This window comes from Sciurus vulgaris, assembly GCF_902686455.1.
Source record: "Sciurus vulgaris genome assembly, chromosome: 8".
Taxonomy (NCBI): domain Eukaryota; kingdom Metazoa; phylum Chordata; class Mammalia; order Rodentia; family Sciuridae; genus Sciurus; species Sciurus vulgaris.
The window spans coordinates 103,992,816-104,064,904 of NC_136468.1; the positions used below are offsets into that span (position 1 = coordinate 103,992,816).

General features: G+C 40.5%; 2 protein-coding genes across 9 annotated transcripts in view; one reads left to right on the forward strand and one right to left on the reverse strand.

The window, feature by feature from the left end:
• Nucleotides 1–565: 565 nt before the first annotated feature.
• BLVRA (biliverdin reductase A) lies at nt 566–40,707 on the forward strand. Of its 3 annotated transcripts, none has more exons than XM_079149891.1 (8): nt 566–754; nt 13,809–13,841; nt 25,796–25,917; nt 27,906–28,025; nt 29,674–29,771; nt 34,673–34,780; nt 36,357–36,528; nt 40,261–40,707. In XM_079149891.1, the coding sequence occupies exons 1-8, from the start codon at nt 581–583 to the stop codon at nt 40,517–40,519; spliced, it is 1,086 nt and encodes a 361-aa protein (XP_079006017.1). In that variant the 5' UTR covers nt 566–580; the 3' UTR covers nt 40,520–40,707. The 3 variants fall into 3 exon arrangements, with proteins under 3 accessions (XP_079006017.1, XP_079006019.1, XP_079006018.1); XM_079149893.1 differs by lacking the exon at nt 566–754 and adding an exon at nt 12,579–12,608; XM_079149892.1 differs by lacking the exon at nt 566–754 and adding an exon at nt 12,773–12,860.
• Nucleotides 40,708–64,452: 23,745 nt separating this feature from the next.
• The window catches only part of LOC306667972 (zinc finger protein 717-like), a 15,170-nt gene continuing 7,533 nt past the window's right edge, over nt 64,453–72,089 (reverse strand). For 5 of the 6 annotated variants that reach the window (XR_013765693.1, XR_013765694.1, XR_013765695.1 and 2 more), the window contains 2 exons: nt 69,003–69,129; nt 64,453–66,501 (listed from right to left, as the gene is read on the reverse strand). Coding sequence is in view for 2 of the 6 variants with exons in the window: in XM_079150877.1 (XP_079007003.1) it covers nt 66,299–66,501; nt 69,003–69,129 (330 nt within the window). In the remaining 4 variants the exon portion in view is untranslated. Of the gene's footprint in view, nt 66,502–68,689; nt 68,777–69,002; nt 69,130–72,089 lie in introns of all 6 variants that reach the window. The other variant, XM_079150876.1, reaches the window with a different exon arrangement.

The window sequence follows — 72,089 nt, forward strand, 5'->3', positions numbered from 1 at the left end:
GCTCAGGAGTTGCTTCATTAACAACCTTTTGAGAGGGGCCGTATAGACAAGGCTCTGGGGGCATTAACACTTCAGTCTTCCAGGGGCGGTCTCCAACTTCCCAAATCAACTTCTGTTTTCTTGATCCGACCGGATTAACTATCTACACTAACTGCCTGTCTTTAATTCTGGTTCTACTAGTAAGCTAGACCCCACAACTGCCCATTTGCTCCCTGCTTCTGCCCCTCCAAGACCCTGTTCTTGGGCCATTCCCTAGGAAAATGTCCATTTCCTAGCCACCCACAGGCAGGGAATCGCTACCCTCCACGAATCTACACTTCTCATATTTACATAAAGGACAAAAATAAGCCTGTTCAGTTGAGCCTGGGTCACTAACCCAAAAATGTCCCAGCCGGCTCCACGTGGTGGAAGCGGAATTGACAAGAAGGCTGCAAAGCCCTCCACGCTAGGGTAAGACACGCTGTTAGCGGTTAGGCGACCCTGATCTCCCGTCGCCCAACCGACAGCCAAAGTTGGTGTAGTGAGCAGGTCAGGGCACCTCAACAGCTAGCTCGGCCGCTGAGCGCGCACAGCCAGACGAATGCGTGGGCGGGGCAGAGACCCCTCCCTTTCCCTCCGCCCAGGAGCGCCAGCCCCACGGCCGGGCAGCCAATCGGAGCAGGGCAACCGCCGGGTCCGCAGAATTGGCTGCGGCGGCGGCGCCTGGAGGCTGCGCGGAGAGCTCCAGCTCGAGCTCGGTACCCACTGGCGTAAGGTAAGGTGCGCAAGGGAGGACCGCAGGCGGGCACGGGTCGAGGAGCCAGGGTGCGTGTCGGGGAACCGGGAACACGGAACGACGCGACTTGCATAAAGCGTTCGGGCAGAAGCTTTAAAGGCCAGAAGGAGGCCCAGCGCCAATCCCCGACCTGGGCCCGCGGCTGCCGGAGCCCAGGACGCAGTGGCGCCGTCTACCTAGTCCTGCCCTGCCCTGCCCAGGGCCCGATCCCGGCTGGAGGACACGAGTCTCCACGGGCCTTAAAGGGGCTTTCTCAGATAAACAAGACACTTTAAAAATAAAAAGAATCTGTATTTCATTTTTAAATGTTATGGTTTTGACTTTTAGGTAGACCGTACGGTGGCCGGTGCAGTGTATGTGTTCCGCGTGGTCTAGGAGGCTGGGTTGAGCGAGAGGTTCTACTGGGGGCATCCGGCGTGGGGACTTGGAACTCTGCCCCGACCCTGAAATGCCAGGGAGGTGGCCGTTCCCGGAAAGCGTCTTATCCTCTCCTAGCCACACTTTCCTCTTTGAAAAGTGTGAAGTGTGTTTCGTAGGCATTGTTGTGAGGGATAAATGAATGAATGTTCTGTAGAATGCCTTCTAGACATGAAGTGCTCTGGAATACTGCAGAAGAGTTCATATCCTACTTTAAAAAAAAATTTGAGGCATCCTTTATATACCGTTTTGGATCCTGATGTTTTTTTCACTTTACATTATGTCATATGAGTTTTTCATCATATACTACTCTGAGATCTTGGACATATGAAGCTAACATCTCGGTGCCTCAGTTTCCTTTTCAGGAATAGTATGTATACTCAAACTGCTTGGTCGGATGGTTATGCAAAATAAATGACTTAGTAAACCAAAGTAGCTTTCAGCAAGGTTTTCATCATGGTAAAGATTCAACAAATGTTAGTTCATCATTATCTACCAAGCAAGCAACTGTGCTGAAGGTACCCCCTCCCCATAATTACTGTAATTTCTTTAGTATTATTTCCAAGAATTTTTGAAATTACTAAGATATAGGGTATTGATATATTACTCATTTTTGCATTGGTAAATATATACGTCCTTTCCTTACATTATGCGTTACAGAAAAAACACTGACGTCAAATGGTAGACAAAGTACTATAAGTGATGATTTATTTGCATGAAAGTTTCTCCAACTGTACTTGAACTTTTAGGAGTAATTGTTAATATCTTTCTTGTTTTTCATACATATTCTTTCTTTCTTTTCTTTCTAATATTCTTTTTACTCCCTTGCCCATGCAGTTAGCATTTGATTAAAAGTCAAAGATTTGACACACTGGGCCACCTCTCTCCCTCCTCCCCACCCCCTTTCTCTGTCTCTCTGAGACAAGGTCTCACTAAGTTGCCCAAGCTGGCCTTGAACTTTCTCCATCCTCCTACTTCAGTCTCCCAAATAGCTAGGATTACAGGTGTGTGCCACCATGACCAGCTGGGTCATGTGTATTAACCACTTTGTTTAATTGTATTTAGTTTTTATCTATACTTCTTATCATTCCAATTTTTTTAAATAAGGGTAAAACCTGATAAAATACTCTAATTGCAGTGGCCTTCTGTCTAGAGGCAGCACTGTACCAGAACTGGGGGCTGATAGGGTACTTGTGCAGGAACTATGGCAGCACTTTCATTCTTGATTCTCATTGGCATATCCAAGAGTCTGTTTACATGATCATATAGATCACTAGTAATAAGTTGAACCATTTGTGTGTACCATAGTAGTACATTTAGGATTCTAAAAAAAGCTCTTTAGACACATATTCTGGAATTTGAAAAAGATATTTCCTGCAAAGAAAATATCTTATTGTTCCTTTAAATTAAGTCTTAATATCCAGTATCTGAAAAGCTTTTCATTAATGCACAATGCATACTTTTTCATTTATGAGAAAAATGGAAACAAAACCATACACACAAAAAATAAAAAGTCCTGAAAGTTGCTTCTGTGACAAGGACTACATTCCTGAAAATGTCTTCAAATTTAGTTACTTATTGGCTCTGCCTTATGGTAAAAAACTGAGGGTGAACTCCCAGCAATGGAGTTACATATACACAGATCTTTGAAAAGTATTAATACTCTGAATTATTCCACAAATGAATTAAGGCAGTTTACAACAAAGTCATATATAATATCAATGGATAAATATAAATATAACCAGATATTGGAAGCAGAGAAAAAAATGTAAATACAGGAAATGAGTATAAGGGGGAAAAAAGAGCAGTGTGCCAGTGCTATCTAATAGCACTTTCCATAATGACAGAAATGTACTATATTTAATTAATTTACATTTAAATAGACATCTGTGTCTGTGTAGTGGCTACCATACTGAACAGTGCAGGTCTAAATTGTTTTTTGTAGTTGCATCTCAAATTTGTCTCTGGAAAGGTAAACTTAGTATGTTATATGGTTCTTGTCATTTAGAAGTAGAATATGCTTAGCAATTTCATTCATTCATTCATTCCCCAAATATGAATGACCTTGAAAGGAAGCAGAGCATTTCCTGACACTTAGCTGTAAAGATAATTTTCTGTGGACTTTATTGTCAGGGTACTTTGACATATTGTCTTGCAAAACTCTCTTCAATTAAGGAATTGGGGCCAAGAAAGATGAAGTCAGTGAGTATGGCATCCTTTCTCTTTTCAGAATTTTGAGTAATTATACTAAACTTTATAGAAAATTTTAAAGTATATAGGTAAGCATTAAGAAACTAAATCATAAAAATTTTACTACTCAAAGACATAATTACTACTAATATTTTCATGTATGCATTTCCAGTTTATATTTTCCTTGATAGGTCTTGAAATACCCAGTTGCCTCCATGAAAGAGACATTTATTTGGAAGGTGAGGGTCACTCACCTTGAACTCTCAGGCAAGCACTTGGCATTACCTGGAAGGTCGCCCTTTCCCTGGTACTTCAACATATCTGTCAGTGGCCTGGCTTTGGGACAATGACCATAAGTGCTTAAGAGGGTCTTTCCAGAGGAAAGAAGAGGACTGTTAAAACTGTAGTCAGTTTTGCATGATGAGTCACCCAGCCTTGACATTATTGACCTTTGGAGCTGGATACTCTTTGTTGGGGAGGGGGGTGTTTGGAGAGGGGAGTGCCCTGTGCATTCTAGAATGTTTAGTGGAATCCTTGACTTCTAACCACTACATGCCAGTAGCACATTATACCCCCCACCCCTAGCATGACAATCAGAAATGTCAGTTAGGACCACTGGGTCAATGGAAAGCACTAAGTTATTGTTGACATGCCCTAAAGAGTTTCAAATTCCCATTTGTGTGTGGGAGAGTCTGAAATTGAAAGACAATCATAAATTAAGAAAGCTTATTTGTCCTGGATATACTGTTAATTTGCTGTGAGAGTTTGGTGGGCAAGTGTAACAATTAGGATCCTAACAGGAAAAAACACAAAATGAAAGGAATTTTTGAGAGAACTCTTTTATAAAAGAATGGGCAGGATTATGGGAACCAACACATGGTAGTGAGGTACCCAGGGAAGAGGGTAGACCACCCTCAGTGGGCCATGTTCCTTACTCTTGTCTGAAGAGACAGGAATGTGGTACCAGAGCTGGGGTGGGGTGGAGGCAGCTGGGGCACTGGAGGAGGAGCTGCCTTCTCCAGGGCTTCAGTGGCCAGGACAGAATGCAGCCACTGCCAGAGCAGCCCCCTGTGGGACCAGGCAGGTGGGGTACAAGTACCCTAGTTTTTCTTTTTCTGTTGCCCACCCTCTGATTCTCCATTGGTTAAACCCAAGTGGAAACTGAAGAGTGAAGGGTGGGAGAACCATCATCTATCCTAAACACCTCAGGGACTTTGTGCCTCTTCAGCATGAATGTTCTCAGACTCCACTTCTCTCTCTCTTTTTAAATTGGTGTATTATAATTATACATAATGGTGGGATTCCTTATGCCAAGTCTGTACATGAATACAACATGATTTGATCAGTATCATTCCCTCCATTTCTCCCTCCCCTTAATCACTTGGTCTTCTCTACTGATTTCTCTTTTATTATTATTGTTATCATTATTATTATTTCAATGACTGCATTGTAATTATATGTATGTAGGCAGGATTCTTTGTGCCGTATTCATACATGGACATAGCATAATCTGGTAGATTTCATTCCCCAGTACTTCCCCCTTTCTCCCCTTCGCTCCCTCTTGATCCTCTGAGTCTTCTCTGGCTCTACTTCTTAAGCAAGTACACATATAGTCTAGTGCTGCTTATGGCCTCTGGCTCTGTTTCATGAAGGAATGCCAGGTCATTCTGGTTTGTTTGGTAATTTTTTTGGCGGGGGGCAGAGGTTGGTACTGTAGGATATAAGTTGTTTGTTTTGGTTTGGTTTTTGTTTATTGTTTTTAATCATTACTATTTCAACTTGTGCTGTTTGGGGCACTAAAGTTAATATTTGCTGGGACCTGAGTAAATAGTTGGCTATTTCATTTACCTTGTACTTACTTGTACATAAATGGTTTTTTTCACATAGCTTAATTCTTTCCCTTTTTCTGTCTCAAAAACTGTTTAAGAAAACCTCAGAGTTCAAAAGGACCTTAAAGTTTCTCACCTGAAACCTAAGAATTTGCCACCCCTTAACCAAACTGCCTAGGAAACAAAACAGTGAAAGAATACCAAATAAAATGATTTATATAATTAATATCAAGGATACAAATAATATATTGTGAAATCTTGCTTGTTGATTTGCTAAAGAGAGAAAACATTATTTTCTCTAGGGATCCTTAAAGCCTTAATTATTAGTCTTTTAAAATGTTAGAAACAGAAGTTAGAAGTGTGGAAATTTTTGATTCCTTTAACCCCACTTGTGAGTTGTGCTGGGTGTGCTCAGTGTTCCAGCAGTTAATGCTTTCCTACGCACTGGGCCAGAAAGAAGTAGTCTTGGGACCCTGGAATATCCTGATCTCAGCCTAATTTTGAAACTGAGTTGTACCTTGTTCTACATCACTGGAGTTAATATGCAGCTCTTTTAAAATGTGGACATACCTTCCAAGTTTAAGTACACTAGACATTTATTCCTTAGTAAGAGTAATTTGCCACGTTACATCATTTCCCTCCAATTATATCAGGATCACCTTTGCTAAAAGGTAGAAGCTATTGAAATGGTGATGAGGAAGAATAGGAGATCATGGAGCAGAAGAGAGGGGCTGTTAAGGAGGGCTGGGGAAGAGATGGCTTTTGTTTGGGTGATGGCAGGTAAAGCCAAGGACAAGGTCCAAGCACTTTTCCACTTGGAGCCTGGATGGCAGCAATTTCATAGCTCTGATATTCTGAGCTTGACCTAGTATACTTGTGTCTGTCTGTCCCTTGGAACCAGAGAGAGGCAAAAACTCTTCACTTAACCAAGCTAAAAACCCAAGAAAATTAAGCCAAAAGAAAACAACAACAAAAGAGTATCTCAGCACTGAAAGAGAGTGTAGAATCATGTAAGCTAAGTTCCTCTGTCCCCTCCTTTTTCTAGGTACAGGTCTCCAGTAGATGACCACATGCCCAAGCCTTGATTGCACAGTTGGTGGGTGCCTATACCAGGCCTAGAATTCAGGTCTCATGGGTCACAGACAGGCTCTTCATCCCCCAGAGAGAGAGCTTGACTTTATCTGCGTGTATTGTGTTTTGAGGTCAGAGCAAATGAAGGCTCAAACTCCAAGGCTGTTTAGCAGAAATGGTGAGAAAGGTGGCAGGATGTGGGGCAGGGGGAAAATCTTGCTTTAAATTGCTTTTCTTTTAACTTTCAAGTGAACTACTGTAGCCTCAACTGTCATGTGTCACTATATAATAATTCAGGAACTAACTCAAGCTGATTCTTCCCCTTCTCTTCCTTCCCCCACTTTGCCCCTAACTCCCCTCTTCCCCTTCTCCCCCCATTCCTGTCCTTCCCCTTTCTCTTTCTCCTTTGCCTCTTCCTCTTCCTTCCTTCCTCCTCCTCCTTTTCTATTAATTTTCCTAATTAATAAATACCATGTTTCTGGGTGGGAAGGCTTATTTCACCCTAATTTAATTTATAATTTTGGTGCATTTATACTTATAGTTCCAGTGGAATTTTTTTTAACTTGACAGAGATGTTGTAAAATGAATCCAGAGATCTAAGCAAGCAAAAATCGCTAAGAATACTGAGTAAGATTAATGAGAGAACGTGAATGACCAGGTGCCAACACATTGTAAAGCCATAGTCATGGGAATAGTATATGAATCATAGGCCTGGGAATATAGGTCATAGCATAGCAGATCAATGAAAGAAAGAATAACTACTAATAAAAATTTATAGAGTCACTGGAAGGAAGAATGAAATATTCAGTTAACAATGTGGAAGAGACACTATATTTGGGTAAGAGTAGAGTCTCATGCCAAATGCCAAAATACAATTTAGATTGATTTAAAAAATTAAAATGTGGGCTGGGGATGTAGCTAGTAGTAGAATACTCATCTAGCTTATACAAGGCCCTGGGTTCAACCTGTAGCAACGCGCGCGCGCACACACACACGCAATTGAACTGGCCTGTAATCCCAATTACTACGGAGGTTGAGGCAGGAGTATCTTAAGTTTGAGGCCAGCCTGGGCAACTGTGAGACCCTGTCTCAAAATAAGGATGATGATGATGATGATGATGAAGAAGAAGAAATTTTTTAAAAATTTAAAGCTAGGTTCCTCTCATTTCTGAAAGGACCCCCTCTCTCCCTTGAGAGTGTCCCCCTTTTCTCCCTTACTGTCCCTTCTAATAAATGCATACCTGTTACTCTGAAAAATCAAAGTTAAAAATCTAAGGGAAAATAAAGAAGTTATTCATATGTCTTTTAGGAAAATGGTTCTAAAAATCATACTAAAAGCCAAACAACTTAAAGTGTTTTCATGTTTGACCATTTAAATATTAAGCCATTGAAATTAAAAATATACCTAAACAAGCCTAAATCTTGTTGTTATAGGATTAGGTCTTAAATGACTTAGGATCTATTAAAATATATAAAAAAAATTTTCCTGGATTCTGTTCAAACTTGAGTGGGTCTCAGCAGGACACTGGGGAAGAAAGGAAAGAGATATGTGTTGGGCAGGTCTAGAGTGTTGTGCTCAGGTCAGTTTTGCCACTGTACAAAATACCTGAGATAAACAACTTATAAAAAAGAAAAGTTCAGGGGCTGGGAAGATAGCTCAGTCGGTAGAGTGCTTGCCTTGTAAGCAAAAGGCCCTGGGTTCGATCCCCAGCACCCAAAAAAAAAAAAAAAAAAGTTCATTTTGGCTCACAGTTTCAGAGTTTTCAGTCCATGGTTGATTGGTCTGTTGCTTTTGGGCCTGTGGCAAAGCAGTATATCTTGGTGGGAGCACATGGCAGAGGAAACTACTCACCTCCTGGTAGCTGGGAAGCAAAGGGAGAGTAGAAGGGAGAGGGTCCCAGTATCCCCTTCTAGGGCATGTTTCCACTGACCTAACTTCTACCCACTGGGCCCCACCTCCTCAAGGTCCCATCACCTCCCGGTAGCAACACAGGCTGGGACCACACTTTTAACACATGGGCCTTTGGGGACATTTCAGATCCCAGTGCCGTTGATGTTGAAAGGTGGAGACAGATCTCACCTGTCTGGGGTTGCTGCTCCTGACAGTGTCATCTTATTATAGCAGGAGCTGAAGACTGGAGAGGAAAGGACGTAGGGAAGATCTGGCTGGCCTCTGTAATTATGTGACCCTGGCAGGTCTCACCAGTCACTCAGAACTCTCTGAGCACCAGTCAGGGTGCCCTAGTAGTGCAGTTCATCGCAGGTGGTATACCCCAATGCCTAAATGTGGTAGAATTTCTAGGTAGGATTCTTTCTCATGCACACGCATCTCTTTAAACCTCTATCTTTTTTCCTTTTGTTTTCTCCAGATTCTGTGGGAGAACAGTAAAGTTCATAAGTAAGGAGAAGCTGTACTTATAAGTTCTCATTAGAAACAAATAGTATTAATGTTTCCAGGAGGACAGAAGATGCAGGGTAATTTAGTCATTTCCTCTGAGTATGGTTTCAGGATGGAGACAGAAATGGAAAGCTGTGGAATTGCTAGGTCAGATGAGTGCATTTGGCATTTTGATAGCTGCCTTCATATTTAACTGCCTTCATAGAACTGGCACCCACCTGCCATCCACTAGAACAGCGCAGAATGTATTCTTCACTGCACTTTGACCAATACATTCTGACAGATGATTTGATCCGTCAGTCTGAAAGAATATCTTGGTGATATCATAATTTATATTCTGTGATCACGACTGAGGCCGAGTATCCTTCTACCTATTTCAAAAGTTACCTACATTTCCTTTTTTTGGAACCAGAGAGCACTTTAGAGTTGGGATAGAGCTGGAATCAAGTTCAACTGTTCAGCCTGCAGATGCAGGGCCTGTTTGACCATGGTTGCTTGCTTGGGTAGTTCCTGATGACCCCAGGATCAAATACCAGATCTCTGTAGGATAAAAGCTCTCTAGGTGAGTGTGAGACTGGTCCTGAAAGAGTCTGGGGACAATCTGGGGTTTGGCTATAGAACCAGAAAGTCTCGAAATGACAGGGCAGCACCACAAGGCCTTGGTAGTGAGGCCATGGTTGTGAGACACTGAATACTATGGGTGTGGAATACCCTGTTTTTTTTTTTTTTTTAAATAATGAGTTAAAGTCCTCTGGAAACTCAACTAGGGGTGCTTTTACTTTCTATGAACTTCAGGTACCTCTTTTGTAAAATGGAATTAGTTTTTCTTTTGTAAAATGGAATTAGTTTTTCTTTTTTTTTTTGCCAAGGTTGTTAGGATTAGGTACAAAGCTGCTGACATGAATAGGCACACAACTGTTATCACCTGCTTCATATTTTGTGTATTTTCTTATCTGACACCTTGCTCACGTGTAAGCTTCAAGGGAACTTAGAGTTCTTGTTTTCTTTATTTTTTTGTTTTTGTTTTTGTTTTTGTTTTTTGGTTCTGGTTGGTACTGGGGATTGAACTATTGAACTCAAGAGCACTTTATCACTAAGCCACGTTTTCAGCCCTTTTTATTTTTTATTCTGAGACACGAACTTCATAAGTCCTTAGGGCTTCACGAAGTTGCTGAGGCTGGCCTTGAACTTTCCATCCTCCTGCCTCAGCCTTCCAGGACTCTGGGATTACAGGCATGCATCACCAGGCCCAGTGGAACTTTAAGTTCTTAAAGTAAAGCATAGCAGAGTGTTGGGAGGGCGAAAAGCATGCCCTCCAGGGGCCTCTATGGTCCAGACTATTGACCCTTCACTTAGTGCTGGCTCCTCCCATGCCCCCCAGCTCTCGGTATTAGTCATCATTCTGAGATTTTTTTTTAATTTATTTTTATTGTAAACAGATGGGATACATGTTGTTTCTGTTTATACATGGAGTAACAGCATACCATTTGCATAATCATACATTTACATAGGGTAATGATGTTTGATTCATTCTGTTATTTTTTCCTTCCCCCCCACCCCTCCCACCCCTCTTTTCCCTCTATACAGTCCCTCCTTCCTCCAGTCTTGACCCCCTCCCACCCCCCGTTATGTGTCATCATCCGCTTATCAGCAAGATCATTCTTCGTTTGGTTTTTTGAGATTGGCTTATCTCACTTAGCATGATATTCCCCAGTTTCGTCCATTTGCCTGCAAATGCCATAATTTTATCATTCTTTATAGCTGAGGAATATTCCATTGTATATATATTCCACAGTTTCTTTATCCCATTCATCAATTGAAGGACGTCTAGGTTGGTTCCACAGTCTGGCTATTGTGAATTGAGCAGCTATGAACATTGTGTTGTGGCTGTATCTCTGTAGTATGCTGATTTTAAGTCCTTTGGGTATAGGCCAAGGAGTGGGATAGCTGGGTCAAATAGTGGTTCTATTCCAGGTTTTCTAAGGAATCTCCACACTGCTTTCCAGAGTGGCTGCACTAATTTCCAGCCCCACCAGCAATGTATGAGTGTACCTTTTTCTCCACATCCTCTCCAACACCTATTGTTGCTTGTATTCTTGATAATCGCCATTCTAATTGGGGTGAGATGGAATCTTAGGGTAGTTTTGATTTGCATTTCTCTTATTACTAAAGATGGTGAACATTTTTTCATATGTTGGTTGATTGCTTGTAGATCTTCTGTGAAGTGTCTGTTCATATCCTTAGCCCATTTGTTGATTGGATTATTTGTATTCTTGGTGTAGAGTTTTTTGAGTTCTTTATATATTCTGGAAATTAGTGCTCTATCTGAAGTATGAGTGGCAAAGATTTTCTCCCACTCTGTAGGCTCTCTCTTCGCATTGCCAATAGTTTCCTTTGCTGAGAGAAAGCTTTTTAGTTTGAATCTATCCCAGTTATTGATTCTTGCTTTTATTTCTTTGTGCTATGGGAGTCCTGTTAAGGAAGTCTGATCCTAAGCCAACAAGTTGAAGATTTGGACCTACTTTTTCTTCTATTAGATGAAGAGTCTCTGGTCTGATTTCAAGGTCCTTGATCCATTGTGAGTTGAGTTTTGTGCAGGGTGAGAGATAGGGATTTAATTTCATTCTGTTGCATATGGTTTTCCAGTTTTCCCAGCACTATTTGTTAAAGAGGCTCTCTTTTCTCCATTGCATATTTTTGGCACCTTTGTCTAGTATGAGAAAATTGTATTTATTTGGGTTTGTGTCTGTGTCCTCTATTCTGTACCATTGATCTACCTGTCTATTTTGGTACCAATACCATGCCGTTTTTGTTACTATTGCTTTGTAGTAGAGTTGAAGCTCTGGTATTGCGATACCCCCTGCTTCGCTCTTCCTGCTAAGGATTGCTTTAGCTATTCTGGGTTTCTTATTCTTTTCAGATGAATTTCATGATTGCTTGCTCTATTTCTGTAAGGTACATCATTGGGATTTTAATTGGAATTGCATTGAATCTGTGTAGCACTTTTGGTAGTATGGCCATTTTGACAATATTAATTCTGCCTATCCAAGAACATGGGAGATCTTTCCATCTTCTAAGGTCTTCCTCAATTTCTTTCTTCAATGTTTTGAAGTTTTCATTGTAGAGATCTTTTACCTCTTTGGTTAGATTGATTCCCAAGTATTTTATTTTTTTTGAGGCTATTGCAAATGGAGTTGTTTTCCTCATTTCCCTTTCAGCTGTTTCGTCGCTTGGGTATAAAAAAGCTTTAGATTTATGCGTGTTGATTTTATAGCTTGCTATTTTGCTGAATTCATTGATGAGGTCTAGAAGTCTTCTGGAGGAGGTTTTTGGATCCTCTAAATGTAGAATCATGTCATCGGCAAATAGTGACAGCTTAAGTTCCTCTTTTCCTATTCATATCCCTTTAATTTCTTTAGTCTGCCTAATTGCTCTAGCTAGAGTTTCCAGGACAATGTTGAATAGAAGTGGTGAAAGAGGACATCCCTGTCTTGTTCCCGTTTTTAAAGGGAAGAGATATTTTATGTATAAGAAGACATCACATTTACTCTGACTTCCTAGGATCTAAGAAGAAAATCAACTCGTTTTGTTACATTCTGCTTTTTAAGGTTTTCTTCTGGCAAGATACCTTTTCAAATATTTGTTAGGAGATAGGAAAAGGCTCCAGATTACAAAAAAGATGAGACAGCATGTGTGCTGACCATGTCATGAGACTGCTTTCAAAGCAGGAAGGAAAGAGGGAAGACAGAAGAGAGGGGGAGGCTGGATGGGAAAATGTTCTTAACCCAAAGCCCATCCGATCACCACATTGTCTTCCCCAGGTGGTCTTCCCCAGGTGGTCTTAGGGTTGGCTGTTCAATCAAGGTTGTTTTGTTCTGTTTCCTCTTTTCTTGCAGTGGTAGGGATCAAACCCAGAGCCCAGGACTAGGTAGGCAAGTGCTTCACCACGAGTTGCATCCCTAGCTCCAGCTCCGTCAAGGTGGTTGTGGTGGTGGTGGTTTCATGGCTGTTATCATTTCACTGTTATTTATTATTATTGTCATCCCTGTGCTTCACCAAACCAAAACAAAACAAAATCACACGCAACGCCAGGTCAAGGATGGAGCGACCTCAGCCTTCCCTTTTCACAGGCAACAGAAGCTTCTTTTCTCCCCATTGGCCTCCTGGAAGGGCCAGAGAGGTACTTTTAGTTCTTCCTCCATCACCTCTAGTTATCCACTTGCCCTGCCCTTTCCTGCTGAGTCTTAGTTAAAATGAAGTAGCAATCCTAGCAGCTCCAAAAAAATGAATGAAAAGTTAATTTTATCTGTCTCTCTTATACTTAAAATTCTACTATTTTTTCAAGGGTGACTCCTGACTTTTTCTGTATGGTCTCCTGGATGCCTGATGAAAATACAGATTGTCAGCCTCCCCTCCACTCCAGGCCTTCTGAGCCAGACCTGGGGTGGAGCCCAGAAATATACATTTTCAATAAACAGTCCCAAGAATACACTGAAATTTGCTACTACCACTGTTATGCCATGTCATATTTTTTAGGTGTTGGTGGATATTAATTAATTAATTAATTTATATGTGATGCTGAGAATCTAACCTAGTGCCTCACACATGCTAGACAAGTGCTCCTCCACTGAGCTACAACCGCAGCCTTCCCTTGGTCCTTCTTAATGCTAAGGGTCCAGAGTAGTCTGCCAAACTGTTCTTTTAGCATAATATATTTAAGTCCTATGGAAACTCACTAGGACAGGAAAAAAGAAATGTATTATTACCTTGTTTGTATCTATAAAAGAAAGCCAAATAAAAAGCTGTCTTCTCCAAGCACCAACTTTGGGAAATGCATCACTTTCATGGGCATCATGTTTCCAGCTGTTCTTCCAGTATAGGAGATGGACCGTGGTGTTTGGAAATGCCTTTCTGTAAGAAACATTGCTGGTGGGACATCCCAAGGAAGTTGGCCGCCACTAGCTCCAGAATAGAAGACATTGACCTGAGAGATGGGCACAAGGTGGGGAAGATGGGACTCATGGGACAGGAAGTAGTGGAGGAGGAAGTGGGGTAACATAGGGGAGTGCTTGTGTGGCGTTTGGAGTAGTACCTCTAGGGTCCTGAACCTCTGCTTTTGTTTTCACAGCCACTGAAGGAAGAGACCAAGATGAATGCAGAGGTGAGTCCTTTACCAAGACCATTTTAAGAGATGATTTTTATTGCACTGTTCCTTATTTTTCCTCTGCAGGGTATCCTTTCTCCCCATAGAGCTTACAGAAACTTCAACACAAACTTGAAAACATTTCTCCACCAGCCTACTGACGTGCTCATGGTTTTGGGTGATGTACGAAGAATTAGGCCCCTCTGGAGTTCTTAGCCATGTCCATCCACCTACAGCTAGAGTTGAATTTTCCACTACATCTAATTCTGGAATAGTACTCAGGAGCTGGGATGGCAGTGGGGTGGGGGGTGCTGCACTCACAGTCCTGCTTTGTGTTAGTCTAGGGACTCTTGACTTTGTTTACTAGGACCTGTGTTTGCATTGTTTTCTTGGTGCTCTCATTTCCTGTTCTTTGATCCAAAGAGGTGTCTGGCATCTTTACCCCTCTGTTTTCTCTGTTTGACCTATCTGTCCCTTCCTGCTTTCACTCCCTCCCTAGTCTAGCCTAGTGTCCGTCCCCCCTATTTTGCTGATGTCCCCAACTCTCCCCCCTCCCGTCCTGTTCATCTGCCTTGGCAAGCCAAGAGACTGTCTCCAAGGAGTGGCAGTCTTGGGAGACTGGCATAGCCTTTTGCTATTTGCAGCTGGCAAATGTCTCAGAATTCTTGTCTAGGAACTCAGCATTGTTACATCATCCCAGGCAGCTCTCTTTCCCATTACTCTGGACAATGTGGTCTGGTGTTCATGTTGCCCACTAAGCCTCTGTACTCCTCACAGTTCCCTCCCATTCTTAACATGTAGATCACTTTTTTGCAGACAAAAATGTAAACATTCCATGTGACATCTTCTCTCTTGGTTCTTGCCTCTTCAAGTGTCTTGTTCTTTTTTTTTTTTTAAACACTAATTTACTCTTTTTTTTTTTTCTTATTGTAAACAAATGGGATACATGTTGTTTCTCTGTACATGGAGTCAAGGCATACCATTTGTGTAATCATAAATTTACATAGGGTAATGTTGTTTGATTCATTCTGTTATTTTTTCCCTTCCCCCCACCCCTCCCACCCCTGTTGTCCCTCTATACAGTCCTTCCTTTCTCCATTCTTACCCCCCTCCCTAGTCCTAACTCTAACCCTAACACTAACCCCTCCGACCCCCCATTATGTGTCATCATCCACTTATTAGCGATATCATTCATCCTTTAGTTTTTTGAGATTGGCTTATCTCACTTAGCATGATATTCTCCAATATCATCCATTTGCCCGCAAATGCCATGATTTTATCATTCTTCATGGCAGGGTAATATTCTATTGTATATATATATGCCACAGTTTCTTTATCCATTCATCAACTGAAGGGCATCTAGGTTGGTTTCACAATCTGGCTATGGTGAATTGAGCAGCAATGAACATTGATGTGGCTGTATCTCTGTAGTATGCTGATTTTAATTCCTTTGGGTATAGGCCAAGGAGTGGGATAGCTGGGTCAAATGGTGGTTGTCTTGTTCTTTAATCACAGTGGAAAAGATGTTTACCAGTGAGAGAGGCTGTAAATACTGGACACTCCAACCCAATATAGCTTTTTTCCTAGAAGTTCAGATGAAGGGCAGGCTATAGGGACCATTGATCCTGTGGCTTAGTATCAAGGATACAGGATTTTTTCATCTCCCTGCTTTCCCTCCAAGTGTTGTCTTTATCCTAGGGGAATTTCCCCTTGTGGTTATGGGATGGCTGCCAGCTGCAATTGGGTCACACACTTTCACATTTCCTTTCAGCAGAAGAAACAAGTGGCTTCCAGCAGGTCTTTCAGAAAAGCACAAACCACTTTTTCTTTAGCCCCACCAAATGCCTCCTTAGGTCTTGTTGGGCAGCATCAGTCCACGTGTCCATTCTGGAAACAATCACTGTATCTGAGGCCCAGAGATTTTGCTGATTGGCTTAGACTGGACAGGCCCATCCTGGAGCCCCCTCACCTTCTACCTCTAGGCCAAGGGTTATAAGAAGAAGGGCGAGTGAATGTTGAGTAGGATCCATCAGCATCTAAGACATTTCTGACAAAGGCATACTCTTCTCCATACTCAAATTGCAAACCCTACACTGCCTCCTTAATTATTTCCTTTATCTGCTACATCGTTCACCTCTCCTCTACCAGCTGTTTCTCATCAGTATTTTAAAATGCTTTGATTTCTGCTGTCTTCAGAGCAAAACAGCTGTCACTTTGCTTTTTTCCCCTTTGAGGCAGGCTTCTTAAAAGAGATCACTGTAGGTAATGTCTGCATTTTCTCATCCTTGAGTCAATCTCATTTTGTTGTAGTTTGGCTTCTTTTCCTACCATTATACTGAATTAGGCTTGTCAGGGTCACTGATGATCTCTTTAGGTTGTATAAACATTTACTTTTACAATAATTTAAATACCTGCATCTAGTACAGAACTCAAAAGCTATAATATGTAAATAGTCAAAAGTAAGTCCTACTACTACCTTATCCCAACTAGCCCTTCCCTGACTGGGGCTGACTTGCCAGCATCAGGCCTCATACCATTCTTGTGCCTCTGACCTTATCTAAAGGCCCCTGTGGTTCACCATGGGACTATAATTATCAGAGTCTTTTAAGTTCTGAAGAAACAGTAAAAACTCTGAGTTATACACCTTGCTCATATACTCTGGCCTAGTAATGGTTCTATCAATCATCTCTTCTGTCCTATAATTTCAACCTTTTCTTTAATGGTTTTTTAAACCTCTTAAAATTTTAGAAAACACTCCTAGATTTGGGTCCTCCTCTAACTAAAGAGGAGCTTCTTGCTTCCCTTTTATATCCGATTCTTCCATGGTCTGACTTTGTTCTGAGAGCTCCATCTCTGTGGGTAAGGTTGCCAGTGGGGTCCATATCATCAAATTTGGTGAAAATTTTTCTGGAGCATTTGACACTAGTGCTATAGTTTGGATCTTAGATGTCCTCCAAAGGTCCGTGTGTTGAAAGCTCAGTCCTCCAGCAAAGCCCTGTTGGTAGGTGGTAGATCTTTACAAGGTAGGGTTTAGTAGGAGGTCTTCAGGTCACTGGGGGCACGCCCTTGGAGAAGACAGTGAGATGTGAGTCTCTTTCTCTCTCTGTTTTGCTTTCTGGCCATAAGGTGAGTGGTTTTGTCCCACTACTTACTCTTGCTGTGTTGTGCTGCCTTGCCACAGGCCCAGAGCAATCAGGCCAACTGGCCATAGACTGGAACCCCCAAAACCATGAGCCAAATACACATTTTCTCTTTAGAAGATGGTTATCTTAAGTATTTGTTATAGTGCCCGAAAGCTAACTAGTACAACTATTGACCATATTCTTCCTTCAGATGTCCCCTTGACACCCCAGAGTTTCTGCCTATTTCTCTGATTACTTCTTCTTAGACTTTTTCATAGGCTCCTCTTCTTCCTACTCTTTAAGAGTCCATGTTTCCCAGGGTACTTCTCACCCTACTCAGCCCCGAGGGTTGGGGGTGCTCATCAGTTCCCATAGCTTTCCTTTTCAGGAAATGTTTAGGAAAGTCCCAGTGAATCTGTTCAAGCAGGTCTTTTGCCTCCACTCCAGATCCATACAGCCAGCAACCAGTTACTCATCATCCACAGGGACCCCAAACTCATTTTAGCCCAAGCTGGCTTGCTGCTTTTCTTCTGTCCCAAATCTGCTTCTCCTTGTGGGGTCCCTTTGGAGACTGCACTCCAACAGTCGGTTTCCAAATGCTGAAAATCCTTTCCTTAATTAAGTCAGTCCCGAAATTTATGTCACACCACACTGCCAGTCTCCAGTTGGACTTGATGGCTATAATGCTTAAAAAAAAGAAAAAAAAAAAAAAAAAAAAGAAAATCACAGCTGTGACACTTGGAATCATGGGACTTATTGATAATATCTTTCAAAACTCTTTCTTGTCTTATTTTCTGCCTCCTCTTCACTTCCTCACTTCCTTACCCTCCTGTGGGTCTTTCTCTCTCCTCTCCAGGTACAAAGGACAGTCCTCCTCCCCAGTGCACACTACATGGTCTTTATCAATCAGTATGAGGGCCTCATTGCATTTTTTCCTTTTTTCCCATCCCCATTCTCACCCTGCCAAAGACAGCTTTGTGTTTGTGTATATTCATGAAAATGTTTTCATTTTTGTTTAAATACTTTTTAAATTTACATTTGGTAAAATTGATCTTTTTGGGGGGGTTGCCCTGTTCCATCAGTTAAAATCCATGCATAAATTTGTGACCATTACCACAGGATGCAGAAGCTCACTCCAGAGTTTCCCTTCTGCTGCCCCTTTATAGTCCAACTCCCCCTGTTCCTAACCTGTGGTAACCATTGTGTGATATACCTTTAATTTATCACTGTATTTTGTGACAGTTTATATCTCATCCTCTGTTATTTTCGCACTCTTCAGTGTATTCCAAGATACAATATTACACATTCATTTAATCCTAACAAAAAGCCTTTTTTTAATTTACTTTTTTATAGTATTTTTTTGTTTGTTTGTTTGTTTTTTTAATTGTAGGTAGACACAATACCTTTATTTTATTTTTATGTGGTGCTGAGGATCGGACCCAGGACCTCATGCATACTAGGCAAACGCTCTACCACCGAGCCACTACCCCAGCCCACAAAAAGCCTTTGAGCAAGATATATTATTACCTGTGTTTTGTGGTTGAGAAAAATGAGCATCATGTAAATTGGTCTAAGAAACAGGAACAGGGTATTAAGAGGCAGATGGAGACTAAGTCCTGATGTGACTCTATGAATACCTTTATTCATGTCTAGATTCAGCTAATCCTGTCCATCCAGTTCTGTCATTTCTGCGGCTTGAAAAGTTTTCTTGGAGCCCACTCTGTAGGAGGGATACTGCTCATGAATTACCATCACTCTTTATCTCTTCTCTTGTTTCTTTCTGTTCTCTGATTTCCGATACACCTGTCTGCATGCCTGATTCATCTTAGTATTATCATTATATTCACTGAATGTCAGTCAACTAAACAACAGAATAATTCAGAGGCTGTTGAGTAACCTTGTAATGCAGTACAGACGTTGGGTGGTCAGTGAAAACGTAGAGGAAGGAAATCATATGGCAGAATTTTCAGGGAAGACTTGCTATGATTCAGAGGCTGGCTGGAGAGGAAAGGTGCAGACAGATCCTTAGCCACAATCCACTCTTTGAACTCAGAGATGTTTGTCTATGGCAGGAATCACAAACATTTCAGGCTGGGTGCCTGATAGGATCGTGGGGCCTCTGGTCTTTGTTCAGAGGACAGGTGGGAGTTCTTCAGGGCATGGAGAGGCCATATCAGGATGAGACAGCAAGGAAGAGATGGTCATTTCTTCTTGGAACTGGAGCTGGTAGAGGAGGTTGGGCCATAGCTCAAGGTGCTGGAGTGTTTCATCATAGAGATGGTCAGGGAAGCTTTAAAAAATGAGGGACCCCTTACTCTGGGAATATGGAGGAAAAACAAGGAAAAAGAGATAAGGTTTGAACTTTGGAAGATATGAGCACTTAGGGGGCAGGATGAAGAAGGAAAGTGGTAAAGAAAATTTCAGTTCTGTGAAGCAGAAGATGAAGGAGTAAGTTTAAAGAAGGTCCAGTGTGTGTGAGGTCCAGGAGAGCGTGGGAGTGAAACTCAGACTACAGTGGGGCCAGGAGGGATGAGAGGAGGCAACAACAGTAGTCCACGGTGTGAGGAGGGTGATCTGGGGGCCTTGGTCAGGGGCAAAGTACCCCAGAGCTGGGACAGCAGAGGACATTGAGCACTGTTGAGGAAGCTTCAGGAAGAAAGATGAGAGTGAGCCAAAGGTGCCACCAGCTGCAGAGCTCCCATCTTCTCAGAGCATCCCTCTGGTATTTGAATTTATCTTAAGTGGTCGTTTTTATTTCCAGTAAATAATATAATCACGTATTTCAAAATTTTAGAGGATAAAAAAGACTATGAGAAACCTTCTCTCCTACCCATTGCCCAGGTGCCCTGTGTCTTATGCTTCCAGTGAGAATTTGTCACCACTTTGTGTTTCTGGTTTCTTGACTATCCTTTAAGAGAGATTTTAAACATAAATAATACATATTTTTTTTCTTTAGCTCCTCCCCCTTTTAAAAAATAACTTTAACACAAAACTCACGCTGGTCTATTCTTTCCTTTTACACCTGACAATGAATCTTGGTGGGCAGTCCTTGTTATTTTTTTCTCAAAAACACTCTTGGGTATTAAGTTCAAAATAGAGGATCTCTGTTTAGCATTACACATGGTAGAAAATCTAAACGTGATTTTAACGGCTCCGGTGAACAGATGCTCTAAAGGGCTAAAAATTCCTTAATAGTCCTTTCCTCCCTGTTGCTTCCTGGAGCATTAACAGGTGTGGTGGGTCTTAGGTGAGCTGAAAGGCATGAGTGACCACTGGCTGGAGTGATCCCATGATTAGTGAGCCCAACTAGATGTTAATCTCCCAAATAGAAGAGAGATACAAGGGGAAGAACCTGAGTCTCTGAGGACAAAAGTCCACACAGTTAGTGATGGAACTGGAATTTAAAGTCAGGTCTTGATAACTGCTGCTACAGCATATCAAGCAAGCTCTTTATTCTTTGGTATATTAAGCAGCTGAGAGCAGTCCTTTTCCATACTTAAAGAACTTTCATTTCTTTTTGTATCTGTGTGATATTTCATTTTACAGGTATACCATAAATTATACAACCAACCTCCTATAATGACAGACACATTGTTTTGATCATTTGCTTGTTACAGTCAAGGCTGCAGTAAGCCTTTAGGCTACATTTTTATAGATGGACTTACCAGAGGGTGTTTGCATTTTAAGCTGTGATGAATTTTCCCAAGTTGCTCTCCATAAATTAGGTTGCTTCTTCCTCTCTCTCTGTTAGCTTTTTGTTGCTATGACTAAATACCTGGAAAAAAAATCAAATTAATAAAGGAAAAGGTTTATTTTGGCTCATGGTTTCAGAAGTTTTAGTCCATGTTTGCTTGGTCCTATTATTTGGGCCTGTGGCAACATAGGACATCATTGCAGGAACATGTGGCAGAGGAGGCCTGTTCACCTCAGGGCAGCCAGGAAGCAGAGAGACCCAAAGGGGCAGAGGTCCCAGTAATCCCTTCAAGGTTGTTCTCCCAGGGACCTCGCTTCCTTCATCTAGGCACCACCTCTTAAAAGTTCCACCACTTTCTTATAGCACCATAGGCTGGGACCATACCTTCAGCACATGGGCATTTGGATGATATTTCAGCAAAGCATAGCACTCTTCCTCCTGCCACCTGAGAATATGCCTGCTTCCCTTTGCCAACCAGTGTGTTGTAGACCTTTTCATCCTTGCAAACGATGGATGAACAACTAACTTTTTTGTTGTTGTTTTTCTTTTTTAATTGTCTTTCCTCTTCTCAGAGTAGTGGTCTGGTACCTCCCTTCATGTCTCACACCTTGGAATTTCTTCTACATTGATTTTCTAAACTTTTTTTTTTTTTTTTTTTGGGTGCTGGGGATTGAACCCAGGGCCTTGTGCTTGCAAGGCAAGCACTCTACCAACTGAGCTATCTCCCCAGCCCCCTAAACTTTTTATCTCAAAAAAGTTTCTCTAAGTTGGCAGAATACTTTCTCTTAATCCTAACTTTCTGTGAATTCTATTTTCAGGTCTGGAGTGCCAAACACCAGTCTCTTTATCCAAGGATAAGGGAGCAGGTTCACTCTGTGACTATGATTTGATCCTGAATTCATTTTTTTAGTCACTTTGCTGACCTTTAGATGTGTTCCTTTTCTGTCTCTTGTTCCCATATTTCTTAAAATACCACCTCCATAATGGTGTTTTAGGGGATAATTAAGATATTGGAAGACAACTGAAAATGGAATTTCAGACATTCTGGTTTCTGGGAGTCCATTGCCCTCTCCTCCATTGGGCATTTTTACTTGTTCCTTTCCCTGCACACTTCAGCCTCCTCACAACCTGTGTGCACTTTCCCCTCCTGCCACTTTTCTCTCCTCCCAGTTCCTCTGCCTCTGGTTCCTATCCCCAAAGTTTTAGTGACTGCTACAGAGCTATACCCCGAGTCCTCACCATCTCTTTGATTTGCAGTTTCCTTTGCTCTCAACAGGCCTTATATAATATGAAGAGGCTCCAGCAGTGATTGTCCTCAAAAATAAAGTTCTTTCCTTAAGAGGAACTCAACTGTTATGAAATAAGTATTTTCATAGACAACAACGATATCAACAACAAAAAGAAATCAGTATTTTCACCCATATCTTGTCTCTGGGAACAATATCTAAACCAAACCCTGAAGCAGTTGATAGTGCAATCTGACACACTTTATACAACCAGGTTTTGTGCACAAGTTGGTTAATAAAATGAAGAAAGCAGTTTGGCTTATAGATAATGGAACCATTTCTACTGTTTCTTAAACTTGTAGTTTTTTTTTTGTTGTTGTTGTTGTTTGTTTGTTTTGGAAGCTAGCAGAATCTCATTATCCTGGTTATTATGTAGAATATAGTAATTCAGTAGTTAATCTTAGGAATGCCATGAATATTTAACCTATGAAGGGAATTACTTGTCTCCTTTTATTTGTTAAAAGGAAAGTAAATGTTTGATCAGGAAAATGTGCTTTGGCTGTACAGGTTTCTCTGAGGCTGTCTTGCTGCTTTTTTTGGTAATGAAACTGTCAAAACAAACAAAAAAACAACTAGACTGAACCTAGAAGGGATTCACTGGGTTAAATTGCATATTGTCAGTTGGGCATTGTGGCAGAAGACAAGACTGGACCTGTGTTTCCCAGAGTCCCTTTTTATATGCGAAGTTTGCCATGTATAAGCCTTCCCTGGAGACTTGGAAGGCTGAAGACAAAGACACTGTTACTCATAAACAAGATCAGTGCCAGTCAGTGTGTGAGACAAGGCACGCATGTGTCTTAGTGTCCACCAGCCTTCAGTGTCAGGAATCACTCACTCCCTCCGAAGCTGCAGGCCCAGAGAGGCTTCTGGGCAGACATCATAGCTTCTGGGCAGGCTCTGGAGAATCACTTGGTTTCGAATGGCAGGAAGAAAGTGTTGGCTTCTCTAGCTCTAATATCCCAGGAGATGAAACAGTTACGTAAGCCTTTAATCTTTATGCTTGGAATACCTTCATATACTGCATAATGGCATTCACTTTCACCATGGGCTGCATATATGATGGTGCCTATGCCATAGAGCCTAAGCTTGTAGTAGGCTACACCATCTAGGTGTGTGTAGGTGCACTCTGGTATTTGCATCATGACAGAATCACCCAACAGTGCATTGCTCAGCAGGGCCTTATTATTAGTGACACATGACTGCATATAGAATCTTTTTCTCTTTTCCAGACAAAACCCTGACTGGTATCTTGTGGGGTTGTAACAAATGTAAAGGTTAATTGTGTAATAACAATATAAGGTTCACAAAAGAGGAAATCCAAGTGTGCTATTGCAAGGTTCTTACATACATTGAGATGTAATATTACTTTAAGGGGGGCTGTGATAAGTAAAGTACATATAATAAAAGAGCCTTTCAGCAGCCTCTAAAAAAATGATCACAGCTCTTTTTCTATAAGTAGCCAAAAAATGAGATATAATAGAATCTTAAGAAATATTCTGTTAATCTAAAAAAGGGCAGAAGAAGAGGGAGGAGGGAACAAATTGGCAGTTTGACAAATTAGCAAGAGTTGGATTTGATTTAGATTAAAACTCATCCATATCAATAATCCCAATTTAATTGTCAAAACACTGTAGCTAAAAGGCAGAGATTGTTACAGTGAATTAAAAAGCAAGACCTGAATATATGCTACCTATCATAAACCCACATTAGATATAAAAACACATTTTAAGAGTAAAAGACTGGGGAAACATACTATGTTAACACTAATCAATGAAAATTGGGAATGAATTGTTAATATCAAATGAAACAAATTACCAGGATATTTCCAAGAATAAAAATAGTCATTTTAGAATGATGGAGTCAATTAATCAAGGAGACATAGCAACCATCCTAAACAACTATATTTAATAATAGAACTTCAAAATATATGGGTCAAAAACTGATAGAACTGAAAAAGGAAATACACAGACCTCCAATATAATTATATTCATAGATTTTACTGCCCCTCAATAATTGCTAGAACAAGTAGAGATTCAGTGGATATAGAAGACCCAAACAATGCTGTTAGCCAAATTGATCCAACAGACTTACAGACACTCCTCCAAAGATTAGCAGAAAAAGAATGTTCTTTCCAAGTGTGCCCTAAACATTACCAAGTATGTTAGTTCAGCTTTCCATTACTGTAACATACCCAGGATAAATCAACTCATAAAGAGTATGTTAGTTACTCTCCATTACTGTGACAAAGTACCTGATATCAACAAATTAAAGAAGAAAGATATATTTTGGCTCATGGTTTCAGAGATTTCAATCCATGTTGACTTGGCTCCATTGTTTCTGAACTTGTGGCAAGGCAGAACGTCATGGTGGGTAGGATGTGGCAGAGGAAGGATCTTTACCTCATGGTGACCAGGAATCAGGGAGGAAAAGAGAAAGCAAGGAGCCAGGGACAAGATAAACCCTTCAAAGTTATACATCAGTGACCTGCTTTCTCCAGCTAGGCCCCACTTCTAAAGTTTTCACCACTACCCAACAGTGCCACCAGCTGGAGACCAACATATAAGCCTTTGGAGGACATTCCAGATTCAAACTATACCAAGAGGAAAGGGTTATTTGGGCTCATGGTATTGGAGGTTTCCATCCATGATCAGCTGGCCTTGTTGCCTTTGGGCCTGTGGCGAGGCAGCACATCATGGTAAGGAGCACATGGCAGAGCAGAGCATTTCACTTCACAGCCAGGATGTGAAAAAGAAAGGAAGAGATGAGTCCCTTTAAGGGACCACCCGCAGTGAAGAGCTCCCTCTAGCCCCTCTCTTACAAGTTTCCACCACCTCCCAGTAGTGAAGACCAAACTGGGAGCTAAATGTTTAACACCATGGGCCTTTGAGAGACATTCTAGAGCCAAACTACAGCACCAAGATAGACCATATCCTGGATCCTAAAAATATATCTCAAATTTAAAAGGATTCAAATCATTTAAAGGATGTTCTCTGACCATGGTGGAATTAAACAAAAAATAATAGGCCAACATCTAGAAAAACTCCAAACATTTGGAAGAAATCTTGAATCAAGACGTAAGCAGTAGGCACAGGAAGAGGGGCAGAATGAGGGGGGAGTGATGACATGTGGATCTCAAAGGGGCCAGTCTGAGGTACATTTCATGTCTCTGTTTTCAGACATCCAAGAAGAACTGTGTTTAAGGAATGTGTATTTTTACTAGAGATCATTTTTAATCAGTTTGGATTATATTGATTTGCTCTATAATTTTAAAAAGTGGACTTGACTTTTCAATAATAAATTCACATACCACCTCCAGCAGTATATGTAAGTGATTTTAAAGTATCACAGTAGAGTTGGTTGAAACTCAGGTGATGATGAGTTAAACCTTGTGGGACCCGAATCTGAGTAAGGTGACAGGTCGTGTCTTGCCCTTTTACGCCAGTGTCCCAGTGCCAGTGTCCCCCCAGCGTCTTACTAAGCATCTGTAGCCTCTGAATGACTCCCAGATAATTAGGTTCTCATATCAGGGAGCACACAGACTTAGGGTGTCAAGTGGGAAACTGCCTCCTCATTGGAGAGGTGGCAGTGGAAGGCAGAGCCAAATGGAAGCCTTTTTGTTGGGTGTTCACAAAGTTTTCAACACAAAGACATAGTTGAAGCCACCTAGGAAAATGTTTTGGGTGGAGCTGACTTATCACTGAGCCCACATTTCCAGGAGTGTCTTATGCCACCCTAAGCGTTGTGGGTTCTTAGGTCTTCAGAGTTGGCAGCTTACTTGCTTGTTTGGACCCTGACTGGTCCTTTATTTTGCTGTTCTCTGCTAGATGCCTGGAATGTTTTCAAATCCTACCTTGATCCCTTGTGTTTCAGCCCGAGAAGAAGTTTGGTGTGGTGGTGGTTGGTGTTGGCAGAGCCGGCTCTGTCAGGATGAGGGACTTGCGGAATCCACATGCTTCCTCATCGTTTCTGAACTTGATCGGTTTCGTGTCCAGGTGATTCATGCTTGCTTTGTGTCTCATAATTTTTAGAAAGCACAGTGAGAGATGAGGCCACAGTATGTGCAGATTTCCCAGACTCAGGAAGGGAGAGCCAACCCCCACCCCCAACCAAGAGAACCACGTCAGCCCCACAGAGTTTGGGTGGGTGGGGAACTAAAGAGTGCTGGGCTTGCAGTTGGGATGTGCAGTGCATAGTGTGCCTTGTGGTGACTACAAAGACAGAGGCAGAGAGGATGAGCACAGGGTCTCCATTACTGAAAGGGCACAGTGAACACATGGTAGGTTTGTTCTCAAAGATGGCTTTAGGTATGTGCCAACTGAACACTACCTCAGTCATCAGAACAGCCACCCTTGTGGTGGCCCTGGGCTTCCCTTACATTATTTCATTCTAAATACCATTCAAATTCAGTTTACAGATAAGGAAGCTGAGCCCCCAGAAAGTCTGAATAATTTCCTGAGATCACACAACTAGAAAATCTAAGAGTTAGATTTGAATGCAAGTCTGTCTGATTCCAAAGCCCATCTTCTAAACACTCTGTGTTCTTTTCCCATTGAAAATTTTGAGGCCCACTTTTCTTTAAGGATTCATTTACTTCCTATAACACAATGGAAAGCAAACTTAAAACCTTATCACCTTTTCAGTGTGGGTCAGGGAAGTTTCTTCTTAAATCTTCACCCCACCCCTACACACACACACACACACACACACACACACCACATATCACTCACTAAGATAATCCTGTATAACATCATTTATCAATATTAATTTTAAATTAGATCCAGACACTGGGCTTAGCATGGAGGCATGGCAGTCAGCAATTTAGGCAAATCTCTGTTTCTAGTGCTTTAGAAATATTGGAAAAGTATTTTCACAAAGCATAATTATTTTGATGGTCCATGCACAGATTTTCTCATATTTTAATTCATGTGACCACTTTATTCCAATCTGCCAGTCTTAAAACTATTGTGAAGATTTAAAATGGGTTTTAAGACACAGGGAAGCCTTAGAAGTGCTGGAATTTGCTCTTAGACAAGCTTCTTCTCTCAGATTCCAAGGGAGCTGCACACAATGGGGAGATAAAAGCTATAGCACACTCCCCTGCACCCCTACCTGAAGCTGGAATTGAGCATGATACTTGGACTCAAGACTGAAATGGAAATTCTCCTCCCATTAATTCCTTGTCCTTGCCACTTGGCTGCTATGAGGGAGACAGTGGGAACTCCTCAACTATCCAGGTCATGTAGAAAGATGGCCAGCTCACACTGGTGCTCTACTGCACACCTGCTCCCCATCACCTACTTGCTAAGCTCTGCTGCCTCTACAAAAAGCCTGTTCTGAAACCCTAAGCTAACAGTGTTCCTTGCCTTCCCTGAGTTTCCCACTCCCTGCTCCCAGCTCATTTCTCATGTTAGTTTTGCATCATTGTTGTTGTTGGTGGTGGTGTGTGTGTGTGTGTTTGTGTGTATGTATGTCTTCCTCCCTCTACCAGAATTTTGAGCTAATTGGAAGATGAGAATTTTGCTTTATTCTCCATGATCTCTCCTACAGTGCCTAGCACACAGTAGACAAACAATAAATATTGGTCAGATGGAGCAGTGTAGGTGGATGACCCTGTGTAAGAAACCAGGCAGGCTATCCCTTGGGAGTGGACTTTGCCTGCATTCCCTCTGCCTGCTGCCTAGGGAGGTTGGAGCTTCCTGCTGGCTTCCGCATATTGCTCCGTGGCAGCAACCTTTCAAGGACCTCTCTTCTTCAAACTTCAGAGGTCATGTTGGCAGAGTGTGCCAAGTCCCTTGACTTCAACCCTGAGGCTGTTTTTCTCACTCCACAATGGAAATAGGAGGGAGGAGATTAGCTTCTTCATTTCCAAAAGCCAATCACTGGGACTTTGTTGGGAGGAGGGAAGAAGGATGGCACTCATTTATTCTAAGCTGACATCCTGCCTACTTTTGAGTTCTATTTCTCTGTTGTTCTGATAAAGACGGGACCTTGGGAGCATTGATGAAGTGCAGCAAATGTCTTTGGAAGATGCTCTTTCCAGCCAAGAAGTGGAGGTTGCCTACATCTGCAGTGAAAGTGCCAGTCATGAGGACTACATCAGGTAGGGGTTTGTTGTTATTATTGTTGTTTGTTTGTTTGATTGTTTTGCATTGCTGGGGCTGGAACCCAGGGCCTCAAGTGCTCTACCACTGAGCCACACCCCAGCCCCAGGTAGGTTTTTTAATGCAGGTAGTCTTTGCTTTACGTGTAAAAACATCTGTGAAAGCTAAAACCCTACAGATGAGTCTTAATAGGGGGTGGGAAAAATTACAATTGTTCTGTTACCTTTAAAAATTATTGTGAAACAGTTAAAATTCTTATTTTCAGTTACGAATGTACAAGAAATGAAAGAATGGTGAAACTAATATTTATTTAGTACATTGTAATTTGAAACATTAGACACATTAAGAATTCAAGTGTTTATTTCTTTGTAGAAACCCCATTGAGAAGAGTTTGAACAGAGCTTGCCTCCTTATTATACAGCTTAGGATACAGAGCCAGCATCCTTTTTTTTTTTGTGGTGCTGGGGATCAAACCCAGGGCCTTGTGCATGCAAGGCAAGCACTCTACCGACTGAGCTATCTCCCCAACCTTTTTTTTTTAAGATTCTTTTTAGTTGTAATGGACACAATACCTTCATTTTTTGTTTATTTACTTTTATGTGGTGCTGAGGATCAAGCCCAGTGCTTCACATGTGCTAGGCAAGAACTCTACCACTGAGCTACAACCCCAACTCTGCAGGTCTTTTTATTATATTTTGAGACACTGTCTCACTAAGTTGCTGAGGCAGACTTTGAAACTTGAAATCCTCCTGCCTCAACCTCCCAAGTCTCTGGAAGTATAGGCATGTGCCACCACTCCCAGCCAACTTTCAACATTTTATTCTTTGCATTTTCAATGTTGTGAACTATCTCTTGAGAGTTCCTTTAACATGAAATGTTTCTGCTGTGAGATAAGTGAGTAAGGAAATTGTAGTGTCATTGAACAGGTGAAGTGACATTGTAAGGGAGGAGAGAAGTGAAGTGTATGAATGCATAGCCTAGAGCCTTTTAAGCGTTTGGTGGGACCCAGCACAGAAGAAGAAACCCCAGGAAGAACTTGGCATCCAACAGGAAAGACCAGCTGAATTCTTGAGTCAAAGCTGCCCTTGTAGATTCTTACATAGATCTCCAGCTGCTACTACTGTTCCATGGGTGCTGTTCCATGGGTGCCCTTGAACTTCTCTGGCACCAGAGTTTATTTTCTTTAAAAAGTGATCATATAACTTGGTGCTTATAAATATTTATACCCTGGCTTCAAGGTAATAATGTCCAGCCAGATGTGGTGGTGCACACCTATAATTCCAGCTACTCAGTAGACTGAGGCAGGAGGATTCAAGTTACAGGCCAGCCTGGACAACTTTGCAATTTAGCAAGACTCTGTCTCAAAATAAAATTTTAAAAAAGGGCTAGGGATGAACTTCAGTGGTAGAGTGCTTCCCTAGCATGTGCAAGAACCTGGGTTGAATCTTCACTACTGAAAAAAAAAATAATAATAATGTCATAATTCTTGCTCTGTATCCTCTGGCACTGACTCTTGCCCCCATTCATGACATATTCACATAGACTCTTTTGCATTTACAGCATTTCAGTGAAGCATTTCAGTCATGCAGAGCATTTCAGTGAAGCTTACTTGAAGTGTTCTTTCTCTGTGTTTCACCTTTCCCAAAGGAAGTTCCTGAATGCTGGCAAGCATGTCCTTGTGGAATATCCCATGACACTGTCTTTAGCAGCAGCTCAGGAATTGTGGGAGCTGGCTGAGCAGAAAGGTAATGTATGCTCTATCTTGAACACAGACCCACTTAGTAAGAGCTTCTGCCTCTAGGATACCTGTGGTACCTGTGTTAGTCAGTTTTCCATTGCTGTGACAAAATGCCTTAGAAAATGAACTCAAGGAAGGAAAGGTTTATTTGGGCTCACACTTCAGAGATTTCAATCCACAGTCACTAGGCTACATTATTTCTGGGACTGTGGTAAAACAACATCATGGTAGGGAGCATGGTGGAGCCAAGCTGTCACCTCCTGGGAGCTGGGAAGCAAAAAGAGCAAGTAAGGTGGGACTAGTGACAAGATATGCCCTTTCAGGGCATACCTCCAATGATCTACTTCCTCCAGCTAGGTCCTGCCTCCTACAGTTTCTGCCACGTCCCAATAGTTCATTCACTTATTAACCCACCAAAGGAGTAATACATTGATGAGGTCAATCCCTCATGATCCAGTCACTTACAAAAGCCCCATTTCTGAACCTTGCTGCATTGAGTTGAGTGTCAAGCCTTCAACACATGAGCCTTTGAGGGACATTCAAGATCCAAGCCATAACAGTTCCATCTTTATTCCTTTCAAACTTTAATCAATCTCATATATATATGAGATTTTATATATATAATTTTTTATTTTATTTTATTTTATTTTTTTGATACTGAGAATTGAACCCAGGGTGCTTTTTCTTTTTTGGGGGTACTGGGGATTGAACTCAGGGGCACTCAACCACTAAGCCACATCCCCAGCCCTATTTTGTATTTTATTTTGAGATAGGATCTCACTGAGTTGCTTTGAGCCTTGCTAAGTTCCTGAGGCTGGCTTTGGACTTGTGATCCTCCTGCCTCAGCCTCCCAAGTAGCTGGGATTACAGGTGTGCACTACCATACCCAGCTCAGATATATTTTCCAGGCCATATTGGTACTATGGGCTCTCAAGATCCTTCTTATTCCCACACTGTAGGCACCATAGGGAGGTACATGAAAGCCAGAGGGATGGGTATTTGCAAACTTTTGCTCTCATGAAGAAAGATAAATTGGCTCCACCTGTGCTAGTGTCATAACATTATTCTGGTCTTATGTATGTGATACTTACATTTTTAATGGAAAAATCAGAATAAATACCTTATTTGCATACTTTATAGTCTTTGTTATTTCACAAAAGGAGTAACTATAATGTTACATGCCAGGAGCTTAGAAATTGTTTGAAGCATTTCATATGCTTAATTCTCTCAGAAACTCTTGGAGATAGGAGTTTTAATCTATTTTCTGTTGCTATAATAGAACACTTGAGACTAGATAATTTATAAAGAAGAGAAATTTATTTTTACTTCATAGTTCTGGAGGTTGGAAGTCCAAGATCAGGTGTTTGCATCTGTTTGGCTTCTGGTGAGGCCCTCCCGCAGCTCCATGCATGGGGGGAAAGTAGAAAGACATACTGGCCTGTGCAAAGAAAGGGGGCCAAACTTCTCCAATAGCCAATTCAGTTCCAAAAAGAGCAAGAACACTCATGAGAAAAGCATTCAGCCATTCACAGAGGTACAGATGCCTTGCAATAGGTCCCACCTCCCAACACTGCTGTATTGGGTCCCGATCCTCAACTTGAGTTTCATTAGGAAAAACCATATTCAAACCTGTGTAGTGCCAAGTATTTGCTTACAAAACCATTGTAGACAGAGCATACTTTATTGAAACTTTTGATTGTCTTTTTCCAACACTGGGATGTACTCCTAGAGACCAGAGTCCATCTTCTACCTCTGTAGCCCCAGCAGCTAAACACTGCTTGGAACTCAGTAGACCTTCAGTAGATGTCAGAGGAATGAACAAACAGATGAATGCATACAGAAGTGAATGAAGGTAGGGGGAGCTTTCTGGTCATCACATCTTGAGTGATTTCTCATGGCACAGATGTCTGTAGGGAAAGGACAAGGTGCTGCAATACATCTCACAGGTTTCTTGCTAATTGCAAAGGGAAGAAAATGTGCTATTATTATGAGGAGCTCTGCTGTCAATATTGTAACCAAAATGATAGCCAGTATGAATCAATCTGACATTACCAGCCATCTGGCATTTTTGCAGAATGTTTACCTGGATATAGTGACATTTAAATCAAACTTTTAGTTAACAGAAAATATAGGGATAGAGGAACAAGTTAAACATTAAAAAAATGAGCAAAGTAGAATGTGGAACAATAGTATGTTAGCATGAAAAAAATGCCTGAGGTAATCAACTTATAAGACAGAAAGGTTTATTTTAGCTTACAGTTCCAGAGGATTTAGTCCTTGGTCTCTTGGCTCTGTTGCTTTGCGTCTGTGTGGTACATCATGGCAGGAGTGCATGGCAGAGGAGGACTGTTCACCTCATGGCAGGCAGGAAGCAAAGAGAGATGGAAAGTGGAGAAGGACTGTCTCTATATCCCCTTCACACAGTGAAGTAACTTCCTTCCACTACCCCACCTCCATGATCCCGTCACCTCTTAATAGCACTATGGGCTGGCAACCAGACCTATAACACATAGACCTTTGGCAGACATTCCAGAGCCAAAGTATAGCCAACACTAGACAGTATAAGAAGTTAAATTTCTTCAGAAAGATAATGCCTTGTATATAGTAGTGTTCTTCCAAAGAGTACAATATAGAAAGGAGGGGATAGGAGTATCTTTACACTGAAGAAACCAGACAAACACTACCTCAACCAGATGACCAAGGTCTGTGTCAACAGAGTCATGTGAATAGTGTGTGTGTTTGATATGAAAGATGAAAATGACCTTTCACCTCTGTAGTCTTCCTCCCTAAAACACGTAACCCCAATCTAATCATGAGAAAAATATTAGACAGCTCTCAGTTGAGGGACATTTTACAAAATATCTGACTAATACTCTTCAGAACCGTCAAAGTCATTAGGAAACAAGGAAAGTCTGAGAAGCTTTGCAGTGCAACAAGAGCACAAGGAGACATGACAACTAAATGTATTGTGGGATCCTGAAACAGAAGAGGAATGTTAGAAAAAAAATCAGAATAAAGTTTGGACTTTATTTAACTTGAGGAAGGGGTTTTATTTTATTTTTAGTTGACAATTTTCAAAGTTATGGGGACAGGGTTGTTTTGATACATGTAGACATTGTACAGTGATCAAACAAGGGTAATTAGTGTACCCATCACCTCAGACATGTTTGTTGTGTTAAAATATTTTAAAATCCTCTCTTCTAGCTATGTTGAAACATAGAATACATTTTTATTAACTATAGTTGCCATGGAACTCTAGAACTTATTCCTCATATCTCACTGTAACTTTACGTATTGACCAACCTCTCTCCATCCCTGCTCCCCCTACCTTCTCCACCTTCTGGTAACCACGATTCTACTTTCTACTTCTTTCATGCGTAGTAATAGCAATGTGTTCTTCACACTGCATCCTATCAGTTGGCACCGTTTCAATTTGTTCAATTACTGATGATGATGCTTGGGAAAGGTTGTTAAGTTTCCATTATTCTTTGAGTATTTATCTGCTTTCTGCACAAAATTGTTTAGGCTGTTCTTGTACTCTCTGCCTCAGCCCTGTAATTAGCCATTTCTCCAAAGCTAATAATATGTAGATGCTAAAATTTTAGATGCTAAGTATGCTTATTGCTTTCAGGTATCTCTGCTTTTAGGCCCTTTCAGTTTTAAAATGCAGGAATATGTGCATATGAGTGTGTGTGTGTGTGCACGTACACCCTATGGTTTATCGTGTTTTATCACAATATAGCATGGAGTGAATGAAAAAAAAAGATGCAGTTAGAAGATGTAAAGCTTCTTTAATAGCCACAGATATGGAAACACAGAGACTCTTGTATAGAGCTAGAGCAAACAGCATGCTCCCAAATATGGTCCAATTTCCCTGCTGCCCAAGGACCTCTCAGAGGTGTAGACAGAACTACCCACAAGAAGAGAAGTTCTGTTTATTGCAGACAGGGTTGTGCCATTTAACTTCTACTGAACCATTTTGTGCTAGAAAGCCTCTACTTATCTGAAAATACTCCTGTTGCTATGCAGATGTGCTAGGAGGCCAGTGAGAGGGATTCGTACCTGCGAACTCCTGGGGTGCAAAAAAGCGGTGCAAAAAAGCCGAGAACATTGGCAGTGTTTCCTGTAGCTGGGATGGGCAAAGGGAGGTGTCCCAGGAGCAACTTACCGTGGCCCAGATTCTGCTTCAGTGAAAGTGTTGATTGGAACTATACTTTGCACTTAATCACAAAATAGTTATAGTATTTTACAAAGCCTTTACAAAAAGGCCACCAGGGCAAAAAATTTTTAACAGCTTTCTTTTAATTCAAGTAAGACTTTCTCCTTCCTTGGAGGGAGGATCATTTTTAAAAATAATCTGGTTCTTCCAATTCTTTGAATAGTCACATTATCTCCCTTTAATCTTCAAGAATTCATTTTTGGGGTGGGGGGAAGGGAAAAAATAACAGAATGAATCAAACAATATTACTCTATGTAAATTTATGATTACACAAATGGTATGCCTTTACGCCATGTACAAACAGAGAAGCAACATGTATCCCATTTGTTTACAATAAAAAAAAAAAAAAGAATTCATTTTCTTCTGCCTTAGATATTTGTGCTGCACTGTCCCCTACTGTGTAGAACATGAGCTAACACCCTGCTGGCTCTCAAACACCTCCCTGGCTCATCTTGCCTTTGAGGACAGGTGGACACCATCCCACTCCCTTAATTTTCATTTCTGCTGTAAGCTTTAGGCTTAGAGCCTACTTCATCTGGTGTGTGTAAGGGTGTGGTACATGGTGTAGCCATCAGTGTACCCAGGGAGTTATTTTAAGTGCTGTGTGTCCTGTGATGAAGAAAGATGTAATCCCGGGATTATACAAAACTGTTAAGTGACTTCCTTTTGTATTCTGTTTGTCAAAACAGGAAGAGTCTTGCATGAGGAGCACATTGAACTCTTAATGGAGGAATTTGCATTCCTGAAAAAAGAAGTAGTGGGAAAAGAACTGCTGAAAGGGTCGCTCCTCTTCACAGGTCAGTTTTAGGAAGGATCACAAGTCACATGAGGTCAGAAGGCCAGCTAGGTTCCTTACTGTCTCTCTAGGATGTGAGCCAGGATTCATTTCTGCTAAAGACTTTCTTTCTTTTTTTTTTTTTTTTTTTTTTTCACATAAGGGAGTTTATTAAGCAAACAGAGTGTCTCCCTGCAGGGTAAGAGAGAAAATGAGAGGAAAAGAAAGGGAAAGAGAAAGGGTGCACACAAGAGAGAGTGGAAAGCGAGGAGGAGGAAGAAAGTGAGTCAGGAGGAGAGAAAAGCATGAGAAAAGATCAAGACTTTCTGACTCTAGGCCAATGTAATATAATTTCCCTGTGCTTCCATGAGCAATAATATACCTATTTTTATTCTTTCCTCAAAGATTTCATTGCTTCATGGGCCTCAAATAAATAGTGTATTAAAAATCTCATGCAAATTTATACTTACATCCCAATCTATTTAGCATAATTTTCCCTTCTGAAAGCTTTAGTTGGAGATTATGTTTCTATAGAAGGTTACACATGAAAACTCTAAAAAAGACTGGTAGGTGGGTGCTTGGAATGGAGAACATTTGTATACTTCTCCTTGCAGAGAAAAGAGAATATGCATGGCCCCTTTCCTCCTCCAGCAAGTTATAGGGACACTGGACTGCAACCACAGCTTCTAGTGGCTGCTCAAGACTCTGTTTAAAGGACCTGAGCAGATGGTGACCTGTACAGAGGAAGCTTGTTTCCTTTCTAAAGCTGATGCTTAGGTTCTAGTCCTAGTGATTTCACTAATGTTTGTTTGCTTTTATTTATAACTTATTTTTTTAAACATACTCATTATGTTAGGTGAATTTCAAAGTCATAAGGCATGTTTGGTGTACAATGTATAATGAAATAGATATGGATCCTTTTAAATTTAGGTTACGTTTTAATATTTGAGCTGAGGGCAGAGTGAAGCAATATTGTAACCAAACGGATTTTACACACACATACTAGATGTGCTTTTTTTTTTAAACCCAAGATTATAGACCAAGAAAATATTTCAGACTAGATCAACTTTATTGATGTTGAACTAGTTTAAAGTTATTACTGTTCTCTCCACCTTTCAAGCTATCATGACCTATGCCCTATTGCCATTTACATACGTGGTATTGATATGAACCTGGGTTTCAGGGATAAAATACCCCATTCTTCCACTTTTACCAGATGACTTATAATCACTAATAGAAGAGGAAATGTATATATGGATATGCATACTATCTATGTATATGTACATAAATGCACTGAATATATTGGAAGCCCAAAACGTTTTTATTGTTCTCTTTGGCTGGATTGACTGTTGTTGCCAGGAGAATTTCTTACCTTACTAACAAAATGAATTTCACAAAAAAAGAAAACAGGGAGATGCTTTTGTAAAAGAGTTTGCATTTTCCCACCTTTTAATCTTTGTGCACACCCACCCCATAAATCACGGTCTTGGTCTCTTGTCCTGATCACCTGGCCCTATTTTTTTCACTGCCCTGGGTGTTCTGGGTCTTGTTTTTCACCTGGCAGCCCTTTCTTCCATGGTGTCTGTGATTCCCTATAGCTGGCCCTTTGGAAGAAGAACGATTTGGCTTCCTTGCATTTAGTGGCATCTCTCGCCTGACCTGGCTGGTCTCTCTCTTTGGGGAGCTTTCTCTTGTGTCTGCCACTTTGGAAGAGCGAAAAGAAGATCAGTATATGAAAATGACTGTGTACTTGGAGACTGAAAACAAATGGTAAGTCCCGAGAAACTGAAGAGAAGCAAACTTCAAGACCTCCTCAGGTATCCATAAGGGTGACTTGAGAGGGAGCTCTGAGGGCTCTCACTGTCTTTCAACTCCAGATCTGTCTGTCCGCTTCTGCAGGTAAAGGACTGATTTCATTTATGTTGCTTCATTTCATCCTCAGCAGTATTATGAGGCAAAGACCAACAAAAGCCCATTTGCTAGTAAGTAAATAGCAGCTTACAAAATTCAAGCAGATAGTCTTAAGACATGCAAGTAATTAATATCAGCTTTATTATTTATTTGTTAATTTACTTTAGAGATTGAGTCTGACTATGTTGCCCTGAACTCCTGAGCTCAAGTGATCCTCCTCCTTCAGCCTCCCAAATACAGGTCTGTGCTACTGCACTCAGCTAATATTAATTCATTTTTCCTGATAAGGGAATAGAAGAATAGGAATATCTTGACATCTTGCATTGCTCAACCCCCCCCCCCCCAGACTCCATGTTATTTGGAAACACATGAGAGATCTTCTTAGATAGATAAAACTATTTGGAATACCTCAGATTTATTTTTAACCAGTGTCAAAATAAAGGAGTGAATGAGTTACATTAATCTTTGTCATCACATTCTGGAACATTTGCAAGGGTGTACTGTGAGCTTTCAAAACTAGCCATGGGAATTAATTTTAGGTGAAGTGAGATCAACTTTTTGGTGGCATTTGTAATAGTCATTAATTCTTTAAAATTAATTTTTGGTCAGAAACAAAAATTTTTAATTGATGGCTTGATTACTGTAGTTTTATGTACTTTGCTTGCTGGAATCTTTGTCAGATCTGAATAGGAATTTTTGATTTGCGGGTTAGCACCAAGCACACATGGATCATTTTAATCACTTTCAGCATAGAAAACTAGCTGAACTCAGTTCTTCGAAGCAGGTTGGACCCTGCTAGGTTTATGTTCCTCTGATACAGCATGTTGTGTGTGGTGGGAATGGAACCATCTTATTCTGCAAATATTTCCACACGAAGGTTATCAGAGAGAGAAGAGTTTGAAAAGACAATGCCTGTGAATTTAGGCCTGTGTTTTTGTTGGAATGTCTGGAATCAGCTGCTGTTCCAGCCCTGTGTGAGTGGAGGCCCTCTCATTAGCTCCACTCCACTGGGTGGAACATGCCCACAGCCAGTGTTCTCACTTAAACCTATAAGAGTAAAACTGCAGGCTTTAAGAAGACAGCCACAATATGAGGAAGTTACTCAATAATCTCTCCTGGTATCTTCCTGCATGTGTGGCTACACTGTGGCTCCCAGTTTGTGCACTTCAGCTCTGTTCATCTTAAGCATTGTCCTACACTCCACTGTTGGTCTTGGTAAGAAAGTTAACCTAGGGGAGGGCTAACCTTCACCCAGTTTATCAGTCAGGGTTCTTCAGAGACATAGCCAATATGATACGTGTATAAATAGATGAGAGGGAATTTATTATAAATTGGCTTATCTGATTATGGTGACCAAGACGTCCCATGATAGACTGTCTACAGATTGGAGACCCCAGGATGCTGGGAACCATGGCCTAGTACAAGTCCAGAGGCCTCAGAATCAGGGAACCCCAGAGTATAGCTCTTGGTTCAAGGCTAAAAGCCTGAGAAACTAGGAAGGGGACCATTGGTGTTATGTTCAAGAATTCAAGGACCAGAGAACTTGGACTTAGAAAGTCCAGGGCAGGAGACAAGCATGCCCTATGTCTCAGGGGAAGAATCCAATTAGCCTCCTATGTTCACTCCAGGGCCCTGGCTGATTGAATGTTGCCCACTTACATTGAGAGCAGATCTTTCCCATCAAGTCCACCCAAACTCACATGCTAACCTCCTCTAGAAACTCCCCCACAGACACACTCAAAAAATGCTTTTTCAGGTTTCTAGCTATTCCTTAATCAGTCAAGTTGACACATAGAGTGAATTATCACACTCAGGCTGGAGGCAGCCCTGTGCTTCCTGCAACACCCCAAACAATCTTCAGTGTCCTCCTTGCAATCCCACTGCTAAACCTTAAGCCTTTATTGCACACCACTCTGGAAGCAATTAATAAAAAGTGATTTCCCTGTATTTTTTACCATGGCTCATCTACCTGTTCACCCGAGGCTTGACCTGTTGCAGCCAAACAGGAGCGAAGAGTGGAAATCCCAGGCCCTAGTGTGATGTGTGTTTAGGATGTAACACTGTCCTGTTCACACTGACAGCTCTACCACTGAACTCAGCAGTCCAACAAAATGACCTTGTCCTTGACCCTGGCTCCTGAAAGAAAGGAAAAAGCAAAGAGCGTTAGCCAGGGCCAACACCATGTCATTTCTCCCTTGGGATTTCGTTCTAAAAAGAAGGGAAAAATATATATGGGTGTATATATGTGAAGATGTTGAATGCAGGTAATATATTTTGAAGTTGGAAGGGTGCAAATATTTAGCAATGTAGAATATTAAATTATATAATCAATCATATGTAGGAAAAAACAATAGCAGAATGTATAGGATCATTAAATTATTTTAAAATAAGCAAAAGAAATGGTCAAAAATTGTTACCGTGTACAGTGACCAGGCCTGTCATCTTAGCTACTTGGAAGGCTGAGGCTGATTGTGAATTTGAACCAGTCTGAGGTAACTTAATAAGACCCTATCTCAAAAGAAAATATTAAAAGGTCTGGGTGTGTATTTTTGTTTTAGAGTGCTTCCCTAGCATGCCCAAGGCCCTGGGTTCAATCCCAATACCAGGGAAGGGCTAATCTTATCATTTTAGGGTTTATGTGCCATGTACATACCTTGTGTATATTGATAAATATTTGAAAATATTGTACTAAACTTAAGGTGTGTTTACTTAGGTACAAGAATTTATTAATTTTTTTCCATTAAAAAATCCCTTAAATTGATGTTCTGTAGTTTTTTGTAGTATATTTGAAAAAGCAGGGCTGAGGGTGTAGGTCAGTGGTAAGTGCAAGGCCCTGAGTTCAATCGCCAGCACTGTAAAAGAAAAAAAAAAAAAAAAAAATTACAAGAGTAGATTCCTGTCATAATATTCAATGAAGCTATTTACTTTTAAGCCAAAATCTACTTAGGAGATCTCTCAGTTTTCTATAAGCAGGTATCATAACTCTTATTTTCTCTACAGAGAGAAACAACTCAGGGAAAGAAGAGAGATTGGGCAAGTTTATCCTACTTGTGATTGTAGATTTTTATGAGTTTTGATGTGAACCCCAAATGAAAATATGAAATGGAAATGGAGGTTCTTTGTTAACTGGTGGTGGGGACTATTTGGTATGTGTTTGAGTTCAAAGACTTCTTTGAGTTTGTGATAAAAGTAGTCTAAAAATGTGTCCTTATCAAGAATACGTCTACCATGGAAATAAGTTTGCACACAATCCAGGTGGCTTGTGGATTGAATACCTGCCATCTGGCTCATATCAGAATCCCCTAAAAGGATCCATAAGAACAAATTGGCATTTACACAAAAGTCTTTCAAAAAATTCCCCTGCCTAATGGCAAACATGCATAAATGACTATTTGGCAGTAAAGTTGGAAACAGCCACCCATGGCCTTTGGGAGGTGGTAGAGATCAGGGTACCAGTGAGCCACCTCATTTAACCATACTGTAGGGAAGAGGGGCACCAAATGCGGAACCATACAGAGAGGTCAGGTGCCAGCAAACATCTATTTCCACTCCCATGTAACCTTTAACAATAAGATCCTCTTGTCTTTGCAGTCCACTCTCATGGATTGAAGAGAAAGGACCTGGTCTAAAACGAAACAGATATTTAAGCTTCCACTTCAAATCTGGGTCCCTGGAGAATGTACCAAATGTAGGTGTCAACAAGAACATTTTCCTAAAAGATCAAAATATATTTGTCCAGAAACTCTTAGGCCAGTTCTCTGAGAAGGAACTGGCGGCTGAAAAGAAGCGCATCCTGCACTGCCTGTCTCTTGCAGAAGAAATCCAGAAGTACTGCCGTCCAAAGAAGTAAAGAGGAAGTGACCCAGTACCTCTCGGATAGGACCAGAGTTTGATGTTTTATCAAGAATTGACCTTTATTCTTACAATTAAACATGGGGTAAAAACAGGATTAGTTTACTGTAGGAGTTTCTTTGGGGTGATATTTGGGATTGGGGCCATGCAGTGTGGATGATGAAAAAACTTACCTTGGTTGAGCTGGGCCAAATGCTCTGTATGCCGTTTTCATTTCCTCCTCCCACAGCCCTGTGAGAAGGGCGTGGGCATGCCTGCTCTCATGAATGAACCAGAAAACCTTGTTTGAAGTCAACCAGATAGTAAATAGCAGAACTGAACTTTTAAGCCTAACTGTGATCTGAACCATTACCAAATACTGCCTTAAACTCTTTCCTGCTTTAAAGGATTTTTATTGTTTCCCACAAACATTTACTGGGTGAGTCTAGTGGGTGCCAGAAATTCTAAAATTAATAAAATGTAGTCATTGCACCTATCAGTTCAGTGTCAAAAGGGAACCAGCCACATAAACAGGTCATTATGACACAGTAGTGCCAGTAAAAGATACACACAGTGGACCTGGAGAAGCATTTGGATTTCCAAAAATGTCTTTGCTGACAAATGGGTCAGCTGGGGGAAGGTCAGGAGAGGGCATTCTTGGCAGAGGGTTGGGATAAGCAAAGGAATGGGAATGAGAAGCAGCCTGGAGATGGCCCCAGGAACAGTGTTGCTGGAACATCAAGGTCTTAAAGAGGGAAATCCGACTGGGGGAACTTATAAAACAAATGTAAAACCTGGGGTTTCATTTGTTAGGCAGCACAAATGCTCTGAAGACGTTTAATAAAGGAGCGGAATCACTGGTTTCAATTGAGGCTGTCTGGACTGGAGGAGGTAAGAGTTGAGACAAAGAGGAGGCGTCAAGTTGCATCCACAACTTGTGTGCCTGCAGCCTTGGCTGCTCAGGTCAGCTCAGGCTCTGTTGCCCTGTGTCAGGAAGCTGCCCTTTTATTTCGCTGTTGATCCTGTTCCATTTTTTCTGGAACTTGTGTCTGCTCCCTACTGGCATCATGATGTCAAACCAGCTTAGGAGCCAGGAGGGCAGTGATGGAGTCCAACTCTACTCACTACGTCTGTTTCTATTCCATCACCACAAAACTTCAAGAAAAAGCAGTCAACTATATTACAATTTTGAAAGTCCTCAAAGTTATTATCATATGCAAAATAGTTTACAATAAATTGATCAGTTGGTTCTCTTGTTTTATTGCTCACATCAAATGTCCTGTGAGGGGAGGGATAGTGGGTGTCCGATACCCTGTTCCATATTGAACAGGAAGTAAATATCAAACATATTTGATTATTAAAATTCAATGACTCACCTTTCCCATTTGGGTTTGGTAATTCTGCTATCTCAAAAAAAAAAAAAAAAAAATACTGGCCTTATTTGGTATTGGGAGTAGAAGTAGGTATCAAAACCAGAGTTAGACAGAGGTTAATGTAGTGAAAACAGATTTAATACAGCCATTATTACAATTATTACAAAGTGACCTCAGTCTAGAACTAGGCTCAGTTCCACACAGAGCATGGATCATTGGTGGTTTCACAGCCCATAAGCAGAATAGGGACCATTGGGTAGAAAATTAAAGGAAAGATCATGACTAAGGGGGATTCTAGTCAAGCCAAATGGACAGATTTGTAACTGAAGGCAGGCTGGGGTGACAGGATTCCAATGGTGGTAGATGAGAAATTTGATCAGATGTTGAGAATGGTCAGATACCAAGAGTAGGGATTCTTACCAAGTAGATTAGTAGGAATTTTGCTAAACCTGGGCCATGGCAAGATGGACACAGAAGTCCCAAAGTTCAGGATATTTGAAAAGAGTTCACAGGAGCCTGACTGAAGTCTGTTAGCAGAGAGTCTATCCTGGGCCACGTGAATAATAATTGGTATTGATGACTACTCATCATTGATTTGGTCAAAAGGTTCAAAGTAAAACATCCATTGATTTTACTCTCTGATGAGAACTGCAGAGGCAGAAGGAAGAAGAAATGGAAGAAAACAACCCAAATGATGGAGGAATAGCCTTACTTACTTTGCTGTTTGGAACTCCCTGTCATTCCATGAGATTGCTGGACCAGTCCTGCCTGTGAACCACACCCGGTTTATGCCACTGCAGTATTTCCTAAGTACTCCTTCCCCTGAAGGCAGCACCCGACACCCATCACAATTTCTCTGGAACAGCGTCCAGAAATAAACCGCAAGTACCCTCAGGTATTGTCTCATACAATGTGAAGAAAAACCTTTTTGTCCCACTTTCTACTACTCATAAGTATTGGAGGGTTCTCTAGGAGGGCCTCATGTATTCAGTTAAGAGTCACTGCAATAGTGTCCTTGACCCCCTGTGTCCCTTGGATCCTCTCCCAATGACAGGAGTGTTGTGTTTGTAAAGATGAGAAAAGGAGTAAGCCCATGAAACCCTGCACCCTCTCCCTGAAAGGACACTTTTCTTTTTTCTTTTTTTTTATTTTTTAGTTGTTGATGGACACAATGTCTGTATTTATGTGGTGCTGAGAATCCAACCCAGTGCCTCACATGTGCTGGGCAGGCACTCTACCACTGAGCCACAACCCCAGCCTGTGAACTGACACCTTTAAGATATACAAGAGTTCTCCACTTGTTCATGTGGTTTGTGACCAAGACATATTGACCAGGGTGTGGCTGACAAATGTAATTCAGAATGAAGTTGCTGATTCCTCAAAGGCAAGGCAGATTAGCAAACCTATTCAGCATTTCCCAGTCAGCTTTATCTTAAAACTTTAAAATTTCATCTCTTTTATTACCTTAATTGGTCCCCACAATTGGAGGGTGTCCCTTGTGGGACCTTGAAAATCCTAACAAGAATCAGGTTAAGGAAAAGGGAGAACATACATTAGCTAGTGACGCTAGAGCTTCTCATAAGGCTGATTTTTGGAAAATACTTTGATAAACCAGCTCAGTGGTTGTGATATTAGAGATGGTAAAGGATGGGAACAAGAGGCCCAAGAGAGCTGAACCTTTGATTCTCGAAGTGTGGGATGCTGACTACATTTAACCTTGGCATTGATGAGGTAAGGATGCTTCAGCAATGGAGATTCTCAGGCTTATCTCAGACCCACTTAATCAGAATCTACATTTTAATAGAATCTCATAATGATTGTGTGCACATCAAAGTCTCTTGGAGCCTATAGACCAGTAAGGAATATTTATTAAATAATATATAATATGTAAACAATAAATAATATTTATTAAATAATAAATATTCAAGCATAGTGGTGAAAAGGGCTATAAAATTTTTAAAAGGGTATGGCTATTCAAGCTACTTGGGAGGCTGAGGCAGGAGGATTATATGTTGGAGGTCAGCCTCAGCAAGTCAGTAAGGCTGTCTCAAAATAGAAAATTGAAGTACTAAGGGTATATCTCAGTTGTAGAGCACCCCTCAGTTCCATTCCTAGTTCCAGTATTAAAAAAAAAAACAAATCCTAGGGAGAGGATAAGCTAGACAAGGAGTCAAAAAGGCTTCCCTAAAGAATGAGGAGTTGTCTCAGCACATACAGATGGACAAGGGACTGGGTGAACATTCCTGGCAGAAGGAACAATGTGTGCCAAGCCCTTTCAGTGGTCATATACAAGGCCAGCAACTACCCCTGGAGGTAACACAGACACTCAGTTCCCCTTGGTGGATTCTAATTGACTCTTTTTATTTTTATTTATTTTATTTTTTTGGTACCAGGGATTGAACCCAGGGTCACTAAACCACTGAGCCACATCTCCGGCCCTTTTTTTAATGTTTTGAGACCAGGTCCACTAAATTCCTGCCCCTTAAGGCCTTGCTAAATTGCTGAGGTTGGTCTCAAATTTGCAATCCTCCTGTCTCAGCCTCTTAAGTAGCTGGTATTACAGCTGTATGCCACCACAACCCAGCTTCCCTTAACTTCTAAGTCAAGGGTTGGCAAAGTCTCATGGCTCACTGCATATTTCTGTAAATTGTTCTTGGAACAGTCATGCACATTCATTTATGCATGCTATATAATTGCTTTTATGCTACAACAGCAAAGTTAAGTAGTAGTGACAGAGACCATATGGCCCACAAAACCAAAATTATTGACTCTCTGATCATGAACAGATAACCTTTGCCAACTCCTGTTCCAGATGGAGGACACGGGAGTTGAGGTCAGGCCTCCCTCTCTGAAGTTTTCCTGTAGGTCTCCAGGCACTAGTTCAGTTTGAGGGATAAGTATGGACACTGTTAGGTAATAAATATCCAAATCCAATGCTCTGGAAATTGCAATGGAGCACACAGAACAGTCTGTTTTAATTTCTTAACTATTAACTCTGCTTTTAGTCATTTATGCATGAAGTATTATAGAAATAACATTTAAAGAAGGTCTGTAATAGGTGTGTGTTGGTTATGCTGGACTCTGGCAGATGAGGTAAGACTTGGCCTTTGCCTCCAGATGAGACAGCTTCTAGAGGAACAGCTGGAGAGTGCAGGGCCCGGGAGGGGACATTTCCCATCCAAAGGATAACAGCACGAAGGAAGCACACTACATGCTTCCAGGCTCTCTAGGAGCTCTGGGTTATTATTCTAGGAAGGGAACTTCATTTTTTTCCTCAGGTTTCCTGAAGAGTCTAAACTTAACCTGCTGAATTGCTTTTCTGGAATAGGGAGAGAAGGCAACATCCCCCTTGAGGAGAGGGAGTACGTATTAGTCAGGTTTATGCTACTACAATGAAATACCTGAGACAGCTACCTTTGTAAAGAGAAAAGGCTTATTTATGTCACCATTTTGAGGTTCAAAGTTCAAGATTGGGAAGGCCCCCACTTGTGTGGCATCTGGTGAGGGCAGCAGATGGTGCCACAGCATGGCAGGAGCACTAGCAGCCACATGTTGGCACTGTAAGCAGTCACATCATGGTGGAGGCACAGGTGCATGGACGAGCTTACACTGCCAAACAGGAAGGCAAGGTAGAGTGGGCTCCACCAACACTTTTGAGGGAAACTTCCAATAATCTAAGGACCTCCCACAAGGCCTCACCTTTTTAAAGGACAACAGTACCTCCCGACACCACTGCCAAGGGACCAAGTCTTCAACACAAGATTCTGGGGGACACCACAACCACAGCAATCTTCCCATGGCCCCTAAGGTTTCATCTCCATCTCACAATGCAAAATGCTTTCATTCCATCCCTAAGAGTCCCAAGCAAAGTCTTAAATGCTCCAGTATTGCTCAAAAGTCACTCTAACATCTCCACTGAGACTCAAACCAAACTGGGCTGAAAGCCACTATAAAATCAAAACGAATTACATACACCCTTCAGGTTTTGCCAACAATGGAGATTCCAATGTAAAAGACAATTTTATGTGAAAAACATAGTTGTTTGTGTGCAGAAACAGCCCTTATGCCACTTTATTGGCATTGCATGTAGACATTAGTGTAAAATCAAACATACAAAGTAGCAGGAGTCGGTATCAGATGTGAGAGAGAATAAGTGAGTAAAGAAGACTCATTTCAGTGGTTTGGGGTACTGACATAATGGTAGTAAAACCATATGTAGGGGAAGTAAGGAAGATGTACATGCCACAATGGACTTGTTGACCATAAGCTACCTTTTAGGTAGCAAAGAAGGAATGTTCAACAGGAAACTGAACCTATGGTCAATTCTGGGGTAGAGATCCAATCTGGAAATAAATATGGGTGCAAACCACAGAGCCAAATTGGCCAAGGACAGCCAGGGTCACACATGGGGAAGAGGATGGGACATTTGGATAAACTGTGGTATGGGGGAAAAGAAAGTAATTAAGGAAAAAGTATAAGCATCCGAGACTCTAATAGAGATTAACAAAGAAGCTGGGTGCACTGGGGCACACCTGTAGTCCCAGCTACTCAGGAGGCCTAGGACCAAGGATTGATGGGGCCCACAGATTCAGTGACTGAATTTGATCATTCACAGTGACTGAATGTGACCAATTCACCTTCGGTCACTGTGACATAATACAGGAGAAGAACAACTTAAAGGAGAAAAGATTTATTTTGGCTCATGGTTTTAGTCCATAGACAGGTGACATCAATGGTATGAACCTGAAGTGAGGCAGAACATCATGATAGCCAGAGCCAAGCAAAGAAGCTCACCTCATGGAAACCTGGAAGCAGAGACATACAGAAAGGGACTAGGGACAAAATGAACCCCTCAAAGGCACTCTCCCAATGAAACACCTCTTCCAACTGGGCCTCACCTCCTTAAGTTTCCACCACCTCCAAATTGTGCCACCAGCTGGGGATCAAGCTTTCGACACATGAGCCTTTGGTGGACATTCCAGACCCAAACTATAACACCCACACACAGTAATGTCATGGGGCAAGATTGGGTCTGCACAGAGGCCACGACTATTTCTCTTGGTTTGGGGTCATTTTGCTGGTATTCCTAACACCCTCACCTTAAAGAGTGATAACATCATGCGGGAAGGTAACAGGATCCTTCAGTGGCAGAGCTGGAAGGTGAGCTCACCTGGCACACCTTCCAGCTTGTGCTGTGTCAGAGGCACCCTTCCGCTTCCCCATCCCATCTAGGACTACAATACCTTCTTCACAGAGGTTCTGGAATCAGCCTTACAACACTGAAGTGACACATCCAGCCTTCTGGCAGTGTACCATCTACTGACAAGGCAATCACAAAAGCACAGCTCCAGTAACAGGACTGCGAATCTCTACTTTTGGATGCAACACTAGCGTAACCTCCCTAACAAAGGGATGATACCAAGATAAGCTCAATACCAGCCATGTATGGATTTTTCTGTATTCAAGGTTACACTTTTCCGTTGATGTTATTCTTAAGTATTTTGGGTATTTAAATTTTTTTTCAAGGCTGGGCATTGAATCCAGTGACTCCGGCGTGCTAGACAAGTGCTCTATAACTGAGCTGTATCCCCAGCCATAAGCGTATTGGTTTTGGTAATTCTAAAAGTCTAATTGACTTGTGAATTTCATTTTTGATTGTTTATTGCTTGTGTTCAGAAATAGAACTATTTTTCTACAAGGATCTGTGTCATTTTGCTGAACTCATTTATTGGTTCTCATAGGTTTTAGTGATTCCTACATAATTTTCCACATAAAAGATCAGATCATTAACAAATACAGATAATTATACTTCTTCCTTTCAACCTAGATGCCTTTATTTCTGTGTCTCATCCAGCGAGTACAACGAAGACTCGGCTCTCAGATGGAGTTTTAGGGTCTTTATTTTTATGGGAGAGCTCTGAGCCGAGTGCCTGGTTCTTCTCTCTCTGCCGCAGTCTTCTTCTTCTTCTTCTTCTCCTCGCCGCACAGCTCTCTCTCTTCGCTGCGGAAAGTACGCAGCTTTATGGGATGTAACAGCCAATCACCTAACGGGTCAGGCGTTTGGCTCGTGGACACTTAATGGTGGGTAATGAGGACCTGTACTGATCACGAGCTAAGCACGGACGCGGAGGAGATCAGTCAGCCAACAGAAAGCACTTCCTTAAAGTTGTTTTTCTTTGCAGTTGGGATTCTCGGTGCCATCTTAGGGCGAGGCCAGCTACCACTGCGGGCCCTACAGGGCAGCGGCCTCCAACATTTCTGTTGCCAAATTGTCCTGGCTAGCACCTCCAGCATAAAGGTGAATAGAAGTGATGAGTGGACATATTTATTTCATTCAACCTTATGATAAAGGTGTACATTCTTTCACCAATAAATATGAATATAATCTGTAAGATTTTTTTTCTTTTTCTTTCTGCATTGCTGGGGTCAAACTCAGGGCCTTGAAAATACTAGGCAAATCCTCTACCACTCGGCTCCTTCTACAGTCCACCTGAGTTTTTATATTCCTTTGTAACCTTCTATTCTTATTCTACTGTTTTTTATCATGAAAGGATATTAGATTTTCTCAAATTTCTTTTACACATCTATTGAAATGATCATGAAGTTCTTTTAGTTTTATATTAGCAAAATTTTACATTAGCATTCTATGCTAGCATTTTATGAGCAGTCAACCTTGTATTCCTGGAATCAAACCCATTTGGTCATACTGTATAATTCATTTTGTAAGTTTCTCACCTGTTTTCTTGTATTTGCTTAAGATTTTGGCATCAATATTCATGAAATATATTGGTCTGAATTTTTATTCTCTTGTCCCTGCATGGGTCCTTGGTAGCACGATATTTGCCTCATAGAATGAACTAGACAAATGAGTCTCCTGTGTTATGGAAGAATCTGGGGAAAACTGATGTGCACACTCCTCCAAATGTTTAATAGAATTCATCAGTGACATTTCTGGATGCTTTTCTTGCTGTGCAGCTGTTTATTATTCATGCATTCACATCACTTTCCAAGTCCATTCAGTTTATTTTCATGAGTTAGTTTGGTAGTTTGTTTCTAGTAACTGGTCCATTCGTGTGAATTATCTGACATATCATTGTTTATTTTTCTAAAAAGTCTTCCTTGTTTTTATTCCTGCATTATAAAGCTTAATGTGGGATTCACTGTCATATATTCATACATACACATAATTTGACCTATCTCATTACCCAGCACCTGCCTTTTCCATCCCTCCTCCCTCCCCATGATCCCTTTCCTCTACTCTATTGGTCTCCCTTCTATTTTTGTGATTACTTTTTTATTCCTTTTTGCCCTCTAGCTTCCACATATGAGAAAATATTTGACTCTTGACTTTCTGAAGCTGGCTTATTTCACTTAGCATGATGATCTCTAGTTCTGTCTATTTACCAACAAATAGCATAATTCATTCTTCTCTATGGCCAAGTGAAACTTTATAGTATGTATGTGGCGCGCACACACACACACACACACACACACACACACACACACACAATTTCCTTTATACATTCATCTGTTCATGGTCACCTACACTGATTCCATAACTTGGCTACTATAAGTTGCACTGCTATAAACATTGATATGTACCAATATAGTAAGTTTATTATTTTTTTTTTTAATACAGGGGATTGGACCCAGGAGCACTTAACCACTGAGTCACATCCCCAGCCCATTTTTTGTATTTTATTTAGAACAGGGTCCCACTGAGTTGCTAGGGCCTCAATAAATTGCTGAGGCTGGCTTTGAACTCACTATCCTCATGCCACAGCCTCTCAAGCTGCTGTGATTACAGGCATGTGCCACTGTGCCCAGCTCTATTTTAATTATTTTGAATATTATATTTGAATTATTTTGAATAAATACCAAGTAGTGGAATATCTGGGTTATATGGTGGTTCCATTCTTAGTCTTTTGAGGAATCTCCATACTGATTTCCATAGTGATTGTACTAATTTTCAGTCCCATCAACAATGTAACAGTTTACCTCCCCCCAACACCCTGGAATCCTTACCAGCATTTATTGTTCTTTGTATTCTTTTTTTTGTTTTGTTTTTCTTTTTTTTAATTGTAAACAAATGGGATACATGTTGTTTCTCTGTTTGTACATGGTGTAAAGGCATACTATTTGTGTAATCATAAATTTACATAAGGTAATGTTGTTTGATTCATTCTGTTATTTTTCCCTTCCCCCCACCCCTCCCACCCCTCTTTTCCCTCTATACAGTCCTTCTTTCCTCCATTCTTGCCCCCCTCCCTAACCCTAACTCTAACCCTAACACTAACCCCTCCAACCCCCCATTATGTGTCATCATCCACTTATTAGCGATATCATTCGTCCTTTGGTTCTTTGAGATTGGCTTATCTCACTTAGCATGATATTCTCCAGTTTCATCCATTTGCCTGCAAATGCCATAATTTTATCATTCTTTATGGCTAATATTCCATTGTATATATATATATATACCACAGTTTCTTTAGCCATTCATCAATTGAAGAATATCTAGGTTGGTTCCACAATCTGGCTATTGTGAATTGAGCAGCTATGAACATTGATGTGGCTGTATCTCTGTAGTAGGCTGATTTTAAGTCCTTTGGGTATATATGCCAAGGAGTGGGATAGCTGGGTCAAATGGTGGGTCCATTCCAGGTTTTCTAAGGAATCTCCACACTGCTTTCCAGAGTGGCTGCACTAATTTGCAGCCCCACCAGCAATGTATGAGTGTACCTTTCTCCCCACATCCTCGCCAACACCTGTTGTTGCTTGTATTCTTGATAATCGCCATTCTAATTGGGGTGAGATGGAATCCTAGGGTGGTTTTGATTTGCATTTCTCTTATTACTAGAGATGTTGAACATTTTTCCATATGTTTGTTGATTGCTTGCAGATCTTCTTATGTGAAGTGTCTATTCATTTCCTTAGCCCATTTGTCGATTGGATTATTTGTATTCTTGGTATAAAGTTTTTTGAGTTCTTTATAGATTCTGGAGATTAGTGCTCTATCTGAAGTATGATTGGCAAAGATTTTCTCCCACTCTGAAGGCTTTCTTCACATTGCTGATAGTTTCCTTTGCTGAGAGAAAGCTTTTTAGTTTGAATCTATCCCAGTTATTGATTCTTGCTTTTATTTCTTGTGCTATGGGAGTCCTGTTGAGGAAGTCTGGTCCTAAACCGACATGTTGAAGATCTGGACCTACTTTTTCTTCTATAATCTGCAGGTTCTCTGGTCTGATTCCAAGGTCCTTAATCCATTTTGAGTTTAGTTTCGTGCATGGTGAGAGATATGGGTTTAGTTTCATTCTGTTGCATATGGATTTCCAATTCTCCCAGCACCATTTGTTTTAGAGGCTATCTTTTCTCCATTGCATATTTTTGGCCCCTTTGTCTAGTATGAGAAAATTGTATTTATTTGGGTTTGTGTCCGTATCCTCTATTCTGTACCATTGATCTACCTTTCTATTTTGGTACCAATACCATGCCGTTTTTGTTACTATGGCTTTGTAGTACAGTTGAAGATCTGGTATTGTGATACCCCCTGTTTCACTCTTCCTGCTAAGGATTGCTTTAGCTATTCTGGGTTTCTTATTCTTCCAGATGAATTTCATAATTGCTTGCTCTATTTCTGTAAGGTATGTCATTGGGATTTTAATTGGAATTGCATTGAATCTGTATAGCACTTTAGGTAGTATGGCCATTTTAACAATATTAATTCTTCCTATCCAAGAACATGGGAGATCTTTCCATCTTCTAAGGTTTTCTTCAATTTCTTTCTTTAGTGTTCTGTAGTTCTCATTGTAGAGGTCTTTCACCTCTTTTGTGAGATTGATTCCCATGTATTTTATTTTTTTCGAGGCTATTGTGAATGGGGTAGTTTTCCTAACTTCTCTTTCTGAGGATTCATGACTTATGTATAAAAATGCATTAGATTTATGTGCATTGATCTTATATCCCGCTACTTTACTGAATTCACTTATGAGTTCTAAGTTTTCTGGTGGAATTTCCTGGTTCCTCTAAGTATATAATCATATCATCAGCAAACAGGGATAGTTTGAGTTCTTCTTTTCCTATTCGTATCTCTTTAATTTCTTTGGTCTGTCTAATTGCTCTGGCTAGAGTTTCAAGGACGATATTGAATAGAAGTGGTGAAAGAGGGCATCCCTGCCTTGTTCCAGTTTTTAGGGGGAATGCTTTCAGTTTTTAACTACTTAGAATGATATTAGCCATGGACTTAGTATAAATGGCCTTTACAATGTTAAGGAATGTTCCCACTATCCCTATTTTTTCTAGTGTTTTGAGCATGAAGGGATGCTGTATTTTTTGTTCTTGTATCCTTGATGACTGCCATTTAACTCGAGTGAGATGAAATCTCAGTGTAGTTTTGATGTGCATTTCCCTGACTAGTAAGGATATTGAACAGTTTTTCTTGTATTTGTTGGCTTTTTGTATTCTTTTAAGAATTGTTCATGTAGTTCATTTGCCCATTTATTTACTCGGTTATTTTGTTTGGCTGGCATTGTTTTTTGAGTTCATTACATATTCCGGATATTAATCCACCATCAGAATTGTAGCTAAAGAAATATTTTCTCCCTTTCTGTGGAGGCTCTCTCTTCACACTGTTTCCTTTGCTGTACAGAGGCTTTTTAGTTTGATGCTATAAAACTTACTGATTTTTTAAAATTTTGTTTTGTTGTAGATGGACACAATACCCTTATTCTATTTTATTTTTATGTGGTGCTGAGGATCAAACCCAGTGCCTCACACGTGCCAAGCAAGCACTCTGCCACTAAGCCACGACCCCAGCCCCTGATTCTTTAATTTTTTGGGGGGGATTGTAGATGGAAAACATGCCTTTGTTTATTTTTATATGGTGCTAGTGATCAAACCCAGTGCTTCATGTGTGCTAGGCAAGTGCTCTGCCACAGAGCTACAGCTCCAGCCCCAAACTTACTGATTCTTGGTTGTATTTCTTGAGCTTTAGGTGTCTTTTTGTGGAAGCTGATGCCTAAACATGATTTAGGCAACATTTGTGGAGAGTTGACACAACAACACATTTTTTAAATTTTTTTTTAATTTTTTACAGAATGCATTTTGATTCATTGTACACAAATGGGATACATCATTTCGTTTCTATGGCTGTACACGATGTAGATTCATACCATTTGTGTAATCATACATGTACATAAGGTAATGATGTCTGTCTCATTCCACCATTTTTCAAACACCCCTCCCTTTGATTTCCTTCTACATAATCTAAAGTTCCCCCATTCTTCTCTCCCTCCCCACCACCCATCCCCATTATATATCATTCTCCACTTATCAGGGAAAACATTCGGCCTTTGGTTTTTTGGCTTATTTCACTTAGCATGATATTCTCCAATTCCATCCATTTATTCTCAAATGCCATAATATTATTATTCTTTATGACTGAATAATATCCCATTGTGTATATATACCAGAGTTTCTTTATCCATTCATCTGTTGAAGGGCATCTAGGTTGGTTCCATAATCTAGCTATTGTGAACTGAGCTGCTATAAACACTGATGTGGCTGTGTTACTGTAGTATGCTGATTTAAAGTTCTTTGGGTATAAACCAAGGAGTGGGATAACTGGGTCACAAGGTGGGTCCATTCCAGGTTTTCTGAGGATTCTCTACACTGCTTTCCAGAGTGGATGCACCAATTTGCAACTCCACCAGCAATGTAAAAGTGTGCCTTTTTCCCCACATCCACGCCAACATCCATTATTGTTGTGTTCTTGATAATAGCCATTCTAATTGGAGTAAGATGAAATCTTAGTTGTTTTAATTTGCATTTCTCTAATTACTAGAGATGTTGAACACTTTTTCATATATTTATTAATTGCCTGTATGTCTTCTTCTGTAAAGTGTCTGTCCAGTTCCTTGGCCCATTTATTGATTGGATTCTTTGTATTTTTGGTGTAAAGTTTTGTAAATTCTTTATAAATTTTGGAGATAAGTACTGTATCTGAAGTGCATGTGGAAAAGATTTTCTCCCACTCTGTAGGCTCTATCTTCACATTCTTGATTGTATCCTTTGCTGAGAAGAAGCTTTTTTCCAACACATTTTCTTCTAGCAGTTACAGTGAGTCTGGTCTTTGATCCTGAGTTGACTTTTGGGCAGGATAAGAGGTAGGGATCAACTTTCATTCTTCTACATATGGATAACCAGTTTTCCCATTATCAGTTTCCTTTTGGGGCAGGAGGAGGGTACCGGGGATTGAACTCAGAGGCACTTGACCACTGAGCCACATCCCCAGCCCTATTTTGTATTTTATTTAGACACGGTCTCATTGAGCTTCTTATTGCCTCACTTTTGCTGAGGCTGGCTTGACTTTCCAATCCTCCTGCCTCAGCCTCCCAAGCCACTGGGATTACAGGCATGTGCTACGGTGCCCAGCCCAGCATCAGTTTTTGAAATGATTTATCTTTTCCCCATGATGTGTTCTGGCAACTTTGTCAAGCATTTATGTGGATTTGTCTCTGTCTTCTATTGTATTCCATTGGTTTTCATGTCTGTTTTTAATGCCAATATTGTTTTTTGAATTGTGATGTCTCCAGCATTGCTCTTAACTGTTCTGAATTGCTTCGGGTGTTCTGAATCTTTTATTCTTCCATATAAATTTTAGGGTTGTCTCTTCTAGTTCTGTGAAGAATGTCATTGGTATTCTGATAAGGCCTGCATTGAATCTACAGGTGGCTTTTTGTAACATTACAATTTTAACAATATTAATTCTGCTTATCCAAGAATGTGGAAGGTCTTTCCATCTTCTAATGTGTCCTTTGATTTCTTACTTGAGTTAATGTTCCATACTGTTCATTGTAGAAGTCTTTCATCTCCTTGGTTCAATTTATTCCTAGGTATTGTGTAGGGGGGTGCTATTGTGAATGGAATTTATTTTCCTGATTTCTTTTTCCGTAAGTTCATTATTGCTGTAAAATAAAAAAGATTGACTTTTGTATGTTGCTCAATCTTGTATCCTGTTACACTGATGAATATATCAGCTCCAGAAGTCTTCTGGTGGAGTTTTTTTGATCTTCTAAATTTAGGATTCTATCATCTGCAAACTGATAATTTGACTTCATTTCCAATTTCTATCCATTTAATTTCCTTCTCTTGCCTAATTATTCTGGCTAGAATTTAAAGTACCATATTGCACAGGAGTGGTGAGAGTGAACATCCTTGTCTTGTTCCTGATTTTAGAGGAAGTGCTTTCAGGTTTTCCTCATTCAATAGGATGCCGCCTTTAGGTTTGTCATATATATCCTTTATGATGTTGTGGTAAGATCCTCTATCTTTAGTTTATTTGGTGTTTTAAACATGAAAGGATGCTGAATTTTGCTGAAGGCTTCTTCTGCATCTATTAAAGTGATTGTGGTTTTTTTTTTTAATTAAAAGTCAGAAATTTACATAGGGCAATGTTGTTTGTTATTTTTTTCCCTTCCCCCCGCCCCCCCACCCTCTTTTCCCTCTATACATTCCTTCCTTCCTCCATTCTTACCACCCTCCTTATCCCTAACCCTAAACCTAACCCTAACACTAACCCCTCCTACCCCCCATTATATGTCGTCATCCGCTTATCAGCGATATCATTCATCCTTTAGTTTTTTGAGATTGGCTTATCTCACGTAGCATGATATCCTCCAATTTCATCCATTTGCCTGCAAATGCCATAATTTTATCATTCTTCATGGCAGAGTAATATTCCATTGTATATATATGCCACAGTTTCTTTATCCATTCATCAACAGAAGGGCATCTAGGTTGGTTCCACAATCTGGCTATGGTGAATTGAGCAGCTATGAACATTGATGTGGCTGTATCTCTGTAGATTGTGATTTTTATCCTTAATTTTATTTATGATGAGTTACATTTATTGATTTGTGTGTTAAACTAAACTTTCATCCCTGGAATGAAACCACCTTGATATGGTGTATAATGTCTTTTTGAATGTGGATAGCTAACATTTTATTAAGAATTTTTGCACCTATGTTCATCAAGGATACTGGTATATATCTATCAGGGTGATACTAGCTTCATAGAATTTATTAGAGTGTTAGCGCCTTCCTATTTCATGGAATAATTTGATGAGGAATATCTTAAGTTCTTTTCTTTAAAGGTCTGGTAGAATTCAGCTTACAATCCATCTGGTCCTGGGCCTTTCTTTATTGTCTGTATTTTTTTACTGCTTCAATATTATTGCTTATTATTTGTTTAGGTTTTCTTTATCCACTAGGTTCAACTTGGGTAGATCATATGTATCTAGAAACTTGTCAATGCCCTCAAGATTTTCTAATTTTGGGGGAATATACATTTTCAAAATAGTTCCTAATGATCTTCTCAGTTTCTGTGATGTCTGTGTTGATACCTCCTTTTTGATCTGTTTTTGTTGATTTGGGTCTTCCTATTAGTTAATTTGGGTAAGGAATTATCAATCCTGTTTATCTTTTCAAAGAACAAACTCTGTTACATTGGTCTTTTGTATTGATTTTTATTCTCTATTTCACTAATTTTGGATCTGATCATAATTATTTCCTGTTTTCTACTGGTTTTGAATTACTTTGTTTCTGTTTTTCTAGGACCTTTAGATATCATAATGCAACATCGGATTGTCTCTTTGTAATCATTTTTTTAATGTTGGCACTCAATGCTATAAGCTTGTCTCTTAGAATCACCTTGTATCCCAGAGATTTTGCTTAATTGTATAATTCCAGGAATTTTGAAATTTCTCCCCTTATTTCTTCTGTGATCCATTAATCATTCAAAAGTGTTATTGTTCAATCTCTAATCTATTTATATGGTTTCCATAATTTTTCTTGCTGTCAATTTCTAATTCCATTCTTTATGATCTGACAAAATGTGAGGGATTATATAAATTTTTTGTATTTGCTAAGGCTTGCTTTGTGATGTGGTCTAGTTTGGAGAAGGAATGAGCATCTTAGAAGAAAGTGAACTCAGTGATTGTTGGACAAAATATTTTGTACATGTTCATTAGGTCCATTTTATTGTAGTTATTTTCTAGATCCGAAGTATCTATTGATTTTATGACTGGATGACCTCTCTACTGGAGAGAGGTGTTTGAAATTACACAGTATTATTGTGTTTGGGCTTTTCAGAGTCTCTATGTCAAGCAGTTTGTTTATATAATTAGATGCTTCAATAATTGGGGCACAAATATCTATTATCATTATATTTCCTTGTTAAATTATGCCCCTTACTAGTATGAAGTGATTTTTGTCTCTTTGGTTAATTTCTGCTTGACATCTGCTACTCCTGCTTGCTTGGGGATTCCATTTGCATAAAATGTCCTCTTACATCTTTTCACTGTCAGTGTGTATATGTCTTTGTTTATAAGACAGGCCTCCTGAACCAGGGTGGTGGTGCATGCGTGCAATCCCAGCTACTCAGGAGGCTGAGGCAGGAAGATCACAAGTTCAAAGCCAGCCTCAGCAATTTAGTGAGGCCTTGAGAAACTTAGTGAGACCCTGTTTAAAAATAAAACATAAAAGGGCTGGGGATGTGGCTCAGTAGTTAAGTATCCCTGGGTTCAATCCCTGGTACAAAAAAAAAAAAAAAAAAAAGGGCGCCTCTTGCACACAGCATATAGTTGGTTCTTTTTTAATCCACTCCACTCTGCCAATCATATCTTTTAATTGGAGAGTTGAGCCCATTTACATTCAGTTATTATGGAAATATATTTATTAATTCCTGCCATTTTGATTTGGCTCATATATTTAATTCACTCTTAATTCTTACTTGCTTAACTGTTCTAGTGAGCTTCATCCATTTATAAACTCTGGGTGATTTTTGTTTGTTTCTTCCACCCCCCACAATCTGTGTGTAGTGTTTCTGTATTTTCTGTAGTGCTGCCATAGTAGTCATGAACTCTTTTTAGAATTAAATTATTTATTTAGTACCAGGGAACCCAGGGGTGTTCAACCAGTGAGCCACATCCCAGCTTTTTTTGTTTTGAAACAGGGTCTTGCTAAGTTGCTTAGGGCCTCAATGAATTGTGAGGATGACTTTGAAGTTGCAATCTTCCTGCCTCGGCCTCCCAAGCCACTGGGATTACAGGCATGGCCCCAGCATGATCTCTTTTAGTTGATATGTACCATAAAAAGTTTTTACTTCTGATTCAATTCTGAAGGATAGCTTTGCTGGATATAGCAATCTTGAATGGCAATTATTTTCTTTCAAGGCTTGAAATACCTTGTTACAAGCCCTAACAGATTTTAGCGTCTTTGTTTTACTGCTAAACAAGTGAGTATTTTGTAATGTAACATTTCAATTTCTTCAGTCTTTTCACTTCATATACTCCTCAATGCCACAGAGAGTGTACTTGGGATTAACACATACATCTAAATATCACTAGCATGTTCCTGAAGTGGGAAAAATGGGAATGCTGAAAAATATGATGTCAATTAAAATCTGCAAGGTCTTTAGTTGGAAATAATGGTATCAATTATAGCTTCAGACCCAGGTAAAGCAGCTGGAATTGTGGCTTGTTCCATAAGTAGTCTAAGTTCTATTTGAAGTTTTGTTGCCAGCCAATGCCTTGAAAAGAATGAGGACTACAGTGGAGCTTGGATGTCTCAACACTTTAATGAAATGAAGTAGATATTTTGAGGGCCATGTCATATTTCTTTTTTTAAATTTATTTTTATTGTAAACAAATGGGATACACGTTGTTTCTGTCTGTACATGGAGTAATGGCATATCATTTGCATATTCATATATTTACATAATGATGTTTGATTCATTCCGTTATTTTTTCCTTCCCCCCACCCCTCCCACCTCTCTTTTCCCTCTATACAGTCCCTCCTTCCTCCATTCTTTTCCCCCTCTCACCCCCCATTATGTGTCATCATCCACTTATCAGCGAGATCATTCGTCCTTTGGTTTTTTGAGATTGGCTTATCTCACTTAGCATGATATTCTCCAATTTCATCCATTTGCCTGCAAATGCCATAATTTTATCATTCTTTATGACTGAGTAATATTCCATTTTATATATATACCACAGTTTCTTTATCCATTCATCAATTGAAGAACATCTAGGTTGGTTCCACAATCTGGCTATTGTGAATTGAGCAGCTAGGAACATTGTTGTGGCTGTTATCTCTTTAGTATGCTGATTTTAAGTCCTTGGGGTATAGGCCAAGGAGTGGGATAGCTGGGTCAAATAGTGGTTCCATTCCAAGTTTTCTAAGGAATCTCCACACTGCTTTCCAGAGTGGCTGCACTAATTTGCAGCCCCACCAGCAATGTAGGAGTGTACCTTTTTCCCCACATCCTCTCCAACACCTATTGTTGCTTGTATTCTTGATAATTGCCATTCTAATTGGGGTGAGATGGAATCTTAGGGTAGTTTTGATTTGCATTTCTCTTATTACTAAAGATGGTGAACATTTTTTCATATGTTGGTTGATTGCTTGTAGATCTTCTTCTGTGAAGTGTCTGTTCATATCCTTAGCCCATCTGTTGATTGGGTTATTTGTATACTTGGTGTAGAGTTTTTTGAGTTCTTTATATATTCTGGAAATTAGTGCTCTATCTGAACTATAAGTGGCAAAGATTTTCTCCCACTCTGTAGGCTCTCCCTTCACATTGCTGATAGTTTCCTTCATATTTCTTATCTAGTACCTGATGTGGAAGACAATCTCTTAAACAGGGATAGAGCCCCAGCCCAATTTCCACTTTGACTGAGTTTTTCAGCCTCAAGAGATATGTTCAGATCTGAAAGCTTCAACCCATGAAACTCCAGGCATTGGAGAATAAAGAGAGAAAGGGGCCACTGGTCCTGCAGACTGGGAGTAGGTAGTACAAAAGCCACAAAGGCAAGAGAGTCAAGGATCAGAGTACACTGCCTCAAAATACCTGAACAGAGGGGATTCAGAGACTATCAAATTCAGAAGGAGCTCAGCAGAGACCACCTGAACAAGATGGAGAACCTTACTGCATTTTCAAGTAAGCCCAGGGAATGTGTCCCAGCCCCATGGAGCTCTGGATTTTCAGGTTACTCATCTTCATCCTTTCTGCCACAGTCTTTCCCCTATAGAGCATGTAGGAGTCTGTATCCATTCACTCTGGGATCTCTGCACACACAAGGATTTCTCTCAGCAATGCTACCTTCTTTCTAGGAGCTAAGTTCTGCAAATTCTTGTGGCCTCATCTCTAGGTTCCCTTCCCCATGGTCTGGAAAGCTGGAGTGATCATGACACACATATGAGCTTACTTTCTTATTCTCCTCTAAAATTTAATAAACCCAGGGACTTCCAAGAATACCTAACATTTAATTTCACAGTTGAGATAAAAATTTCCAGAGGAAAAATGTTCACACTCAAAGTGTGTAGAAACTTTATTGTTGAGGCATAGGCTTTCTGTGCTACCCAGGTTGGCCTCAGACTCCCAAGTGTCTAGGATTACAGGTGTGTGTCAGCTTTGCAGGTGCTTTTGACTAGCAGCACCTGGCTGTTGGAACCTCATTTCCTCATTTGTAAATTAAGTTCCTGTAATTACCAAGATGCAAAGATAGAATGAGATGTGACCATACAACTCCTGACATATGGTGGATGACCCACATGTGTGTTCTTTCCCTTTCTTACATTGTTTGCCTGCTAGGGTAGGTGATGAACATTTTAATCATACACACAAATGAGTTCTCGCTTTACAAAGAGATATGAAGAGTATGTAGCTCTTGCATGTGCTGTCTGACATGACTGGAACAGTTAAATTTACTCAATTTTTCATGGTTTTATTCACAAAATTTTGTGCAAGGGCTGTCCAACTGGCTCTTTCTACTTCCTACCTCCACATGTTCCTCTAACCTAAAGCTTTACATATTTCAGACACTCATTTCTTAGCAGTTTCATGAATTTCAACTGAAATACAATGTTAGAGTACATCACACTTTTCTTCCACTATGATTGTGCATTTGTCTATGTCAGATTGAGTTATTTTCACTTTACATATGCTCAGTTATGAGGTGTACAGACATTTAGAATTGTGGTATCACCCTGTAAGGAGGAATCTTTTATCAATATATTTTGTTCTATCTTTAAAGTCCCTGCCCCCCTTATTATCAACTCTTGTCTAGAGTAAGTGTAACTATGTTTTGGTTTGATTTTTCCACAAAACACACAACCACGTAATTCCCTCATGTTTCCATACTGGTATTTCAGGCCTGAAATCTCATGATTAGCTTCTGGGAGATGTCCAAGTCATGATCAGGGCCACTGGGCCTGTCCACAATGGGTAGTGGTACAGGTGGCAAAGGTGACTTGGAGGTCTGTCCCTGGTGTGGGCTGTGAAAGGAGCAATTTTAGCCAGAACCCCCCTGTTGTATTTATAGAAATGACCATGCCACCTGGGTGAAGTGTTCCATTCCACATGAGGACCCACTGAGATACACTGAGTGTTAAGTTCTATCAGAATTCACAAAATGCTCTAGTCATATGGAAAGGCAGCCAACACAGATTTAAATGAAATTATCCATCAGTGTCACTGCTGGTAATAAAAATATATGCACCCTCCACTATATTAAAAGGAAGGTAAAGCTACTATAATTTTAGAGATCAAGTATGTGTGAATAGTTCTGTGAAATAAAGAGAAATCAGACACAGGCCAATTCATTCAAGTTGGGACTCGATTACAAATAGACATAACCCACTGCAGGTCTATACTCCCAGTTACTCTGGAAGTAGAGACAAGAAGCAGGAGAATCATAATTTCAAGGCCAGTCTGGGCAACTCAGTAATACCCTATATCAAAGTAAAAGGGCTAGGGCTGTAGCTCGGTGGTAGTTCATTTGTCTAGCACATGCAAGGCCCTGGGTTTCAATATCCCAGTACTGTAAAAGTTAAAAACAAACAAACTAAAAAACAAATAACCTCAATAAATTGTGAGCAAAATAAGGAAACAAAAGAAAAAATAACGCACTGGTAAAGAATCATTCACAGAACATACTGTGCTGTGGGCCTCAGGGTTGCTCAGAAGGACTGGACATTTAGGCCACCAGGACACTCTGCTCAATTTCTCTCTACCCAATAAACTCAGACTCCAAACACCATGGACAGCTGCAAGCCTACAACAAACAGGTCAGAGATTACCCAGATTAGAGAGAGGTCAATGGACACTTACTTACCAACAGGGACAAAAGTCTTACCATGCAGGCCACGTGATATACCTGTGGTAAAACAAGTATCCTGTCACTAGAATGGAAAAGAAATATTCAGTAGACAAAAATAACACCCCTAACAATCATTTAAAACATGATGAAAACGGCATTTCAAATCAGTGGATGTTAGAAATTATGCATCTTCCCAATATTGGCATGTAGAAGTCCTAACCCTCAAGAGACTATATTATGAAAAGGGACCTGAACTGCGGCCATGACAGGCTGCATTTAGGGCATGAAAGATTTCAGGCCTAGATTTCTATTTCCTGGTGCTCAGATAGTCAATTCCAGGAAGGCTACTAGATTAGGCCTACTGGCCTTTGGCAAACAACCAATCAGGAGCTAATGAGCCAATGCCTAGCATTCCAAACCATATATGTCAATATGTTAAGACCTGGGTACCCTAAGCTGTTGGGGGCTGTGCCATGTGGGCTGCGCCAGGATGGCGCCTGGTGGCCAGCCAGAGGTTGTTTTGATCACATCAGCAGTGAGGAGGTTGATTGATATAAGCACACCCAGGTGATTTATCAATTAAGTCCATGCACACAACGCGTGCACAGGTGTTCCCGAGTGCTCCTGCTCGGGCCTGCTCATTTTGACCTTTGCCGTGATAGGGCAGCTGGCTCCTGGCCTAATCTCAACTGGCGTGGCCCCACCCTCCGCCTCCTGGAGGGAATATAAGCAGGCAGTAGGTAGAAGAGAAAAGAAGCAGCTAGCAGTAAGAAGAAGCAGAGGAAGAAGCAGCTAGCAGAGAGAAGCAGCAGCTAGCAGAGAGAAGAAAGATGCAGCAGATAGCAGCAGGCAGCGGCAGAAGGTAGATAGTAGAGCAGAGAACTGAGAACACACCTCTAGGTCGTAGATCACAGATAGATAGCACCTAGTTCACAGGATGCAGGACGCACCTCTAAGAAGAAGCAGCAGAACTCTAAGAAGAAATAGATCTCTGATAAGCGTAGAAGCCTGTCTTTCTCTAAAATTTTCTCTCTAAGCAAAGTTTCTCTTCCTCTAAGCAAAGTCTCTCTTCCTCTATAAATTAGTGAATATAGGAAAAGTAGTTTATTCCCAGTCCACCCCCGATAAATACCCGTGCAATTGTTGCTGCAGGCGGTAACAAATATCCATGGGATTGTTGCCGCGAGCGGCAACACTAAGCCAATGGAAACATGCCAAACCACACATGCTGAAAGATCAGCCAACCGTGTACTTTCCTTTGTTCAAATTTCCCGCTCTACTGTGAAGTTCATAAAAATCCTGCTGAATCAAAACTCGGGGCTCTCAGCCAGTACCTGCTGCTTCAGTACGCTGTGAGTCCGAGCTTGAGCTTGCAATAAAGACCCTTTTGCTTTTGCATTGGAGACAGCTCCCTGATGGTCTCTGGGGATTCGTGATTTGGGCACATTAGACAAGGGATTTAAGGAGGTAATTTAAAGTCAAATGAGACCTTGGTCCAGGGCCCTAGGCATAAAAGATTGCTGTCCTCAGAAAAGGAAGAGACACCAGAACTTTCTTCCTTATCAGTAGAGTGGAAAGGTCTCAAGAGGGCACAGTGAAAAGGTGGCCATCTCCAACCCAGGAAGAAAGACCTTACCAAAAACAAAACTGTCAGTCTATTCCTGTTTCACTTTCAGCATCTCCATTGGGATAAAATTAACTACTGTTAACTTAAATCACCCCGTTTGTGTATCTTACTCCATTTCCAAAGGCTAAGATCAAAATACCACAGACTGGATAAAGTGTAAAGAAGAAGTTCACTTTGGATCACAGTTCTGGAGATGCAGGTCAAGGTGGTGGCTCCCAGGGCCATCATGAGGGTCACATGAAATTTAACCCACAAGACATGAAAAATCTAAGAGAACAGAATGTCTGTTTTTATGTTAGCAGGTTTTAAAATAATGTTCATCCTTTTTTTCCATATTCCCCAGACAGAGCTAAGTTAACTGATGATAGTGACCATATGAAAACCTAAGAAATGCAGGCTGTGTCCCAGAGAAAATAAAATAGTTTTGGGGGGACAAGTAGTAAGTCTATGCCATATAAGATTTTTTTCTACTTTGAGTTCACTGATGCCCACTGAGGTCTGCTTCCAGTAAAAGGTTTTTTTCCACACTGATTAAATTCACAATGTTCTCCTCACTGTGAATTCTTTGATGCTTCCTGAGAACTAACCTCTGATAATAGGTCTTCAACACTGAATATGTGGATCGTTGTTTCTGCCCTGTGTGGATTATCTCATATTTAGTGAGGGATGACACAGTAGAAACATCTCCTACCTTTTTTTTTTTTTTTTGGTACCAGGAATTGAACTCTGGGGTGCTCAACCACTGAGCCACATCCCCATCCCCAGCCCCTTTTTAAAAAAAAGACAGGGCCTCACTAAGTTGCTTAGAGCCTAAGCCACTAAGCTGAGGCTGGCTTTGAACCTGTGATTCTCCTGCCTCAGCCTCCCAAATTGCTGGGATTACAGGCTTGCACCACCATGCCCAGCCTTTTTCTATAATCTTTACATTCATCTGGTTTCTCCAGTGTGAACACCTGATGCATTCTGAGCCTTGACTTCTGGCAAAGGTTTTCCCACATTGATTACATTCATAGGATTTCTTCCCTGTGTGAATTCCAAGATTCCTGAGGTAGGACTTCATATAAAAGGTTTGTTTGCATTCATTACATTCCGAAGGTTCCTGAGGTAGGACTTCCAGTAAAAGGTTTTTCCCCACATTCATTACATTCAGAGGCTTTCTCACTTGTGTGAATTCTCTGATGTTTTCCAAGGCTGGACTTTCTTCCCAGTGTGGACTACCTCATGCTCAGTCAGCTGGGACTTCCTGCAAAAGGTTTTCCCACATTGATTACATTCATAGGGTTTCTCTCCTGTGTGAATTCTCTGATGTGTCCTGAGGTCTGACTTCTGGGAAAAGAGTTTTCTACATTGATTACATTCATAGGGTTTCTCCCCTGTATGAATTCTTTGATGTTTCCTGAGGTAGGACTTCTGGTAAAAAGTTTTTTCACATTCATTACATACATAGGATTTCTCACTTGTGTGTGTTTTCTGGTATTTTCTGAGGTTGGACTTTTGGAAAAAGGTTTTTCCACAATGATTACATTTGTAGGGTCTCTCCCCTGTGTGAATTCTTTGATGCTTCCTGAGGTTGAACTTCTGGCCAAAGGTTTTTCCACATTCATTACATTCATAGGGTGATTCCCCAGTGTGAATTCTTCAATGCTTCCTGAGGTCTGACTTCTGGTAAAGGGTTTTTCCACAATGCTTACACTGATAGTGTTTCTCCCCAGTGTGGACAGACTCATGATATGTCAGTTGTGACTTCCAGCAAAAGTTTTTACCACATTGATTACATTCATAGAGTCTCTCCCCTGTGTGAATCCTCTGATGATTCCTGAGGTTGGATTTCTGGCCAAAGGTCTTTACACATTGATTACATTCATAGGGTTTCTCCCCAGTATGAATCTCCTTATGTCTAGTGAGGTGTGATTTCTTGCCAAAAGTTTTTCCACATTGATTACATTCATGGGGTTTCACCACAGTATGGACAGCCTCGTTTATTGACTCCTGGCTAAAAGTTTTGCCACATTTGAGTACATTCATAAAGTTTCTCCCTTGTATGAATTCTCCAAGGGTTTCTAAGGTAGGATTTTTGGTAAAAGGGTTTAATGCGTTCAGTACATTTGTAAGGATTCTCACCTGTGTGAGTTTTCCAATGGACTGTAAGATCTAACCTATAGCTGAAGGATTTCTCATGCTGGTTACATGAATAGGGTCTTTTCCCTGTACGTGTCCCTAGATATATTGGAAGATCTAATTTGCTTTTCTCACATCCAAGACAGGATATCTCTCTGCTTGTATCTGTTGATTTTGTTTGAGAGTACACTTTTGATACAAAATCTTCCTTCCTACTTTGTCAATAAGAGCTGACTTACAATGGGTATTCCCATATTCATTATGGTTACTGGAAATCTCTCTAATCTGAACACTCTTAGATGTAATAAGCTTTTTCAATACTGCTGCCTCTTTGTTGGAAACTTTCCCTTCTCCACTGTATTCAAAATTTTGCTGCCCAGAGTGAATCTTGGGATGCTGATCAAAATGTTCAGGGCATCTGAGGAATCTCCCAGTCATGTTATAGTCATGTTATCATCATTGGGTTTCTCTCCAGAATGCATCTCCTCAGTCTCAGTAGAGAGATGAGAGTTCTGACATATATTAAACTCCCCCAGGTTTCATTCTTGAGTACTTTCCATTATTTACGATCAAATCTGAAATACAATTTGAGATCAAATAATAAGTATTTTCTAATTCAACTCTCTTTTCCATGGACATGTTGTTGGTGTTGACTCCATCATGCCAGAAATGGCTGTCTTGCCTTTCCTGGTTAGTCTCAATTATGTCATCCACTTTCTGCACATCTAAAATGAAGGAAAAAAGAGCACACCTATGAACTACATCTGAGCATTTCTTCTTATTCATGTGACAGTTGGGATGGAACCCAAGGCTTCATGCATGGCAGGCAAGCACTCTTCCACTGGGCCACATCCTACAGCCATTTATGTTTTTGAGACCGTCCCACCAAGTTCCCCAGCCTGGTCTTGATCTTGTGATCATCCAGCCTCAGCTTCTTCCCAAGAGGCTGGAATTACTAAAGGCAAGTGTCATCACACCTGGCTTAAATATTTCTATGGAATGCTCATGTGTATGTATGAACATATACTATTGGCATAAAATTTTATAAAAATTCACAACAGGTATTGGTTTATACATTTTTTTGCATTTTCTTCCTACTTACTTCATTTAAATAAATTACACTGGTAGCTTTTCTAGTGCACAACTGTTTTTCTGCGTTTATTTCACAAAGAAATATTTGGCTAAAATATTCAGCTACATCTTGCAATAATTCTTCGCTGAGTGATTATACCTTGCCATTAGTTTTCCCTGTTATTTACCTCTACTTTTTTAAAATAACAATTGTGGGTGTCTCCTGCTGAAATTCTTCTCATTATTCTGCTTTGAAGGTGGCAAGAATTTCCATGACTAGCTACTTGCAGAGTCAGTCAATTCAAATGACTGCCACCTAGAGAAGGAACATGGGTAATGGAAAGTGTTTTATATCTACATTTAGATTTCATTTTCCCCTGGGGAAAGACTATGAGCACCTGGGAGTTTTCTAAATATAAAATTGTTTTACACTCTAGAAAAAGACAGTTTTCTACCAATTCCTAATTTAACCTGGTTTCCTCTGGTTCTCAGAACCAAAGAAAGTACAGGAAGCTTTGGAGCCCTACCTTGGACACTCACCTTTGGTGCCTACAATCTCTGGAAAGTGTTGATCTGGTTCCTTCTGAGATCAACAGCCCTGGAGTTTTCCCCACAGTTCCTGGGACATGTACCAATTGGTTAATAGCTCACTGCTTTTGAGGAATATGATCTCGTGCACTACAGTGTCAGCAGTTTTACCAGTTCTATGGAAAACAGAGTCTTCTGTACATTTATCATTGTGTATGTTTTTTAGAATGATACCCACAAAGAGAAGAGGGAAAGGCTAACTTCAGATTCTACTCCCCAAAATGTCAGCTCAAAGTAAAACCCTTGGTTCTGCTGTGCTTCAGACCAGAATTTCTTGGCTCTTCCCCATCCAAGACCACCCTTTTCCATGCTCTGGATCCCCACTTTGATGATTTCTGAGATCCTGGTTCTCAAATGTAACTCTGAATTTCTCTCATTTTCTTTATGGAATCCTTTGTTGAATTTCTAAGAATAACTTCACCACATTTACACTATCAAATTTCCAAATTTACATCTCCAAGACTGATATCTACTTGCAAATATAGATTTTTTAAAAAATCAATCCACGTATTACATGCAAATTTTTGAAACCAGTAACTGAAATAATACCAGTGTAAACATTAATAATTCCCCTAAGAATATAACTTATTTGAAAAGTGCTTGACAAGTATGCACAAGGACCTGGATTTTTATGGCCAGGACCATAAAAACAAATCAACTAACAAACAACAAATCACCCCAAGGCTGTCTTCTCTGACCATCCTTTTTAAATTATAACATTTCCTGTTTCTCTTTGTCTCATTCTGGTTAAATATTCTTCACAGTTCTTAACTGACTACTCAATATATATTAACTTCTTGTTTGAATAATATCATAAATAAATTCTATGACAGCTACAGAATCTCCATCATTGCTGTCATAAGTACAAATGTAAATTCACCAGTACTAAAGATCTGCTCCACTAGGATGTGCTGAAGCATAAATAAATTTATGAAGAAATGTCTGACAGCAAAAAAAGTCCATGAGAATGGAGGATAAGAGATAACAGAGAATCCAGAAAAAGTAGATATCAAAGAAAAATGTCTAAGAAATGTCTAGATTAGATTGGTATAAAGATAAGAGAATATTTAGCAAAACTGAAGGTGGACATATATGTTGGCGTCCTCCTTGGTGATTATGTTGCATGTGTTTTATGCATACAGAGCAGCTGTCCTCATGTCTGGGACCTGGGGAAAAGCTGGTGAAGATAGCACAACACGGCCAACATCTGCCCAGCTCTCCTCTTCAGGACCTCCCTGCCCAGTATGCACTCACTGACGCTCTCATTTGGGAGTTCTCCTATCCATGGCTCTGCTCCTTGCTCCAGCTTCAAGATCACTTCAGGTTTGGTGATGCAATACCCTGTTAATGGGAAATAACTTAGGACCAAACTATTAAGTTTGTCATTCTTTAAAGAATGACAAGAGCTCAGCTTCAGGGGCTGAAGAAGCCAGTATAAACCTTTTAGAGATGGGTACACAATCATATTTTTCATAGACTGAAATCTTACACTTCAGTAGCATTAAACCCTACAAGTGCTCACGTGTTTACCATGAAGAAAGGGTTTCTTCTGCAGAGTTTCACTCACCCAGCGACACCAGGGAGCTGTAGGTCTCCAAGATCACATTCCTGTACAGGGGCCTCTGGGCATCATCCAGGTCCTGCCACTCCTCCCAGGTGAAGTCCACAGCCACATCCTCAAATGACATTAGTACCTGTTATGGTAATTTCTCAACTCATCAGTCCTAGTCAAAAGAACTAGAATTTGGGAGTTCTGGTTTTTGTATATGCTGTGGGTGGTGGTTATGCAACTTTTACATAGGTGCAGCTTGCTCTGTACTCTAGCAGGAAAAAGAAAAATCATACACTATCCTTCCCTTTTAATGAAATACTTTATCTTTACTACTGGGAATGGTGTTCACAGCATTACACACATTAGGCAAGCACTCTACCACTGAGATACAAACCCAGCCAGCCCTGTTCATTTCATTTTGATAGGGTCTTGATAAGTCAAACATGCTGGGCTGGAACTTATGATCCTCCAGTCATAGTCTCCTAAGTAGTTAAGATTAAAGTCATGCGTCACTTTATTAATTAGTACTAATGCTATTATCCAGCTTACCTTCTGGATCTAAAATCAACCTTATTGCTGGGGATTAAAGTATGAGTACAATTTTGCTTATTCAAGACACTTACCACTTGGTATGAAGACAACCAACAATAATTTCTTTGATGAACTAGACACAACTTCCATGTAGACAAAGCAAGGAAGGAGAATACAGTTGTATTTTGTACTCTAAGATTGTCCCTCATTGAAAAACCAAAAACATTTAGCTCTGCCATGTATTAACTGTGTGTTCTCACCACTATCAGGTGACAGAAGGAGTGCAGTCACTAGCACACAAGCACCACACATCTGGCTACCCAGAACTGAATCCAGGTGAAGGAACCTGGATCACAATACACATAAACACAACAATGAAGGAAGAGATTACAGAGTGAGTGATTCTACCCTTAAATACTGAACAAATTCCAACAAGAAACTTAAAGCACCATTGTTTATAATTACCTACAAATGAAAAGCATGTATACAGGCATCCTAATGTTCTCTTTCTGCATGCCAAAGGAGTGTTTACACCCACTCCAGCCTGAGCACTACCACTTTCCAAACCACAGGGTGTAAACAGTGAGGTCTTGGAAGAACAGGCAGTTAACTAAGAAGTTCTACATTTCAGTACTTTTTCCCAAAAAAAAAAAAAAAAAAAAAAGCTGGAAAGGGTTAATGAAGAATCTAAGGGAAGAAATCAGAAAAGAGACATGATGGACTACATCAAGAAACACAGAAGTAGGAACACAAAATAAGTAATCCAAAAAAAGGATCAAAAAGAAAAGGCAGGAACAGAATTTCGTACTAACTTGCTGAACAGAAGATAAAAACAGACGCTTTATTTCCAGGTTCCTGCATGTGTGCTGCTAATTAGACACTGGTGCTATAAAGAGAATTTGGAAAACAGAAGAAGAATATGACGGCAAAAGTGACACATACTTGAACACATCATATCAAAATCCTGAGGTCCCAGATGTGGAATGTCCAAAAGGCAATTATAAACCATATGATTTTGGAGAGCCCAGGAGAGAAGCAAGCTGAATATTAAAAATTTAGAAAGTAACAGAATTTAACTGTTGCCTAAGTCATCAGAGTGAATAAAATGGCTTGAAGACAATGTAAGAGATTGAAGAAGAAAAGTAACAGGAAAAGAATCCAAGGAAATTATACATGTTGATAAAAGCAGAGAAATAAAAGTGTAAAGAACACGAAAGAATTTGATTTTATCCCATGGATAGAGGAAAATTCAACATTAAGAACACTACTAAAATAGTTTATCATATACATACTTCTACAGAGATAAATTCTTTAGACTGTCTGCACAGACATTCAGATGACACTGTAAAAATTACCATCCTAGTATCCAGTTCGACATGTAAAAAGCCTGGAAGTTGTTTTAGTATGCAGTGTACCCCAAATGCCCATGTGTGAAAGGCTCAAGTTTATAAGAAGGGGTGGTGGAATCATTAAGAGGTGGAGCTTAATAAGTAGAAGTTAAATTATCAGAGTCCTGTACTTGGAGGGGACACTGGGACCCTGGCCTGTTCCAGCATCCTGGCTAGCTTCCACTGCCATGTGCCACAGGCCCAAAAGCAATTGGGTGAATCCACCATGGATTGCAACCTCCTAAACTATGAGCCAAAATAAAACTTTCCTCCTTTAAAGTTGACCTCAGGATATTTTTTCTCAGTGATGGAAATATGAAAGACAGCTTTCCATTCTTTTTTTTTTTTTTTTTTGGGGGGGGGGGGTGCTTGGGATTGAACCCAGGGCCTTGTGCTTACAAGGCAAGCACTCTACTGACTGAGCTATCTCCCCAGCCCCTAGCTTTCCATTCTTAAACCAAGTAAAGAACTTAAGAGACTCAATAAATTTTCTTGCATATAAAAGTAAAAGACACTGAGCAAATTGTACCCTCATGGCTAGACATAGGTAAGTGAAGGAAATAATTATGGCTTATAGGACAAGAGAATCACTAGCCAAAACAATCATGGGAACCAGTTCCCCAGGAGAAAAACATGAACTGTAAGTGATTAACTGCTGAAGACTCACTGTAAGTAACACTCAAGAGTTAAATTTCCACTGGAACCCAGTTATTGAAGCACCCCCACAATGCTATGAAATTTACCTCCAGGATGCTACAGAAAATATTTGAGAAAATACCCCTTTTCTGCTTATACCTGTGGGGGCAGGGGAGGAAGGCAAATCATTTTGGAGTACACTAGAGCATTCTCTTCCTCTTAACAAAGGCTGCACTTGGGAAATACTACTTAAGGTCTATATTTGATATAGTATTATCAGAGCATAAGTGACTAAGGGAAAGGGAACTCCAGAAAAGTCATCCACAAAGGAGAAGAGAAGTGCCCAACTCCAGCCTACCTTAGACATCCTGTTCTTTAAAAAGGGAGAAGAAATAGAGAAATTTTATGAAACTCATTCCACATGAAGAGGTTCCCTCAAACACCAACAACCATTCATAGGAACACAGAGCCCTTTTTTAGGAAGGAGGAGGGTACCGGGCATTGAACCTAGAGGCACTTAACCACTGAGGAACATCCCTAGCCCTTT

Coding starts and splice junctions, on each gene's coding strand:
- BLVRA (XM_079149891.1), top strand. CDS start 581: ATGCGTGGGCGGGGCAGAGACCCCTCCCTTTCCCTCCGCCCAGGAGCG. Junction 13,842..25,795: donor AGACCAAGATGAATGCAGAG/GTGAGTCCTTTA, acceptor CTTGTGTTTCAG/CCCGAGAAGAAGTTTGGTGT. Junction 36,529..40,260: donor TTGGAGACTGAAAACAAATG/GTAAGTCCCGAG, acceptor TTGTCTTTGCAG/TCCACTCTCATGGATTGAAG.